The sequence below is a fragment of the Microtus pennsylvanicus genome, chromosome 4 (assembly GCF_037038515.1).
Source record: "Microtus pennsylvanicus isolate mMicPen1 chromosome 4, mMicPen1.hap1, whole genome shotgun sequence".
NCBI classification, from domain to species: domain Eukaryota; kingdom Metazoa; phylum Chordata; class Mammalia; order Rodentia; family Cricetidae; genus Microtus; species Microtus pennsylvanicus.
In genome coordinates this window covers 136,767,941-136,840,029 of record NC_134582.1, presented here as the reverse complement: position 1 = coordinate 136,840,029, position 72,089 = coordinate 136,767,941, and the positions used below count along the sequence as shown (strand labels likewise).

Here is a 72,089-nt window from a genome sequence, read left to right as displayed (position 1 = left end):
CCTTTCTCACAGCCCAGTAATTAGGTGTTATTGACATTGTAATCTCTGGAAACGTTCTTAATGAGCCCCAAAGACACACATCCCATAGATAAAACCTCAAAGTTACTGGCTGTGTAAGCACCTCGTCAGGAAGAGAAGGCTCAAACATCAGTATCTGTGTCAGGGGAAACCCAAACTAAAGCCCAGATTACATTGTATAGTTGATTTTCTGGGATTTCTAGGAAAGGTTACTTAAAAGCTTTTGGAGAGTAATAAAATGACCATGATATACTTGATTAAAAAATTTAGGATCTATTTCACCCTTTAAAAATTTGGACCTGAGAACACTTTTCTTTGAAGTCTTTTGTCTACTGCTTGGCGAGATTAAAACCTGATGCTGTTTAAATACAATTTTTTTTAAAGAAATCACACAAGGAGCTGGAAAGTGGCCCAGTGGTTAAAAGCACTGCTGCTCTCCCAGAGGACCTGGGTTCAATTCCCAGCACCACAGGACAGCTCCCAAGTGTTTGTCACTCCAATTCCAGAGGATCTGCTACCCTCACACAGATACACATTCAGGCAAAACACTAGTGCATATAAAATAAAAATAAAACGTTAAAAAAGTAAGGTGTGTGCTAAAAAAAATCATTCAAGAGGTTGGAACTTAGATAAAAGATAAGCGATTTTAAGCTTTTGTAAAATTAAAATCCAACAAGCTAGTGTTAGTTTACATATCATTTCTAGACCCTCAACTACAATTAATTAGAATTTTAAAGATTAGCCGAATTCACACTCAAGTGCATATTTTAAAACATAACTGCATATAGAACAGATACAGAGCATCTTTAGTTTCTAACTAATGACTGTAAATGCTAATATGTGTATAGAGGCTGGGCCTGGCAGACACCTATAATCCCAGCACTTGGGAGCAGAGACAAGAGAACCACTGTGAGTTTGAGGTCCAGCCTTGACTACAAAGTTCCAAGCCAGGATGGACTTCAAAGTGAGACACTGCCTCAAACAGCAGCAAATTTAGATGGGATTAACCCTTGAATTATATTTAACATCAAGACTAATCTGCTCTTTTTGGTATATAGTACAAAGAGGCTGTAAATGCTAACAATGTCATCGCTACCGACTTGTATACTGTTTCCTTTGCAATTCTCGACTATTCAAACACTAAGTCACGTGTCATCTTTGTCTCAGAGATTTGAGCTGATTATCTTTCTTTGAAATTTTTCCTTGTTTTTCATATATTCTGAGAGATCTTTCCTGCTTGAGACCATAAACGTTAGAGCATTAGGCAGTGAACTGAAATCTGAACCATCAGTAATCTTTTAGTTTATCCTTGCAAATGCTGTAAAGGCTGGATTGCCTAGAAAAGGGTCCAGGAGCCAGCTGTATTGAAGAAGTTATGATGGAATTAAAAGACTTTCTGAAGAGTTGTCCACAGGTCAAAGAATGGATTGGAAGACACAACGAGTGGGTGGAGGTGCAGCTGACGGTCAGGGCCGTCCACTGGATCCCCTAAATCCCTCATTCAAGTCCCATGACTGCACAAAAGAAAAGGACAAATGAAAAGGAGGAGTAAACTTTTTTTTTTGAAAATGCAATGCTCCAAGGGTGGCTCAGGGGTTAAGAGCACTTACTTTCCTTCCAGAGGAACTGGGTTCAGTTCCCAGCACCCATACCAGGGGGCTCACACTGCCAATAACTCCAGTTCTAGGAGATCCAGTGCCCTCCGACTTCCAGAGCACACATGTGGTATACATAAGCTAATGTAGGCACAAACACATAAATGAAAATATATAAATTTTTCTTTAAAAAATAAGAAACTGCAGTGCTAATATTATAAAAGTTTATTGTACAAAGTTCAAAGCTAATTAAACTGTACTTCATTAATTTGATGTACAGGTTGGTTATAACCATCACTTAAAATTCTTGGGACCAGTATTGTTTTGTATTCATTTAATTTTTAATATGCCATGTACATTGTGGGTACAAAAATGAAACATATTAGGGATAGAACTCAAGTCTAAACACAAAATTGGTTTGTGTTTCCATCTGGTGGAGTGTGCTTGCTTAGTATGCTCAAGGCCCTGAATTTGACCTCCACACTACAAGGAGACAAGAAAATCCATCTATGTTTCATGCCTACCTGGTACAGACAGCCTGAATGAACGTTACTTCATGCAACGTGTGAGTTTTGTATATCTCACCAAATTTCATGGTACAGAACTTTCTATTTGTGGCATTCCATTTTCACTTCTGAAGCATTTCAAATTCATATTTCATTCTCCTATTGGTGAGAATTTAGAAACCTTCAGCTTTACTGGAGCCCAAACCGTCTCTGGTATTAATACTCAGTATTTCCCACAGAGTGGCCTATAGCAGGCCACTACTGTTATAACTTGAAACCAAACCCCTGAGCTCCAGAAACTTACTGGATACTGATAAGTCGACACACTAATTTACACACGTGCCAGAATTGCCAAGTTTGTATTGACACAAATTTCCACAAATGCTTGGGGTACCGTACCTGCTCATAATAGTTGCGTCTCATTTTTGAAGTCAAACATCCTGATAGCTGGAGAGAATAATTTTATGTGCATACTGACTGACCTTTGGGCTCCTTTTCTGTGGATTGCAGCTGACTTTTGTTTGTTTGTTTTCCCATTATTGGGCGCTTCTCTCCTGTGGTTTCCTGACGTCTTTGGATTCCTAGCATTACCAGATTAGTAGCCTGGATGATTCACGGTCCATGCACTTTTAAAATTTTGATGTCTTTTGTTATACTAAAGTTGTTTATTTTTAATTTCCACACACACATACTTTTCAAACTTGTAATTTAGAACTTTTCTTAATTCTTTTAAATAAAAAATTGTCAATTCTCCAGAATCTCCTAGTTATCCAACATATCCCTAAAAGTTATCAGTTTTGTTTTCATACTTTAGGCTTTTCAAACACTAGAACTAATTGTCATGGAAATCAGTGTTGTGACTTTGACGACTAAAATTTTGTTCCTATAGAATAGCTGATTGCCATTTATCCTCCCTACTCAGCTCCTTTCCAATGTGTAACACGACCTCTGATGCACACCACATCCCCAGGTACACATGGGCTTCTTCTGGGCTATCTACCCTATGCAACAGATCTTAATTTTTTTATCCAATGATACCATAGCTTAAATAGCTTTTATTCTAAAATAAATCTTGACACTAGGTATAATAATTCTTTCCACCATGTCTGGAAAATTATCCCTAAGACATTCTTAGTTCCTTGTGTGGTCATGTGAATTTTAGGTTCAGCCATTTAAAGTTCCATTAAAAACCACTCTTGGTATGGAAAACACTTTCTCAGAATTGCTTTATCTTTAATGAGTGAAATCTGGTTTTCCTGTCTTTAACTCAAAAAAGTGGTAAGACTTTGATCCTTAGAAATGTGTACATAACTCTTTCCTGAAGAACTTTGTAAGTATTCCATGTGCTTGCAAAAGTAATCTGTACATTCTGTTCATTGGAGGTAGAATTCTAAGGCATCCTATTTGGTCATCTTGCTAATTTGTAATACAGATATTCTCTGCTTTGTACTCTACTCCATAACTAATATCTTGCTTTTGTAAAAGGGGAATATAGAAATACCTCATGTGTCTGAGGACTTGACTGTTTTTCTAAGTAATTCTGTACATTTTGACTTATTTAAGAATCTATCTGATTAGCCAAATTTATTATTTTTATTGGAGAATTATTGTGTGCACTGTCCCTCTATAACCCTTGTAGTTCTTTGATGTTTTAAATTGTATTGTCTCATACAGCTAATAAAACAGTAGTGCTCTTATTAATATTTGCATTTTAGGGGCAGGGAAATGTGTAATTAAGTAAGAGCCCTTGGTATTTTGTTCATTTGAACATGGGTTCAAATCCTCATAACCCAGATGTAAACAGCTGTGCATGGTCACATGGACTGGTGAGCCTGGAGGAAACATAGACAGGAGGACTGCTGAAGCTGGCTGGCTTCAAGTCTCGCTCCAGGCTCAGTGAGAAATCGTGTCTCAAAGTGGAGAGTAATGAGGAAGGACAAATACCATCACGAGTAACCTCTGTGCTTTGTCCCTCATCACAACTATCCCCCCACACACATGTACACACGCACAAGCATGAAATTTAGCAACATATAAAAATAAGCTTGTACTGTATCTTTTCAATATTTTGACAATTTATTGAATTATTTTTCTAATGTAAGCAACTTACATTTGAATTTTTCTTATCTCTAATAATTTCTTATGGTGTATATGCATGGATGGATGGATGGATGGATGGATGGATGGATGGATGTCCATGTGCTCATGCGTAGGTGGATATGTACATTTGTGGCTGTGTATATGTATGTGGATTCCAGCAGACAATCTCAGGTATTGTTCCTCGGTGTCTTTAAATAGCCTGGAGTCAGCAAGTAGGCGAGGGTGACTAGCCAGGGAGCTCAAAGATCTCCCTGCCCTACTTCCCCGGCATTACAAGAAAGAACCGCCATGTCTGGGGTCTGGTCCTTGAGTGCATAAAGCAAGCACTTTGCCAACTGAGCTGTCTTCCAAGCCCTCATAACTGCTTTCTAATAGGGGAATATTATGCTTAAAATTTTGATTTTTGATAGACATGTACTTATCTCTATCATCATCTTACTTTTATATTTCCTGGTATTTATATCACTTACTACTGTGCTTTACAATATTTCCTTTGTATTGGTAACATTTTATATATTCTCTCTCTCCCTCTGCTTTTGAAAGCTTGAGGTATCATTTATTTCCTTTAAATATATACATTGGCTTATGTGTATACTGTAATATATGTGCATGTTTAAAGTGTCATTGCTTCAACACTTGGTTTAGTGAGAGTCTAGTGATGGCAGACTCTATGTTCAGCGTTTTAACTCATTATTGGTGGAAGTTTAACAAGACGCAGAATCCTAGGTTGGCAATGTATTGGTTCAGTCTTGTTGCTATGACAAAATACCCAAGACAATGCAAACTTAAAGGACAAAATATTTATTTGGCCCACAGTTTGAGCATACAGTTTATCATAGCAGGGAAATTGTGGCAGCAGGGGCTTAAGGGGGCTGAAGGAGAGAAGATTGCTAGCAGTGTTCAGCTCACTTCCATTTATTCAGTCCAAGACCACAGCCCATGCAATAGTGTCACCATGGGTAAGGCGAGACTTCACACCTCAGTTACCCTTGTCTCCACATCTATCTCAGGTGTGCTTAGAGGTGCTCTAGATCCTTCCGTGTTGGCAAGCAATGGTAACTGTCACAGGTACCTAGTCTCCTTCCATATTTGCCATTGTATTAGTACCTTTGAGCCATGGTACAGGGTTCTTGGAAGTTTGTGGCAGTTTGTCAGTAGCTTGTGGGTTTTCTCTACCTTTTTATGGTTTCCTCATTATTCTTGGTGTTCCTTGCCTCTGCAGTCCCTTCGGTTCGTGTTGGTTGCTGCCAAAACAGAGAATATGGCCGAGGCGAGATGATTAGTACTTTGTTTGCATCATAAAAATTCTCAGCTGCTAGTTTTTCAAATATTGCTTTTTCAACATGCAACATACCCTAAATTATTTTATCCTGAAACATCTCTCAGTCTTTTCTACAGTCTCCGAATCCACATGATTTTTAAGTTTCTCTGTTGTGGATAAAAGTGTGTGCTTCAATGCTGTCTTCCAGTTTTCTAACTCTCCAGCTGTGCTGGTTTAAACCTTGTTTCAGTCCCTCACTAGTAGCTTTCATATTTCCAAGACATTTGATTTTTAATTGGCTTTTTGTTATATCTAGTCTTTCAGATGCTGTTTTGGCATATTTTAGATATAACTTTGCTTTATATTTTTAATGGACATTATCAATTAGCTCATTGAACATAAATACACGTTTTAAGTTATTTTCAAGTTTTCATTACCTTGACTATATCTGCAGTGAATATATGTTCTGACATCTCTTCTATTGTCATGTTGCTGTTTGTTTGTTTTGTAGTATGAATCAGGGTTTATTTTGAAATTTGGGTTTATAGGCTCTCTCTAGCCTCCCTTCCACCTTCTCTCTATATTTTCCTCTCTCTCTAGAGTAAACATTAATTTGCTTGTCTACAATGATTCTACCTCAAATAGGGTCACATTAGATTTGGGAAGTTCCCCCAAAGCCGGAGTGTTAAAGACCTACTGTGTACTGAGAAGTGGTCAAACCTTTAAGAGGTGAGACTTAGTGGGAGGTTTTGTTTATTGTTGACATGCTCTTAGGGGATATTGTGGACCACTGACTTCTGACTAGAATGCGAACTGCTTTGCTCCACTAGACAGTCCCTTTCCTGACACTGTCCCATCTTCAGAGTAGGGCCAATGGATGGTGGGTGAACTCTGAAGGCACATTATAAAGTAAACTTACCTTCTTCACAGGCTGATTTCCTCGGGTACTGTGTAATAAATATTGTATAGTATTGTAAAAGAAAACTTACAAACACTAGGGTTTGTTACTTCAATATCTCTTGAGGACACAAGATTCAATCTACAGCAGACTATCTTATTATTTTGCATTTTTTACTACAAAAAATGCTTTCCTTATTTTATGCAGTATGTCTTTCTTATTTTATTTTTAATTTTACTATAATATCCATGTGGGATATTAAATAATGAATTTACTATACCATTCAGTGTTGGGAACACAGGTAAAAATCATTCACTTGTATGTGTTCAATACTCAGTACCACACAAACATACACAAGCACACACACACACAGAATACACACACAGAGAGACACACACAAAATAGACACACATGAAGACACAAAGAGACATACACAAACATACACAAACACAGCCTTGTGTCGTGTTCACAAGTCTATTGCAGTTTTAAATGACTTGGTACCTGTTCTGTCTGAAACATGATTCCAATTTCAGGAAAAGCATGTGTATGGGTTGAATTATGTCCAATCCTACCCCTCCACTAATACAAAATAACAGCAATAACAAAAACCAATGTCGTTCCAAATTTGTTTCCTGTGAATTATATGCCTTAGCTTTAATAGTGTCTTTGCAGGTATAATCAAATTGCGATGAAGTTATTAGCTGTGTAGCAATGAAATAGGTACTGTTCCACTTTCTCTAAAAGCTGCTGACTCCTCGTCTGGACCCATAGGTAACAAGCAGACTGAAAGCTTAGCACATCTTCCTTTATTTGCGTCTGTCTATCTGTCTTACCTTAGCTGAAGGCACAGAGTTAAGTAACCGCCCTTATCTTTTCCTCTTAAGTGACCTTCGCTACACTGGACACCAATAAGAACAATTCTCAGTGAGAGCAAGGCTGAATCTTAGAGCAGAAATAATCATCAAAGAACCACTGCTTTATCCTACTTCAAGCAATAATAACTTTTTTGGACCACACTGAAGTACCAGAACTGAGACAACATTCAAGGAAACTGCAAATTCATCAAGACTGCTTAATCATGTGTACATCTTGCTCCTTGGCCCAAACCTTCCTCTATTTAAACATAAAGCTCATGTCTATACCCTGAAGATGAACTTGGGATCAATGGACCTCTTTACCTGTTCGGTCCTCTTTACCTGTTCTTCCCAGTGTGGCCACATCGAATAAATCTCTTTCCTCTGCTTTTCCCAACTACTTGTCTCTCTAATTGGTGTATAGGAAACAGCTGATAGAACCTAGTTTGTTGGTGCCTCCAGACTCAGGCTTTTACTTTAAACTCTCTGGTATCAGTATTAGAGAAAAACACTATATAAACACCAGCACTCCCAGGGAATGCACTGAGTTATGAAAAATTGGGCTGGGGGAGAGGAAAGAAAGAAAAAGGATAGAGAAAAAGAAGAAAACGGGGTGGGGAGAGGGGAGGAAATCAGGGGAGTGAGATTGGCATGATTCAACTGCAAGTAAGGAATGAATGATTGATAGCCATCACCAGCAGTTGTGGAGAGGCAAAGAAGGCATGCACCCGGTCTCAAAAGAAGCATGGCTTTCTGATTTCAGATGCTTGGGTTTTAGACTTACAGCCTATGCAACTAGGAAAGAATATGTTTCTATGAAGCCAGGAAGCTTGGGAAATGTGGTGGTCTGAATGAGGACTGTCCTTCACAGGGTCGTGTATTGAGTGCTTTGTATCCCATGTGGCAGCTTGGGGGAGGTTATAGAGCCTAAGAAGCAGCCCTACTGGAGCTGTGTTCTGCCCTTCCCCCTCCTTCCTGTGTGGGTGAAACTGTGATCATCCAGCTTTCCACTCCTGCTGTCAGGCCTTCCCCACCATGATGGACTCTTTTCCTCTGGACTCATGAAACAAAATAAACTCTTCCTGAAATTGCTCTTGTCAGAATGTTTTATTGCAACAGAAAAGTGACAAAGTCAGAAATTGAAACCAGGAAAGAAAAGTTATTACTGTAAAGAATCTGACCATGTTGGTTTTAAGAGGAACAAAGGAGACTTTAGAAATGAGGAAAACTTTATACTATTGGACAAGAAAATCATTGATTGCTGTAAGCAGAGTTTGCCTGGCCATTCTAGTAGAAGGCTGAAAGACTGTAATGCTAAGAGCTATGTGAACAGTGGATCCTAGGAAATGAGGTTTCAGAAGGGAACAAGAATTCTATTAGCAAATGGGATAGACGACATTCATGTGATATTTTTGCAAGAATCTGGCTAAATTTAAAAACAATGAAGTGACTCCTAAGACAGAGAGGGCTGGAGGAAACAAGCTCCACCAAGAGCAGAAGCCATGAGCAAATCAAGCCCTGGGAGCCAGCCAGTCCTGGGACGCTGGCAGACCAGGATCAAGCCAACAACCTGACTCAGAGTCTGGGATCTCCACCAGAACCAGAGTAGGACTGAACCAGCTACCTAGGACACAGAGAACAAGCTCCAGGGTGAATCAGGATTGAGCCAGCAACCAGATCCAGAGTCAATGATCTCCACTGGAACAGGTACACGAGAGTAACCGCTGAGTGAGTGAGTCAAAGCCAGAGACTGCTGAGGGTTCGGATGTGAATCCAGGACCTTCAAGGGAGTAGACCTAAGCCAACACCCCAGTAGGTCTGGGCAAAAGTCTAGGACCTCCCAGGACCTCTGTCAGCCTGGGCATGAGTGCCTCTGAGGGAATAGGCAGGAACCAGAAATCTCGGCAGGGCCAGGCATGAGTCTGGAACCTCAGAGAGAGTAGGCCTAAGCCAGGTCCTCTGTGAGTTTGGACATTGGTCTGGGACATCAAAGGGAATAGGCAGGAACCTGGAACCCCTGGGACTTCTGAGGAAGTAAGCAGGTCCTCTGCGGGTTTGGGTACACCTGAACCTGAGACCTCTGAGCCAGTAGACCAGAACCAGAAACCTTTCCAGATCCAACTCCAGGATTTACAGATACAGGTCAAAGTCAGTAACCTAGGCCAAAGTTGCCCTGAGGCAAGGGACCCCACCTTGGGCAACGAGTTTCACAGGAATGTCTCTGAACAAGCTACCTAGGACAGAGAGGGCCTGAGGAAACATGCTTCACCAAAAGCAGAAGCCAGGAGCAAATCCAGCCCTGGGAGCCAACCTAGCCCCAGAACTCTGCTGATCAGTCCTGAGCCAGAGAGCCAGCTACCAGATCCAGAGTCAGTGATCTCCACCAGAACAGGTCCAACTCCAAGCTAAGGACTTCTGCAAGAGGAGATCCAGACTAAGATTTACAGAAACAGATCAAAACAGCAGCCTAGGCCAAAGTAGGCCTGAGACAGCAAACTCCAAGGGAACAGACCAAAGCACATGAGCACTGGGCTACCTCCAGGAAAAGGAATGACCAATGGGGTAACTAGAACTATGACACTGACTGTACTATGAGGAACAATCATCTGAGCTTTGGATTCACTGACACTTAGAAGATTATTCAACAGAATCTCAGACAGCCCCAACCACACCTATTAGAGGAAAAGATGAGTAGAAAAGGTAAGATCACACACTACACCACAAAGAGCAACACAAAACTAGTAAAACATAAAGACCCTACAAAAGTAAGAACTGAACAATCAAATATGGATGAACCAGAAGAAAATGACCTAAAAAATAACCTCAAGAGAATGTTTGAAATTCTTAGATGAAATGAGAAATTCTCTTAAAAAAAATGGAGGGAAAAAAACAAAGAAAAATTGGAAGATATCAGCAAATCACTTAAAGAAAACCAAGAAAAAGAAATCAAACATACAAAAGAAACTCTTCAGGACTTGAAAACTGAGACAGAAACAATAAAGAAAACACAAGCCAAAAGAATTATAAAAACAGAAATCATGAAGAAAAGATCAGGAACCACAAATGCAAACATGAACAGCAGAATACAAGAAATGGAAGAGAAAATTTCAAGTGCTGAAGATACAATAGAGGAAGTAGACTCATCAGTTAAAAAAAATTAAATCTAACAAAAGCTTAACCCAAATATCCATGAAATATGGGACATCATAAAAAGGCCAAATCTTAGAATAATAGGTATAGAAGAAAAAATTGTTCAACTCAAAGGCACAGAAAATTTATTTAACAAAATCATAGAAGAAAACTTTCCCTACCTAAAGAAATATATGCCTATGAAGATACAAGAAGTTTACAGAACAACAAATAGACTGGATCAAAAAAAATTCCTCTCGCCACATAATAATCAAAACATTAAGCATACAGAGTAGAGAAAGATTATTAAGAGCTGCAAAGGAAAAAGGCCAAGTAACCTATAAAGGTAGACCTATCAGAATTACACCTGACCTCTCAGTGGAGACAATGAAAGCCAGGTGGTCATGGCCAAGCATTATGCAGACATTAAGAGACCACAGATGCTATTAGCCCAGACTACTATGCCCAACACAACTGTCAATCACCATAGAAGGACAAAACAAGATATTTCATGACAAATATAGATTTCACTAATACCTAGCCACAAAACCAGCCCTACACAAAATACTAGAAGGAAAACTCCAACCTAAAAAAGATGGCTACATCAACAAAAACACAGACAATTGATGATCTCATTATAGCAAATCCCAAAGAAGAAAAAAAAGGCACAAATTAATATCAACAACGATAAAAACTAAATCAACAGGAGATAGCAATCACTGGTCATTAATATCCCTTAATGTAAATGAACTCAACTCACCTATAAAAAGGCACAGGCTAATAGACCAGATACAAAAACAGAATACATTTGTCTTCTGCATACAAGAAACACATCTCAACCTCAAAGACAGACATCATCTCAGAGTAAAAGGATGGGAAAAATATACCAATCAAATGGACCTAAGAAACAAGCGGGTATAGCTATCCTAATATCTAACAAAATAGACTTCAAGCTAAAATCAGTCAAAAGAGACAAAGAAGGACATTTCATATTAGTCACAGAAAAAATCCATCAAGGGGAAATTTCAATACTGAACCTCTATGTCCCAAATACAAGGGCACCCTCATATGTCAAAGAAACACTTCTAAAGCTTAAATCATATATTAAACCCCACACACTAATAGTGAGAGACTTCAACACTCCCCTCTCACCACTGGACAGGTCAATCAGACAAAACATGAACAGAGAAATAAGAGAACTAACATATTATGACTCAAATGGACTTAACAGACATCTATAGAATATTCCATCCAAACAGAAAAGAATATACCTTCTTCTCAGAACCTCATGGAACCTTCTCAAAAACTGATCACATACTCGGGAAAAAAAAACACCTCAACAAATACAAAAAATAATTGCAATAACCCAATATACCTTATCAGATCACCATGCTTTAAAACTAGAAGTCAACAGCAATACTAATTCCAGAAGACCCACAAACACATGGAAATTAAACAATGCTCACCTGAATCATCAATTGGTCAAGGAAGAAATAAGGAGGGAAATTAAAGACTTCCTAAAATTCAATGAAAATGACCACACAACATACTCAAATGTATGGGACACAGTGAAAGTGGTGTTAAGAGGAAAGTTCATAGCACTAAATGCCTACATAATGAAGCTGGAAAAATCCCACACTAGTGAATTAATAAAACATTTGAAAACTTTAGAACAAAAAGAAGCAAACTCACCTAAGAGAATTAGAAGGCAAGAAATAATCAAATTGAGAGCTGAAATCAACAAAATAGAAACAAAGAAAACATTACAAAGAATGAGACAAAGAGTTGGTTCTTCGAGAAAACCAACAAAATAGACAAGCCTTTATCCAAACTAACCAAAAGGCAGAGAGAGAATATCCAAATAAACAAAATCAGAAATGAAAAGAGGGACATAACAACAGACATGGATGAAATACAGAGGATCATCAGGTCATATTTTGAAAACCTGCACTCCACAAAATTGGAAAACAAATAGCATAAAATATCTTGGAGTAACTCTAACCAAACAAATGGAAGACCTGTATGACAAGAACTTTAAATCTTTGTAGAAAGAAATTGAAGAAGACACCAGAAAGTGGAAAGATCTTCCATGCTCTTGGGTAGGCAGAATTAACATAGTAAAAATGTCACTCTTACCAAAAGCAATCTATAGATTCAACACAATGCCCATCAAAATACCAGCAAAATTCTTCAAAGACCTCGAAAGAACGGTACTCAACTTCATTTGGAAAAACAAAAAACCCAAGATAGCCAAAACAATCCTATACAATAAAAGAACTTCTGGAGGCATCACAATCCCTGACTTCAAACTCTACTACAAAGCTACAGCCTGAAAACAGCCTGGTATTGGCATAAGAACAGTCAGGAGGACCAATGGAACCAAATAGAAGACCTGGATATCAATTCACTTATCTTCGAACACATGATCTTTGTTAAAGAAGCAAAAAAATATCAAATGGAAAAAAGAGAGCATATTTAACAAGTGGTGCTGGCATAACTGGATATCAACATGTAGAAGAATGAAAATAGACCCATTTCTATCACCATGCAAAAAATTCAAGTCCAAATGTAGCAAAGACCTCAACATAAAGCCAGCCACATTGAACCTTATAGAAGAGAAAGTGCAAAGTACACTTAAATGCATTGGCACAGGGAACCATTTCCTAAATATAACCCTAGTAGCACAGACACTAAAGGCTTCTGTAAAGCAAAAGACATGGTCAACAAGACAAAATGACAGCCTACAGAATGGGAAAAGATCTTCACTGACCCCACATCAGACAAAGGTCTGATATCCAAAATATACAATGAACTCAAGAAATTGGACACCAAAAAAATCACATAATCCAGCGTCCCAATATTCGTGCAACTGTGGTCTACGAGACCCGGGAACACCCCACCTGGCAGCCAAACTTACCTGTGTCATCCATGAGGTACTGGTTTGGGAAACAAGAAAAATGCAAGATTGGGGGAGTTCTGGATTCTTCCTCTGTAGTTTCAGAAAGCTGCTAGGGCCAGGAAACATGTGATAGGGTGACAGTTCCTTCAAAGATGCCCTGAGAAGCCATTGAATGAAGTTGTTATAAATGTGGTAGAGACCTCAAGATATTGGAGATGCCAGAATCATGAGACATCCTCTACCAAGGAGAGTTGCATACAGGGAATGGGAACAGATCAAGATAGAGATTTATATCTCAGGCAGCAAAGCTGCGGGATGGAACCACCTAAGCCCTTTGAAACCAAAGACCCAGATACTGAAGAAGGAGCTGTAGGATTTGGTGTTTGCCTGCCTTCCTACCCTTCCTCACTATGTTCCCATTCCTCTCGTTTGGAATGGTAATGTAGCGAATGAGTCACTGTATGCTTGGGGTATGTAAATTGTCTATTTAACTTGGGGTCATAGTTAAGAAATTACCTCCAGTCTTAGATTTTGAACTTTTGAGCAGTATTGAAACTTTTAAAAATTATGGGAACTTTTGAAGATGGACTAGATGTATTTTTGCAGTATGATATGACAATGAGCATGAGCCTATGGGGACGTGGGGTGGAATATGGTGATTTGAATGAAAAGCATCCCCCACTGGCTTGGTCCTCCATTGGTGGTGTTTATTGGAGAGGCTACAGAAGCTTTGTGTAGAGACGCACAGAGGCGTAGCGGCGGCCAGACGCGGCGAGCGACACCACATTCAGGAAGAGGCTTTGGGAGACCAGCGCGGCAGCAGACGCAAGCGGCAGGGCCAGGCGTGCAATAAGGAGAGCAGATGGCCCTACTACAATGAAATCAAAGAGGTAGGCCTTTGGTTGGCCAGGTCACTGGCAAACGGGGAGCCTGGTCCTGTCCTGAAGACCCTTCGGAGGGGTGAGAGGGTTCTTGGCCTGCGGCAGGAACCAGGAAACAGAGCGAGGGCATTTTGTAAGCGGAGCCCTGGGCCAGCAGGGAAACCTGATCGGGTTTTTAAAAGACCCATTAGATAGGATTAATAGGAGGAGATGGGCAGACGCCAAGGCAAGAACTCACCCAATAATCTGAAAAACAACATGAAAACACCAGAACCCAAGGATCTTACAACAGAAGTATTTGAGCAATCTAACACAGAAGAAGTGGAAAAAATTGACTTTATGAACGCAATAGAGTCCCTTAAACAACATGTAAAAAATGCCCTTATAGAAATGGATGAGAAGTATAACAAAAAGTTTGAAGAAATAAGTAAATATGTACATGATACCCTGGGAAACCAAGATAAAAAAACGATCAAACAGGTAATGGAAATAGTTCAAGAATTGAAAACTGAAATGAAGGCAAGGAAGAAAATACAAACTGAGGACCAGCCGGATATGGAAAATCTAGGTCAACGAGCAGAGTCTACAGAAACAAGCATAATCAATAGAAAACAAGAGATAGAAGAAAGAATCTCAGATGCTGAGGACACCATAGAGAAAATAAACAAACAGATCAAAGAAAACAGCAAAGCCAACAAATTCTCAACACAAAACATTCAGGAATTATGGGACACAATAAAAAAAACAAACTTAAGAATAATAGGAATAGAAGAAGGAGAAGAGTCACAGCTCAAAGGCCCAGAAAATATATTCAACAAAATTATGGAAGAAAACTTTCCCAACTTAACGAAAGATATTCATTTAAATATTCAAGAAGCATACAGAACACCAAACAGACTGGATCAAAGAAAAACATCTCCTCGCCATATAATAATCAAAACATAAAATATACAGGTTAAAGAAAGAATATTAAGAGCTGCAAAGGAAAAAGGGCAAGTAACTTATAAAGGTAAACCGATCAGACTTACACCTGACTTCTCTATGGAAACCATGAAAGCCAGAAGGTCCTGGATAGATGTACTGCAGCAGCTAAGAGACCATGGATGCAAACCCAAACTACTATACCCAGCCAAGCTAACGTTCATTATCAATGGAGAAAACAAGACATTCCAGGATAAGAATAAATTTAAACAATATGTAGCCACAAATCCAGCCCTACAGAAAGTAATAGAAGGAAAATCGCAACCCAAGGAATCCAACACTGCCAACACTGCCTACAATAACCCAGGCATCTAGTGACCCTTCACCAGCACATCTCAAAGAAGGGAGACACACAATCTCTACTACCAAAAGCAATAAGAATACCCGGAGTAAACAACCACTGGTCATTAATATCACTTAATATTAATGGGCTCAATTCACCTATAAAAAGGCACAGGCTAAAAGATTGGATACGAAAACAGGATCCAACATTCTGCTGTTTGCAAGAAACACATCTCAACCACAAAGACAGGCACCTACTCAGAGTAAAGGGTTGGGAAAAGGTGTTTCAAGCAAAAAAGCAGGTGTGGCCATATTAATTTCTAACAAAACTGACTTCAAACTAAAATCAATCAGAAGAGACCGAGATGGTCACTTTATACTCATAACAGGAACAATTCATCAGGATGACGTCTCAATTCTGAATATCTACGCCCCCAATATAAAAGCACCTACTTATGTAAAAGAAATATTACTAGAACTCAAAGCAGACATCAAACCACACACACTAGTAGTAGGAGACTTCAACACACCTCTCTCTCCAAGGGACAGGTCAATCAGACAGAAACCTAATAGAGAATTAAGAGAATTATTGGAGGTAATGAAGCAAATGGACTTAACAGACATCTATAGAACATTCCACCCAAATAGGAAAGAATATACCTTCTTCTCTGCAGCTCATGGAACCTTCTCAAAAATTGACCACATACTTGGAAACAAAGGAAACCACCACAGATACAAAAAAATATCAGTGTCCACCTGTGTCCTATCTGATCACCATGGATTAAAGTTAGAAGGCAACAACAATGCTACCCACAGAAAGCCGACAAACTCATGGAAACTGAACAGTCAACTACTGAACCACACCTGGTTCAAGGAAGAAATTAAGAAGGAAATTAAAGTCTTCCTTGAATTTAATGAAAATAAAGAGACAACATACTCAAACCTATGGGACACAATGAAAGCAGTGCTAAGAGGAAAGTTCATAGCACTAAGTGCCCACTTAAAGAAAATGGAAAATGCATACATGGGGACTTAACAACACACCTGAAAGCTCTAGAAAAAAAAGAAGCAGACGCTCCCAGGAGAAGTAGAAGACTGGAAATAATAAAACTGAGGGCCGAAATCAACAAAATAGAAACACAGAAAACAGTCCAAAGAATCAATGAAACAAAAAGCTGGTTCTTGGAGAAAGTCAACAAGATCGACAAACCCCTATCCAAACTAATTAAACGACAGAGAGAGAACACACAAATAAATAAGATCAGAAATGAAAAGGGGGACATAACCACAGACACAGAGGAAATTCAGAGAATCATTAGATCTTACTACAAAAGCCTGTATAACACAAAATTGGAAAATATAAAAGAAATGGACACTTTTTTAGATAAATACCATATACCAAAGTTAAACCAGGACCAGGTGAACAATCTAAAGAGACCTGTTAGTCACGAAGAATTAGAAGAGGTTATCAAAAACCTCCCTACCAAAAAAAGCCCAGGACCAGATGGTTTCAATGCGGAACTCTACCAGAACTTCCAAGAAGAGCTAATTCCTATACTCCTTAATGTATTCCACAATGTAGAAACAGAAGGGTCATTACCAAACTCCTTCTATGAAGCTACAGTTACTTTGATACCAAAACCACACAAAGACTCAACCAGGAAAGAGAATTACAGGCCAATCTCACTCATGAACATCGACGCAAAAATCCTCAACAAAATACTGGCAAACCGAATCCAAGAACACATTAGAAAAATTATCCATTATGATCAAGTAGGCTTCATCCCAGAGATGCAGGGCTGGTTCAACATACGAAAATCTATCAATGTAATCCACCATATAAATAAACTGAAAGAAAAAAATCATATGATTATTTCATTAAATGCTGAAAAAGCATTTGACAAAATTCAACACCCCTTTATGATAAAGGTCTTGGAGAGAATAGGGATACAAGGATCCTACCTAAATATAATAAAAGCTATTTACAGCAAGACAACAGCTCACATTAAACTGAACGGAGAAAAACTCAAAGCCATCCCACTAAAATCAGGAACACGACAAGGATGTCCACTCTCTCCATACCTCTTCAATATAGTGCTTGAAGTTCTAGCAATAGCAATAAGACAACATAAGTAGATCAAGGGGATTTGTATTGGAAAGGAAGAAGTTAAGCTTTCGTTATTTGCAGATGATATGATAGTTTACATAAGTGACCCCAAAAATTCTACCAAAGAACTCCTACAGCTGATAAACACCTTTAGTAATGTGGCAGGATACAAGATCAACTCCAAAAAATCAGTTGGCTTCCTTTACACTAAGGATAAGGAAGCAGAGAGGGAAATCAGAGAAGCATCACCTTTCACGATAGCCACAAATAGCATAAAATATCTAGGGGTAACCCTGACCAAGGAAGTGAAAGACCTATTCGACAAGAACTAAAGTCTTTGAAGAAAGAAATTGAAGAAGACACCAGAAAATGGAAGGACCTCCCTTGCTCTTGGATTGGGAGGATCAACATAGTAAAAATGGCAATTCTACCAAAAGCAATCTATAGATTCAATGCAATCCCCATCAAAATCCCATCAAAATTCTTCACAGATCTGGAGAAGACAATAATCAACTTTATATGGAGGAACAAAAAACCCAGGATAGCCAGAACAATCTTATACAATAAAGGATTGTCTGGAGGCATTACCATCCCTGACTTCAAACTCTATTATAGAGCTACAGTATTGAAAACAGCCTGGTATTGGCATAAAAACAGAGAAGTCGACCAATGGAATTGAATAGAAGACCCTGACCTTAACCCACAAACCTTTGAGCACCTGATTTTCGATAAAGGAGCTAAAAGTATACAATGGAAAAAAGACAGCATTTTCAACAAATTGTGCTGGCAAAACTGGATGTCAATCTGTAAAAGAATGAAAATAGATCCATATCTATCACCATGCACAAAACTCAAGTCCAAATGGATTAAAGACCTCAATATCAGTCTGAACACACTGAACCTGATAGAAGAGGAAGTGGGAAGTACTCTACAGCACATGGGCACAGGAGACCACTTCCTACGTATAACCCCAGCAGCCCAGTCACTAAGGGCATCATTGAATAAATGGGACCTACTAAAACTGAGAAGCTTCTGTAAAGCAAAGGACACTGTCACTAAGACAAAAAGGCAACCCACTTACTGGGAGAAGATTTTCACCAACCCCGCAACTGACAAAGGTCTGATCTCCAAAATATATAAAGAAATCAAGAAACTAGACCGTAAAAGGCTAATCAATCCAATTATAAAATGGGGCACTGAGCTGAACAGAGAATTCTCAACAGAAGAACTTCAAATGGCCAAAAGACACTTAAGGTCATGCTCAACTTCCCTAGCGATCAGGGAAATGCAAATCAAGACAACTTTAAGATACCATCTTACACCTGTCAGAATGGCTAAAATAAAAAACACCAATGATAGCCTTTGCTGGAGAGGTTGTGGAGAAAGGGGGACACTCACCCATTGCTGGTGGGAATGCAAACTTGTGCAACCACTCTGGAAAGCAGTGTTTCGGTTTCTCAGGAAATTCGGGATCAACCTACCCCTGGATCCAGCAATACCACTCTTGGGAATATACCCAAGAGAGGCCCTATCATACAACAAAAGTATATGCTCAACTATGTTCATGGCAGCATTGTTTGTAATAGCCAGAACCTGGAAACAACCTAGATGCCCTTCAACGGAAGAATGGATGAAGAAAGTATGGAATATATACATATTAGAGTATTACTCAGCAGTAAAAAACAAGGACTTCTTGAATTTTGCATACAAATGGATGGAAATAGAAAACACTATCCTGAGTGAGGTAAGCCAGACCCAAAAAGAGGAACATGGGATGTACTCACTCATATTTGGTTTCTAGCCATAAATAAAGGACATTGGGCGTATAATGCATGTTCCTAGAGAAGCTAAGTAAGAAGGTGAACCCAAAGACAAACACATAGGCATCCTCATGAATATTAACCTTCATCAGGCGATGAAAGGAGACAGAGACAGAGGAGCACGGGACAGAAATCTCAAGGTTCAAATCAGGAGCAGAAGGAGACGGAGCACGAGCAAGGAACTCAGGACCACGAGGGGTGCACCCACACACTGAGACAATGGGGATGTTCTATCGGGAACTCACCAAGGCCAGCTGGCCTGGGTCTGAAAAAGCATGGGATAAATCCGGACTAGCTGAACATAGAGGACAATGAGGAATACTGAGAACTCAAGAACAATCGCAGTGGGTTTTTGATCCTACTGCACGTACTGGCTTTGGGGGAGCCTAGGCAGTTTGGATGCTCACCTTAGGAGACCTGGATAGAGGTGGGCGGTCCTTGGGCTTCCCACAGGTCAGGGAACCCTGATTGCTCTTTGAGCAGATGAGGGAGGGTGACTTGATCGGGGGAGGGGGAGGGAAATGGGAGGCGGTTGCGGGGAGGAGGCAGAAATCCTTAATAAATAAATAAATTTAAAAAAAAAAGAAAATTTCCCTGGCATACACTATGAAAAATGAAGAATAAGACTGCTTTGTTAAAAAAAAAAAAGAAGAAGCTTTGTGTAGAGCCTTGCTGAAAGAATTAAATAACTGGGGTGTGGGTTTTGAGGCTTGCAATCTCTCCTCACTTGGGACCCTCTGTCTCTGTCTCTGTCTCTGTCTCTCTCTCTCTGTGTGTGTGTGTGTGTGTGTGTTTGTGTGTGTGTGTGTGTCTCCTTCCTGGGTATGAATGAATGAAAATGCCATGCCTTCCCCACCACTCTATCCGTCTGGAATGCTAAGCAAATATATTACAACAGAAAAGTAAAAAGCATGAAGCAAACTCAGAAAAACATTATAACAATGTAAGACAATCATATTAGATAGTTAGATTATATTCTGCCAAACAAGTTGAGGGATTTAATATTTCCAGTTTCCTCACAAGAGATATTAAGGAGTTCCATCATTTGCTATCTGCCATAATGAAGCCATGGCTTCTTGCTTAGTTAGAGCTCTTCTGTGCTTCTTGCTTAGTTAGAATGCTTCTGCACCTCCCACTTCAAGACTTTCTTTGGCAATAAGACTTCAAACGGGGTAAGGTTCCTATGTGAATGTGTTTGCTGCATCCCTGGCAGTTAGTAAACTAATGAATGTTTGACAAGACTGAACTGCAGTGGCCAGGGAGTTGACTCGGTTAGTAGTGCTTGCCTGGCAAGCACAGGCACCTGAATTTAATCCCAGAACCTACGAGAAGGTATTAGACCTTGTGGCTTTCCCTTGTCATCCCGGAGCTGGGAAAATGGAGACAGGAGGCTCTCTGGACTCAGTGGCCAAGCAGCCTAGCCTGCTTTGTGAACTCCATGATAACAGACCCATCTCAAAGGAAGTAGGTGGCTTTACTAGAACAACACATGCATGTATTTGTTTGCCTGTGTACCCCCACACAAGGGCACACACGTACGCAAAACTGAGTCTCAAATTCATTACCTTGAGATTCTATTTGATACAGCAAGGTTATGCTCTCTCGATATCCCTAACTGTCCTCTCACTAAAGAGAGCATCATGGATTCTTCCTGAAAACACTCCCAGGACGCTTCTCTCCCTCCCTCCCATCAAGCCACTCCTCCTGCTCCCCTTCTATCCTGTGTAAATCAACCTGGGAGAAGGCTAAGCCCTCTCTCCAGCACTTGCATGCAGATAGACTCTGGATCGCCTCCATCTGCCACTCTGAACTGCCCTTGCTTTCAGCATCAGCTGTCAGGGTCACCAAGGATTTCTCTCTTTGCTTCCCCGACCCTCATACTTTGTTATTTCTTCTTTGGTCCTTTAGTAGATCTCCAGGGCTTTCAGGCAGAAAGTCAAGTAGGGCTATTCAGAGTCCCACCTCTCTCCTGCATGAGCTTCCCAACTGGTGCTAGCAAATAATGTGCAGTTTTCTGCTATTTGGGGCAATGTTGGGCTACTATAGATGTCTTTACCCACATGACTGGTCTGCATGGCTGCTGGGTTCATTAGTATTTGGCTGACCATGAGAGAGGCAAGTCTCATACAGGCAGTCTGCAAAGTCAATCAGATTCACTCTTCATCAAGCAAGCTGATTCAGGCTTGTTCAAGATGAACTTGGGGTTCTCAAGAACAGGGGATTGCAAGCTCTATGGGCAAGGTTTGTTCAAATTTCTACTGGCTTCACCCTTTGCTCTCTTGCTGTATCAGTCAGATAAGATTATGCGAGCAAGACTAGGGTCAATGTGGGAGAGAACCACAAATGCTGTGGATTCTAAGGGGCCGCATCATCTTCTAGCTTTCATCTCTCTTGTCCATCCATCCATCCACCCATCCATTCATTCATCCATCCCTCCCACGGACATTAGGAACATCTACTGTAATTAAAGTAAGGGCTAGGGACTAAGGACACAGAGAACTTTCCAGGGCTTGGAATTCCGAGGCAGCAACTGAGAGCAGCACACTCAGTAGATGTCAGATTTGCAAAGGTCCCAGGCCCAGGAGGTAGGGTAGCAATCTCTACACTCAGCATCATTCCACAGAAGCTGCTTTCTGGCGACTCAGGATTGCTTATCAGCATCCCTGGTTACCTAGGCTTGCCCAGCAATGGCTTCTTCTCCATGAGAACCGCCCAGAACTGGAATACAGAAGAAGAAAAATACAGTTTTTAAGAATATATTTTGACATTTTAATTAGGGAAAAACCATCACATTTGTTTGCTCATATATAGTTCAAGCATTATATCAATTGTATAATGATTGGATTTCCACTAAATATCTAAAAGTCCAAGGTAGGCGCTAGAGAGGAATGGCAACAATGTAATCCTAGAAACCCCAGACTGTGCTCTTGTTTATAGAATAGCTGATTATGACTTGAAATAGCTCGTACTTGCAAAAATTACATAGCCCAAAAGTCCAAATGAAAAGCTTTCCAAAAGAACTCCAGGAAAGTTTCCCTATTAAGGAGATGTCTTGTTTCCTGCCCTGGGGACAGATCACATTAGGAACCCCAGGCTCTCTTGGAGGAAGGGGGAACAGGGTAGGGCTTCATTTTCTCACAAAAGAGCAATGTGAAGCGCATCTGTGAACACTGCATAATTTGTTATGTTCTACAAAGAGGTGGGTTTTTGTTCCACGCACATCAGAGCTGTTCGGCACTGTCACCCATGATCTCTATTCAGGGCCTGCAAAGAAACGGGTCTTCAAAAAGTGAAAGGAAAGGAAATTTTTCTTTAAAAATTAGATACAGATTATCACTTCAAAATGCAGGAGGGAACTCTACAAGTGATGGTGTGTGGATTAGCTCTGCAATGGACACCCAGCCCTTCATAAAGCTGCACAGGAGCAGGGCTCAGCTGTGACAAATGTGTTTTATTACTCCCCACACTGAACCGCGCTACCCATCTAATTTAAATGAGGAATGCCGGCTGAACTTGAACTGCTTCTTGGACATGAATGACCAGAGAATTTATTTGAAGAGACATTAAAGGCTAAATATGGTAACTGTCTCTTTGATGTTTTGGCATAGTTAGTTCTTTAGTTCATTAACATGGCTTTCATAATTATGGTTATTACTCTTTTCTGAATAAATACATATCAACCTAAACAAAAAAAACAAAAACAAATGAGTTTATGTACAATAATCCAAAATAATAGCAGTCGTATAGTTAGTAGTAAATATTCATGTTCTTATATAGTTGACTCTTTTAAAAATAATTTCCAAGTACAAGAAGGAATTAAGTTATAAAAATATGGATACCTTCACTGCTTGATGTGCCACTCTCTGGATGACTTTTTAAATGCCTTCTATTTCTTCATTAAGAAAAACAAGCATCCTGAAATGGGCTTCTTAGCCACCAAACCATTTCCCTTCCTACTGGGAACTGGGCATCATGAACTCTCACTGGGGGCATATCCTTGGCAACCCTAACAACACTATATAGGCAAGGTACCATGATGTGGCAACTTTTTGTCTCCTTATGTGTCTATTCACATTTAAGATAAGTGATGTTTTATCCCCAGTAACTAATACTAAGGTATAATTTGTGTGTGTGTGTGTTTGTGTGTGTGTGTGTGGTATATTTAAATATTATCTTTTAAACCATCCACAGAAACTCTAAGAATAAATTATAAAATCATGTTTTGTGTTACTAGTGACTCTTTAAATGGAATTTCTTATTGAAACTTTGTCATTAAAGCAGAAAGGCCTTTTAGTTGTGTCCACACAAGCATAATAGATTGTGTATGCTTGTGATGCTGAGTGACTCTTGCCCATATGCTCCACTGCAATGCTACATGAATGAGGCATTTACCAAATCAGGCCCACCACATTAAACAGAAAAACAATCTTTATCCATGGTAACTTATCAGTTTCAATTAATCAACCTTAACAATGGAAATTCTGATGTGTTCAAGCAACTTGAAAGCAATAGGTCATCTCCAGGGCAGCCATGTTGTGTCTTTGTGCCTAAGGTTTCAAACAAAGCAGCATCTCCAATAAATAGACATACATATACATACGTGTGCATATACATACACATACACACATATGGGCAGTTACAGCTATGCTGTGCAGTGCCAACAAAAATGCATGTGGACTGTATATGTATATTTTTATCATGGTAAATGTAATTGTCTGCCTTTAAGTATTACTTTTTGAGCTCTGCAAGTTTAAACAAAAGGAAAGAAATCTCCATTGGATGACCGTTCTTTCAGTTTCTGTGCTGCTATGTGAATAGCATTGTGCACACCATTCCAGTGGTTTTGAAAAGGGGTAACCATTGGTTTGATTTGGTTACACGGTTTAGCAAAGAGCTCCCTCCCACTGCCTTAGGGTCTGTGAAAGGTCTGTGACCTGTTTAGAACTGCCAAGGGAAATGTCATGTTGCCCCTCCCAAATGGGAGTATCTGCATTCATTTGATCAGTATAAAAAATGATTGGGGATGGTGAGATCACTGCTTTTGAATTGCGATTTATAGCAGTTTACAGAAATGCACATTGTTGGAAAAGAAAACATGGAAGTGTTTCTTTCTAAATTGCATTACCTGTGAAATGTCATTAGTCTTTTAAGGATACTTACATCCCTTTTTTATTATTTGAGAGACCTGTGTTGATTAAAGAAAATCAGAGTTTCAGAATATTATGGGTTTTCTTAACTTACATTTTTGTCTTGCTAGTAGAATTTCTGGGAGGAACACGGCTCTGCTGGAGTCTGTAGAGTGACCAGCACTTCCTATTATGCCCAGTTACTAATCCTGGGACATAATCTTTGCTAACGAGAGGCATTAGAAAATCCCCAATTAGCTTCAACAGAAAATAGGAGAGATTTACTTGTGGCGAAATGCCTTGACTACTGGTTTCTAAGAGGAAGACTGAAGTCTCTGGCTGCTTAGCTCTGCCCAATTTCCATTACTCTGTCAACATTCTAAGCCTTTGTGAGGTGGTATCCATGGACATGTAGACTCTTCTGTACATAGTTTGACAAAAGGTAGTGTGTGTGAAAGAAAATGCTAACAAAAAGTAGGTAGGCTGTTCAAGTTCATAAACTCTATTGCAGCCCCTGGGGATTCAGGGTGCAGAACCTGGTGCTTCTATGTTGTCCACTCAGGTCTGGAGACTCCATCTTTATATCTTAGACCATGCAATTCCTTTGAAGAAATCTTTGAGACAGGAAAGTTACTTCAGGAAAGGCCCTTAGGGCTCCCCTCCTTGGTAGTTGACTAGAACAAAACAAGCCTCCTTCAGAAAAGCCTTGACCCACGCAGACTCTGAAAGCACTCCACTTTGAACCTCGCCACTGTTGAAAATAGAGCTTGTCACGTTTTTATCTTTGTCCTTGTTGAGCCTTGGAGTGACAGCCTGGCTCTCTGTTCCCCTCTCCTACTGCCTAGTCAGTAAGTGTCCACATTGACACCTACCGGTGACCACAGGCTGAAAGTCTTTGTTGCCATCTCCACGCTTGCTCCTGGCTTTCAGTGAGCTCAGTTCCAAACCTTTGTTTATCTTCAATGCTAAAGCATCACATCTCTGTGGCTTTCCTTTCTCAGACCCCCAGCGCTTGGCTCACAATTTACACACCAGGTAAACATCCTCCCTACAGGGCAGAATCTAGCCTAGGAGAGGGAGTGGCGTCTTCCAGTTCCACAGCCTCTGGGGTGCTCTTTAGTTTTCTCCCCATTCCTAACTTTCCATCTTACAGAGGGGAGTGTCAGGTTACTTTAGACAAATCTCAGGGCTGAATCTCCAGATTCAGAGTACTGTCTCCCCTCCCCCGCCCTGCCCCGCCTTTTTCTATTCCCTCATAATGACTCATAATTCTAAGCAGAAGGGCCTTGCTCACAGACACCTGAGACCATCTATCTCTACAGCCTAGAGCTGCAGGAAAGCTGTCACAGAGGCAAATTTGGCTGGCACAGCCTGTTTTGAAACCTGAGGATGATCTGACCCCCTGGCCTACCTACCTATTCACCACTTACCTTCCTGGTGACTTAAAAAGCCCCCAACTGGGCAAGGGCCATTTTAAAATGTAAAATGCAGGGGGAGTGGAGGGGAGGGTCTGAGAGGGTGGAGAGCGACTGGTAAAAGAAAGGTTCTTATCTGTTCATCTTTCCTCATTTCTAGCGAGGTCGTTTACATCTCAATCTCAGGAAACGCTTTTGGAGAGATCATCCGGGCACCAGCACACTCCTAAAAGACGTGCAGAGCCACATAACTAATAGCGCAGCCATCTGGGCTCCGCAGACCCAGCCTCAGAAGAAGATGGTCCTCATCCTGGCTGGCATAAGACTTGCCCACCCCTGGCAAGTGATACTGTCTCCAAGGTGGTTCTATACTGATCATTTCAGCGTCTGCTCTTCACGTACAGGAAGCGAGCCCGGTTCTTCACTTAGGTGGAGATGTATGTGCGCCTTTACGCACTTTCTCAAGCCCTATGGTAGCCGTTCAGGGTAAAACTGTGGGGCATCCTTTCTGTAGTTCAGAGGCCTGCCCCAGTGCCTAAGGGCGAGAAAGAATGGATTTCAATAAAAATAAAAATAAAAATCGAGGCCCTAAGCTTGTTTGACTCGCCCGTCCCCACCACCCCCAATGCATCCAGTCTCTTATGCAAAGCCAAATCAACTTGCTACCTCCTGGAGACCATGGTCTAAAGCAGGTGTGCATGAACCAGGGGCAAGAAAGTTTTGCGTTTCCCGTTGGGAGGTGCACTTTGTCCTCATTTCCTCACAGGACTCTTTAGAGGCGTCCTAAGGCAGTAAATGATTCTTTGGTAAGTGAGGAAACTCTTTGGAGTTCTGCTTCTTGGTAATAAGGAAGACCAAGATTAATGAATGTATGATTGCTCTGTCTGCAAGCTAGGTACCACTTACTGCAGAGACAGGGCGCTTCTCTCCCATGCGTAACGGTCAACTTTGTCTTTTCTATTCCCTGAACTTCAAGGCTGTCTGCCTTTTCCCTGATTCTAGATGCTGAACAACTAATTCTAAGGTTACTTACTAAGTTGCAAGCGATATATTTGGAGTAGCTGTCACATAAAGCTGGCATAGACTGGTCCGAAAGAAAGCTGGAGAGGCAATTTATTTGTGCGTAAAAGGAACAAGATTTAACTGGAGAGAGACCTGTTATTTTGAGCGCCAGTACATGGGATGGCATGGGGCCGCGGAGCATTATTCGAGCTTCATCTACTATGCTCTATATGCCACCGCCTCCAAAGGAGTGTTGCCCTAGAAACTTGTTTTAAATCTGCTGCTATATATCAGCACCTTGTTTTAGCAGTCCTTGGCTGAATTACAGTTACACAGTTTGGCGCTTCTTTCAAATTTCCTCCCATCAGTTTGGCTAAAGAAAGGAATTTTTCTCCTTTAGAAATGAATTGGCTTAATTAGTAAGTAGATTAATGGCAATTGCTGGTGAGTTGGTTTCCAGCAGAGTTTCACCAGAGAGGGTTAATCGGAGTCAGGTCTGGAATCTTTCCCAGAACTGGCTGCCAGCCATTCCCACCAACCAATCAACCCTACACGAAACGACGGATATCACATAAAATTTAAACTCTCTGTGTCTTTATCCTGGACCAAAATTCCGTGGAAGTGACTTCTGCTTGGATGTAGGAAGATCTTCTATTTCAGAATTTCACTGGTCATTCTTAACCTTGAAGAGTTATCTGGGTACCAAAGTGGAATTTCAAATGGCACAATGAGTGTCACCACAGACATGGAGTGCATTGGAAACTTCAGAGACTCTCCCCCAACTTTGGATTTAGAGACCTTGCAGCCCCTCCCAAGGCCAGCCCTAAATCTGCTGCCCACCAGAAAGCTTTGAAAAGTTTCTGTGTATGCTTTGCAGCCTTTTCACTCATTTTTTTCCTTAGTGATAAAAAATGCATTCATAGTTCAACTCGCAGCTGCATTAGTCTTGCAAAAAAAATCCCTGCTGAGAAATGCATATAATAGGGAAAACAGATCGGCTGGACAGCAGTGTAATTAATGCCAGAAAGGGCTGAGGCCGGTTTCATAGTTTGTCTTTTGAGGATATCAAGACCAGACCTGGTGAAAAATGACGCATGCTTTAGCATTTCAGAAAGCTGGCAACTGGCAGGCCTTTTCCTTTTTTCTTTGACTTTCTGCGGAGGAACAAAGAGGTCGGCAGAACTAGCTAGGTTGTAATGAGTTCTATGTCCCTGGCACATTAAGTGCATCATGGAAACATATTGTATCGAAATAGTTTGGAGGAGAATACTGGGGATGAAAGAGAATGGGTGCTTTGATCAGCTCCCTGGGGTCCTGAGCGCGCACAGACTGACTTGCAAGGAGTCATTCAGCTCCAGCTAGACACACTTACAACACCATTCAAAGAAATTTGCATATCTGTAATTTATCACATTGGTCCAGATCATTATTGCAAGGTAAATAAAAGTTAGTTGAATAAAAAAAATCAATCATTGCAAATATAGAGGAAACTGTGAAGTGAATGGTGAGATGGAAAACAGAAATAAGTATGTCCAGAAACATGATGGTTTTGAGTTGACTTTAATTTTTCCGGCAGCTTTAAAGCAACAGGTTATGCTCTGTCCAACAAACAACAACAAGCCCCACAGGAATGGCCACAATTTCTGTGCCTTTCTGCTTTAGAAGAGTACACTTGTAGCTTCCCACTGGAATGAAATTATAAAGTTGAACATGGTGTGTGTGACTGTAACTAGCCCCTAACACACATAGAAATTGGTGCACACTGTGGTGAGAGATGAGAGACAGCTTAATCTCCTTTGTATCTGCAAGTGGTAAGGTTAAATCTCATTTTTCCCTACTGTTGATCTCATTGCCAAAACCCTATTTGCTGAATTTAACTCAAAAAGATGAAATATCCAGACACCCAGTCAACAGGAAAGCTTGCTTTCCAATGTCCCATGAGAACAAGTGAAAATTTAACAGGCAGGCATTGTTCTGAGTTTTTAAACCCAGTTAAACAGCAAACAAGAATCTTCAACTTGACCTTGGAAAAGGCTGTATGCCTGCAGATAATCTATCAAACAACTTGGGATGACAATGATATATTTCAAAGTATTGTCAGATGAAAAGATTGATAAATCTGCTGCCGCACAGAGAGAACTTGGAAACAGCAACCAGCAATTTAACTCACCAGCTCCGCCCCCTTCGGCAGGGTCCCCACTGCCCTATCCCCACCCTCACACCCCCACCCCGTCTTGTGGCCAGCCAGCCCTGGAGAAGGGGCTAGTAAATCAGAGCTGTAATACTTCTTAAGGGGCACGGAAAAGCTGGGAACAGTACTTTTCATATTAAGCGCGATATTTCTTGGCTTTCGCAGTGAACAAAAGTCATAGCAAGACGTCTTTGTGGCAAATTCAGTCAAAGGCACATCCCTGGTTCCCCCCGCAGAAAGGTCAGTGTCGTTGTGTTTGGTCCACCGAGGGGGTGTTTTCACACTGAAAACTAGCCAGCTGTCCTTGTCATACCCTCACCATTGGGGAGCACGGACTAGCCATGGCTATTAGGCACATTCTACACCTGCAAAATATACCGATTTCCAAGACTTTTCAAGACACCCTCCCGTTCTCATGCCCCCTCCTCTGTCTACTAAACTTTGACAACACAATTCAAGCCCTGGATGAAAGCCCTGCAAGCTAGAGGATCGCTGGGGAGGGGGCAGCTCCGCTCCTGCTTCAGGGTGTCTATTGAGCCGTCATCAAAGAAATGAGGCGTCAAGTATGTTTTCAAAAGTATGGAAAAACTTCCAAATAATTGCTGTGAGGAGTCACACACTTGCTCTTGCCACAAATGCTATTTGTTGAGCTCTGATATTTAATTGTATGCACTCGCGCTCTTTGTAGGGTTGCAGCCAAGCGCCCTTCGTTTGGAAATGGCTCGTTTTAAAATTTTCTATTCTTCTTTCAGATCCTCCGTTAGCTGGATATGAATTTCTTCTGAATTCATCCAGAGCATGTGCAAGTTTGGTTTTGTTTTTCTTAATGTCAAAGCTTGTTCAGCTGGATCTCATAATAAAACTTCTAGGGGATCTCCTAGGTAGACTTCTCACCCCAGTACGTTTCCATGTCTTTCTTATATTCCAGCTGTAGGTGACTAGCTCTTGGGGAAAACAACCTGGTACTCAATCGTGAAAGAAGCCAAGGCGGAGCCTATGCAGTCGCTGGAGCGAAACTGAAAAATAAAAACAATTTCAAAAAATCTTTAGGAGAGAGAATTCCCCCCCACGGATCAATACTTTAAGACGGGAGCGCAAATAAAACACTAGCTTTCTTTCTCCGGTTCTTACACACCAAAGATTTCTATCTGGCTGCGGAGGGTTGAGGGAAGCGAGCAGGGGGAGTGAGGGTGATGGATTAGCTGGTGTCTCTCTAATCCGGATCTTTGTCTAATCTTGCTACCCAAAGTATAGAGAATTACTTGGGGAAATCCTAGAGGAAGCAACGTACAGGAGTGCCCAGGACACCGTGCGTTGCTGGGACGTAGGTAGGGGTGAAGCATTCCGGGTATCACGGGAGAAGGAGAGGGGTGCCTCTCATTAGGAGAGAACCCGAAAGCCTGTACTGGAAGCCGGGGGGCCGCCCCACAGCCTGCCTCCTTCAAGTAAAGTGCCGGTGCCTCTCCAAAGCAACGCCAGCGCAACAGGTTGTTTGGAACTGATGCAGACACGCCAGAAAACCTGCTGTCATTAATCTATGGAGATCATCCAGGGGTCAAGCCTCTATGAGAAGGAACGGTAGACCTTCAAGAGTCCAAAAGTGGGACCAGCTAGAAGCTTGTGCCCCGACCACTGCCGCCGCTAGCACGGGCGCTAGGGCCACCAAGCAAAACCAGACCGCCAACAAACTGCGCTCTGGCCACCTGGCTCCTGGCAGCCGGACTACCGGAGGCTCCCCTCCGAGCCAGAGAGCGGCAGTGACCCGGGGCCTCCTTAGAGGAAGCCTGGAGCCCGGAATACTGGCCCCCTCCTGGCCGATGGCCCCCAGTTCAACTGGCCACTTCCGGGATCCCCTCTTGGAGACTTCCATGCGCAAAGATAGCAGAACGGCGGAGAGCTGGCGCCAAGCAGCAGCTTCCAGCCTCCTGAGCAGTCAGACCGCACCTGAACCCCAACTTTTCCGGTAGCCGGGGCTAGGCTGGCCTCCCGGGCTACACCTCTGAATCCATCCTGGCTCTCCGGAACCCTGGGAATAGGCAGGAGCAGACGGGGCGCATGCGCGCCCACGGCCAGGGGGACTCCCCAGCGGCCGAGTTTGGGGAAGGTTTGGCAAGGTTCGCTTTGGCAGCGATCCTTATCCCAAAGGCTGGGTTGCCCTGGATAGGAGGCCAGGAGCCCACCGACGTCCCAGGAGCCAGTTTAGCAGGGGACCGAGGGCTGAAAAGCAGCAGAAGGTGGGAAGAAGAAGGCCTTTTGTGTGTGGCACAGGAGTGTCACTTGCGCACAAACGCAGCAGCGCGCTCAGCCGCCGCCTCAGCCGCCTCGGCTGCACCTCCGCCTCCGAAGCGCTTCATTACAGCCCAGCCGTTCCCCCGCCTCCCCCCCGGCCCCAGCCTTTGTTCGGTTTGAAAGTAATGCTGTGAATTAAAAGAAATGACAATATTTTCTATCTGCTTGAAAGTCCAAGAGAAGAGCCCTTGAGCTTGGCAAAAATCAGACAAATCATTCATCATGCCACCCCGCACCTGTGGTCTTGGCATTGAAAACCCTCCAGACCTATTCCTATTAAACTTAATTATTCCCCCAAAGCACACAATGGTTGAAATGGAGCAGGTTGGAGTCTGTTTATTGGTGGTAAATGTTTTTCTGAAGATCTTCTGAATCTCATTGTTAGCTCGTTGTTTGAGGCTGCCCTCTTTCTTTCAGACTGGAGTAGCCTTGGACTTTTCAATTTTCAATCGTAACATCTGCTTAATCGTACGGATCAAAATATGGAGACACAAAACATATGTAATGGTTGATTTGTTAAATCCTGGTAATGAGTTATTAACAAGGGAAAACAATGGGCCAGGATGGTGAGAGCCTTATGGTAACAGAGTCACTTTATGTAACGCCTGACGTTCCCTTCTTGATAAATGGAACTAAGGTCTGAGCGCCAGGTGATAGCAAGAAAATCAATGTCTTTAGGGGCCAGAACTGAGACTTTTTTCTATGTGAAAAATTAGGAGACATAAAACTTAATTGGCTGGTGAGGAGTGGGGGAAACAGTGGTCTGAAGTTTAATTGCCAGTGGGCTTAGCAAGGGAGACAAAACAAGATTTGGGCCTGTTTGTTTGCTACACCCCAGCCTCAAGTCCAAGTGTATCATTGAAAATGTGTTTTATTATAACACATGTCATGCTTTACAGTTCCCATATTGTGTGAAGACAATGGTTAATGGTACATTAAAGACAGGCAGGCCATGCCAACACGTCTTGGAGACATTGTAAGGGCCTCTCTCTTTGCTTGTGTTAGGCAGCTGCAGTCCAGGACCCAGAAGCACAAAAAGAACAAGTTTGAAATACCAGGTGCATCCCAGAGAACCACGACAGGGATTGATATGTTATAGCCCAGGACATGAACCTAGCAATAAAGATATCATTTCGATTGTCTGCGGCTTCCACGGCCTGTAAAGCTGTGAGGCCCTGAGCAGTCTGCTTTCTGGCAGGCCTGTCTCTCTCCCTGGGTGTCTCCATCTCCCTGGGCCAAATCCCAACACCTGTTGGCCAGGCCTCTCATCCTGTCGTGGGAATCCTTCTCTACCAGTGGTTCCAGATCTCAAAAAACGCAATTGGTTGTGGAATTATTTAGGACCATTCCCACAGGCTGCAGAAGGCACTGGAAAGGCTGTGGGAGGGGAGGGCAAGGGAGAGAGGGAGGGAAAGGGCTCTTCCCAGAGACATTCGCCAGGGAGTACTCAACTGGTGTTTGTTCAACCTCGCAGCTGGTACTCGGTGCTACCGCAAAGGCCCATTAATGGAAATAGGATGAGTTTGTGGATTTAAAAGGCTTCACACCCTCTCCATGGAGGGGCGTTAATCCTGGTCCTGGCAGATGAGCAGTCCTGGGAAAAGCTGGCAGGCGGTTTCACATGAGCTCCAACAAGGCCTTTTATGCCCTCTGCTCCTAGTCTGGGATGCAAGGTTCCCTCTCTTTCCCACCTATTTTTGCTGCCTGGTGAGACCCACAGAATCCAGCTGCTTCCCAGAGTTTTTAATTAAGACACAGTGTATCCTCCGTAGACAGGAAGAGGCTCCGCTAGGGGGCTCCATTCCCGAAGCTGCCCAGGCTGGGTTGTAGAAGTATCTCCTTGGTCCTCTTTGGGCCTCTCTAGGCCTTCCCCACTTCAGGAGTCACCCCACCCCAAGTTCATCTCAAAACTGGAAGTTCCACCAAGAGAATAAAAAGGAAGGGCACGATGGACGTTCTTTCTAGGCTCTGACCTGAAGCCACCTTTTTTTTTTTGGAAATGGGGTGACATCTATCTCTTCACGTCATGACAAAGAAGACCCTGAAGGCTCACCCACCTGAAGTGTAAGGGAATGAGAAGGTGGGGGAAAGAAGCTTTTTCCTAAACATTGTCCTTGGTGTTCAAACTGGAAGACAGGTCAGATCAATAATCAGGAGTGGAGAAAGCAAAAGTGAAGCTGGCTTGGGCCAGAGAGGGTACGGAGTTGAGCAGAGCAGAAGGGCATGTCACAGGACACCCCACTTTCCGTAAAGCATTGCATCTTTTGCAACACTTGCCCTACCTCCCCCACACCCACACACCCCCACCCACCCCGTAACCAGCAGTGGAAACTGGACCACTGAGTAATGGTTTCTCCAGCTCTGCAGTAAAGATCATAAAATACACCCCGGCCTGAGTTCACAGCTTCTTTATTATGCTAAATGATGAAGGCCACCAGGGTGAACTTTAAAGTCTTGCCCCTAGTGGTGGCAGGCCAGGGTTCAGCACAAGGGATGATGGGTTCAAACAGCAAGGCCTGGCAAAACCTAGCCATAGCCACCTAGCAATTATTTTCTTGAGCATTTTTCTAATTTGGAGTAGGGTGGGGGTAGGGAGTATTGACTTAGGACTGCTGAATGCCCAGCACTCAAGTTGTCCCCACATGGTCTTCCCAGTGCCAGGCTCTAGTTGTGGGAAAGAGATGGCTCAGGCCAGAGACTCGCCAGCCTGGCTCCCCTGCGCCCAGCACAACTCAGGCCTCACGGATGCCAAAGGAGCCTCTGAAATGATACGTTTGTTCTGCTTTTACTGCTGTATATTTTAAGAAAAAGAATTGCTACACTGGAATGAATAGATTATGAGTAAATAAAAAGAAACTGTCAGTCTCTTTGAAGATTGTGCTTAAAGGGACTTGCCAAGTCAGGACACGAGAGTGACAAGATAGAGACCTTGGTGCTTTGCACGCTTAGCTGGGCTCTTCCGCTTCATCTGCACAGCACTAAAGGATGTGTTGATGCATTGAATCACAAGAAAAGTGGCATTCGAAATAAAAGGTGCCACACCACAATGATTGTAGTGTTTGAACTGTGAAGGGCTACACGGCCCCATCCAATCAAAAGGCAGGTTTACACAGAAGGGGGGAGAAGATACACTTTCATAACTTATAAGGAAGTTAGAACCTAACATTTGACTTTCTAATGAGTGTAATGAGATTACATGCCTGATGGGAGCATTTGTACAAAAGCAACTTTCATGTTTAATGAGGCCGTAATACAGGGCAAAATCGAATTATTTTTTCTCCTTCTTAAATATCTCCAGAGTAAAACCAACTTTCAGGAGGAGGGGAGGTGGGAGAAGAGGAGGCTTGAGGAGGTGAGAGGCTGCAGGGCTCAAGGCCTCCTGGGTAACGTTGCGACCCAGAATCTTAGCGTGTCTGGCCAGGCCTCTCTGCAGGGTAGGTCCAGTTCCTAGCCTCGCTTTAATTACTCTTGGATGAAGTCCATGGCACCCGCAGCGCGCGCGGGGAACCCCTCGGTGGGTCTGAAACTAGGTTAAAGCGATTAGCATGCTGTCTGTACGATGTCCTCTGGCCAGGCGAGCGCGCGGGGGCGGGGGGGGGGGGGCGGGGAGGGTTGGAGTAGGCAATGGGGAGATGAGCGATCGTACCTTGACTCCCCAGGCCTGAGCTACCCTTGACCCGGCCTGCGGTGCCTCCTAACCAAAGGTTTCATGCCAAAGTGAGCGTCTCCTGCCCTGCCCCCCACGGGCCGGTCCCCCACTAGCCACCAAGAGCTCAGACACCACTGACCGGCATCTAGAGCGCCTGGGAGTCCACCGTGGCCCATACAAGTCCAGCCCAGGCTCCCTGGGCTTTCTGGATGAGGGTTCAAACTTCTCCATCGCTTCTCTTTCGGTTCGCTAGAGGGCGACCCTGCTACCTCTGTCTCAAGTGCAGAGGTGGCTGAATGGCCACGGGGTAGAGAGCTTCTCTTGGCCTTACCCCAAACCCCTGAAGGTTGTGCGGGGTCTCCTGACATGATCAACTTCTTTATTTCCTTTCAGGGGAGAGTCTGACTTTCGGGAACCTGATGTTTATGTACAGAAGGGATGCACCAGGGCCCAGCTCTGGAGCAGTTCTTTCTCCCTAGCCAGTGCAAGCAGAAAAGCCCCCTCCCCTACCTAGCCATGAATCTAGACTCTGATTAAGCACTATGACAGTCACTTGAGTATGCCAAGCAGTGTCCCTAGACCTCAGCTTTCCCACTCTGGAAAATGGGAATAATACATTACCTAGTTGTCCTGTGGGATGTTTGGTAGTGAGGGTATGAAGACAGGCCAGTTTTTACTATTGAGAGCCAGGATGACAGATTAGTGGCTATCAGAAAGCATGGATTTATTCTCCCGCCTACACACACTCCCATTTAAACCAAATCTAAATGAAATATAGTTTACTCCTAGACGGTTAGGATTTGAGCCTCTATTCCTGTCGCTTTTAAGAAAGTTAATCCTTTTGAATACAGATCCTCCTATGATCTACTGAACAAACAACATATAGAAACGAGTGAATAGCATTTATTAACAACGCATAGAAATAAATCAGATCTGGCGTTAAATAAGCATGAAAATGTCTGACCATAGTTCTTCCGACAACTCAGAGTTCTGCCAAAGGTGCCGGGGACAATCATCCACTGTTGCATATTATAGAATATCATGATAAATTATATAAATTATATATTTAAAAAGAGACGATCTATTTCATTAACTCAACACAATAATAAATAGATAAATAACAAAGCTGATTGCCATTAGAAAAAATGTGATCTTTAAATTACATTTACATTATAGGTATTTACACCGTACAATATGCACAAAGACACACAGCTGGCCTGGTGTGAGCTTTCTCAGGATACAAACTCAAAAGGTGGTTCGTTCTCTATGTTGTCGAAAGATTTGCTGCTGAGTTTTCTGGGGTCCTCTGGGGTCCACACTTTAGCTGTACGGATAATATTTTGTTCTTTAAGCTGTTTCTCATCAGTCCATGAGAGAGAGTGCCCAGCAAGAGGAGGGAGGCCATAATCCGGGTCACTGGGGGAGGGCGAGCCTGGGAAAGAGAAAGGAGAAAACAGATTGTAAACACCCAACTATGTTCTCAGTAGTCACCCATGGTACTTCAGTCCCTTCTGAAGCAACTGAGACACTTCTCTACCCCACCTCTCAAACTCTGAGCGCCCTCTCCCTGAAACCAAAGGAGGTGCACGTCTGACTAGGACGCACGTCCTCCAAGCTTGGGTCAAGTATCAGAAAACAGAATCGAAAAGTCGTCCTAAAGGTTCCTAGTGCCCACCCGTGGTCTATCCTCATCAATCAGCCCTGTGCGCCAGGCCTCCTAACTTTCCGTCTCTGTCCCGTTTCCCTAAGCTGATGCTAAGACTCAGAAGCACTTACGGGTGCCTCGATGGCAGATGATGACCTTCTGGGCCTGGTTACCCGGGCTGTCCCCGCCCAGGTGCCTGCTGCCACCTGGGCCCCCGCAACCACCTGTGCCACCACCGCGCAGTGGCAGGTCCGCCTGCACCAGCTCGCTGAGGAAGTTGATGTAGCCTATGGCCAAGCGCAGTGTGTCTACCTTGGAGAGGCGCTTTTCGTAGGGCAGCGTGGGGATGTGCGAACGCAGCCCCTCGAAGGCGTCGTTTATGGACTGCATGCGACGCCGTTCGCGCACGTTGGCTGCTTGTCGCAGCTGCTGCAGCTCCGCCTCGGAGCGCACGCGTCGCCGTCGCCGTGCTGCCGCTGCTGCAGCAGCCCGGTTCAGACCACGGAGCCGCGCCCCAGGGGACAGTACCGCTGTACAAGGGTAGGCAAGGCACGAGGGCGGCGAGCCGGGCGAGTAGGGGAAGCCGCCTACGGGGGCACCTGCCTCACAACAGTAGCCGCCGCTGTCCTCGGGCTCGCTGGGGTCCCCCAAAGGCGGCGGGGCGAGCGCATGCGGGGCGGCCGAGGGTGCCGGCTGCAGCAGCAGGCACGCCCCGTCGCGGTAGCAGTATTCGTGCAGCTGGTGACTGAGGAACTCCACCTCCGCCTGCTCATCCCCCAGCAGCTCGTCTCCGTCCTCCAGTGGGTCCCGAGAGGACTGATCGGTGAAGAAGTCTTCCTCATCGAAGTAAGCAGACGGGAATGTGTCTAGGCCCCCGGGAAAGTGCTCCAACAGCACGGCGTCCATGACGGCCGCCACCCAGGCCCAGGGAGACTGCTGGGCTGCTCTGGGTGACGCTTAGTGAAAGATCCGTGGCAGTTCGGGCAGGTCCCGCTGCCCCTCCCTCGTGGGGCTGGCACTGAAGAAGGCGAGGAGACTGCGGGTCCCTCCTCAGGGCCTCCCTGAAGTGCGCTGCTGCTGGCTCTGGCTGGCGCTGGGGCTGCACTGGGGAGGGCTGGGACCCGCTTTTTGGAGCTGAGGGCCGGCACGCGAGGATTCTTATAACTACATCCACAGGCGCGTGCCAGGGACCCCGCGCGCCAGCCAATCAGAGCGCGTGGAGTGGTCGGGGAGGGGACCCGCAGGACTGGCAGCCGCAGGGGCGCTGTCCTCAGTTCCCAGTTCCTGCTGCTGAGCGAGGTGCTGCTTCGCCCGCTGCAGCTTTCTTTGGTACCTGCCCAGAGCTCAGCTCCCTGGACTACCTACAGCCCATGACGCTCGCCTTGGGTCCTCAGTGCTGCGCAGTGCAGCCCTGGGTTTTCTCCACTGGACTGGTACATCTAGCAGAGGTCCTAGGCGCGAGGGACTGGAGTCCCAGCCAACCAGCCTCCAGCCGGCAGCCTGAGCAATCCAAGGGTGACTGTTCTCAGAGACCGGTCGGAGATGTTTCTCTTCATACCCGGGCATAGAACGGGTGCTCTAGCCTAGATCAGGTTTGGGACTTCTATGCCATCATCAGACCCTTCCAGGACTCTTGCAAGTTCACGAAGGATGCACAGAGGTTTGATAGTGACCTAGTACTACTCCCTAAGAGTTCCAGACGCAGCGCAGGGAGCAGGAGCCATGTCCAAGGGCGCCACTCGGAGTTGGTCTGCCTCCCACTGCCCTCTCCGGCCCCAAGAAAGGGAGACCAGACGTGAGGGGCAGGTTCCAAAGCAGCGCCATGGGGTGTGTTTTTTCCACAAGCAAATCCAGACCCTGGGGGTTCTGAGCAATAAACCCGCTACAAAAGAAGTCAATTGAATTGTCCAGTGCTGAGCAGTCAGGAGTGGGGGTTGGGAGGTGCCATTGTAGTTAAAGAGCAGTGTAAATGATTTTCAAAGCCCGAGTTTCACCTTTCTGACTGGCCACCCGACCATCTTTGAGTGACTTCTCCCCCCTCCCTCGCCCTTTCGACCTTACTTCCTATTTTCAGACACCATTAAACGAACGCAACCAGCCCCAAGACACACTTTCTCACAGACTGAAGTGCAACAAAGAAACACTTGTTCAAGGTCGCGGCGGTTCCACCCTGTGAGAGTAAACGCTACCAGGACCAGTCCTGCAGTCTTTCAGCCCAGGACTGGCGTTGTCATTTCGGAGCCCGCCATTTCTCTTTTCAGACAATTTTCCTCAGAGGCGTCCTGAGTTATTAAGTAAGACTCCCTTCACGCCCACGAGTTAAGAAAGTGTCTTAAACACATCTCATTTTGGAAATTTCACTGTAGTCAAACAGAATTCCAAGGTCCAGTCATAAGGGCCAAACAATGCCTAATACTAGACCAGAAACTGAGCATCCTTGATGTGTGGAAATCTCCAGACATTTTAACCCAAAGACCACGATTTCACAGTAGGTTCTTTCGTGTGTTAGGTTTTCAGTCTGTGTCCTCCTTCATACCCCGGTCGACAGGTTCCCTGTGATGGAGGGAGGATACCTTGGAATATTTTTTTTTTTACTTAGATGTTTCTGTGATATCACAGGGGTGGAATAGGAGGGGGAGCTGTAGGTTCCAGCTGTTGGCATGCACCCAACTTTCTCACACTGAAAAACACCCAATGCCTGGGCATGGTAGTCCATGTCTATTATCCCAGGACTCTAGAGGCTGAGGGAGGAGGATTGTGAGTTCAAAGCTAACCCTGTCTAAAAACAAGGGTGAGGGCATACAAAGTTCTCCTTACCTGACTTTATTAGAATAAAACTAAGTGAATCAACCTGAGGATTTGCAAGAAGAATAAATAGCCAGATTTCAAAACCTTACCCAAAATACTGATGACCAACCAGCGCAGAGAATACTGGATTTGAACTTACAAAAACCTTCTTGGAGAAGCAAGAAGATCTCCTCTGGTGGGTGTAGGCAATGCTTGAGAAATTGTATTTGACTCCTTGATACGTTAGTGGGGTGCTGAGAGATTTGAGAGTGAGTGTATATGAGTATCTTTGTTGTTAATAGGATTGTTAATAAATTTGCTTCCTTATGGGAAACCAACCTAATAGGTGTTTGGCGGAAAGTTCCAGAAATGCTCCTTTGGCAATCAAATAAGCTGATGGGATGGGAGGGTCACTCCTGGTGGAAGCCAGCAGAGTAAGAATGGGGGGGGGGGGTAAAATTAGAAAAGAAAGCACTGGCTTGCTTTGTGTGGAACCTTCTGTCGCTCCTGTCCTTCCTACTCAGTCTTCATGATTTCCTCTTAAGGAACTGCTGGCTAGCTGCACAGTGGTGCTGGCTAGCTGCACAGTGGTGCTGGCTAGCTGCGCAGTGGTGCTGGCTAGCTGCGCAGTGGTGCTGGCTAGCTGCGCAGTGGTGCTGGCTAGCTGCGCAGTGGTGCTGGCTAGCTGCGCAGTGGTGCTGGCTAGCTGCGCAGTGGTGCTGGCTAGCTGCGCAGTGGTGCTGGCTAGCTGCACAGTGCTGCTGGTTAGCTGCGCAGTGGTGCTGGTTAGCTGCGCAGTGGTGCTGGCTAGCTGCACAGTGGTCTTGGTTTTGTCAGAAAGCAGAGACAAGACTCACAAACACACACACACACACACACAACCCCTATGTAACACATGATTATTCTTCTGGGAATAAAGAGAATTTTCTCTGGGTCACTAGAGGTCCCAACAGTGTGGATGGCGGTCCTCTGCCATTCCAAATGACAAGCTGGATGAGAAGGCTGAGACTGAACCTTGTCCTGGCAGATGAGATGCCGCTATTCTTATTCTATTCCTTTCTCCATCATCACGAATCCTCGGGGCACTGAGAAAATATGCACACACCTACTATCAAAGTCCGTAGACAGTCCACAGAGAGAGAAAGCTGGTCACACTATTCTCTAGCCAATTCAGACTTGCCTTTCTCTCCACCCTATCTTTAGAGGGAGCATTCCCAAACCCTACAAGGGACTTTCATCTCACTAGAGGATGGCATTCTCTGCTCCCATGGAGGACAGCAGAACGAGCCCCAGCTACCCTGCTGCCAAATCCTGCTGACACTTCTGGACTCTTTCATGTCTTTCGGTGGGGCCCCCTAACCTCCTGGGACTGCTCCCAGGTCTCAGCACTGGCAAAGCCACTGGCAAAGGCCACTGGACTTGAGCCTGGGCCTCCCACCTCAGCCCTTCCATTCTCATTGCCTCCTCCAGAGCCTTGGGTCTGCAGTCTTCACTTGTTTCCTCAGACATTTCTGGTCATTTCTCAGAACAATGACGGAAGGGCTAGAAATCAGGCCTCTGATTGCCCCCCGAATGAACTGGGTGAGAGATATTAGTGAGGATGGGCCTTGGGCCTTTTGATTTCTCACTGAAGATCCTTGGTGCTGCACAAGATGCTGCAGGTGCCCTTCTGGGACTCAAACAGTTCCAGTCTTCTTGCCCACAGCATCCCACAGGCCTCTCTAGTGCTTGAGAGCAAGTAGGGCTCAGTGCACCTCCAGCCCCTAAATGTGTCCCAATTCCTTGTAGTTTAAGCTGTCCCCTTACCCCTTCCTGTCAGGGTAAAAGCAGGTCTGTGGTTGTCCTCTCCTGTTTCCTTTTCCTTCTCTTCACCACACCCACATCCCTAATCTGGGGTAACTTTTTTCTTTGCTTCAGTGTCCAGTATACTCATCAGTCTGCTTTTTAAAAACCCTTACACCCCTAAACTAAGATTTGAAAATAGAGCCAGAGTTGATGCTGACTGACTCCTAAGGTCCAGTGAGCGTCAGTGACTTCCCTAAGGTCAGAGCCAGTCCGCTGACTGCTGAAAACAAACACCAGCTCCACTCAGGAGTGTTTGTACTGATGTACTGAAGTCCATCCAGGTTTCTGATAAAGCAGCTCAAGTGATCAGTACTCACCGAGCCCTACCCTGTATTCACTCTCTGGATCACTGCTGAGCCTATAAATGACTCCTAGAGAAGAAACCACTCAGTGGTGCCACACCCAACTTAAAGCAAACGATGCTAAAACCACTCTGGAACCAGCAAAAGTCTCTGACCACTGGTGTCATACTCTGTAGATTAGGGGAATTTCCATCTAGAAGACTCACCCTGTGAATGCAGCATCTCCTCCCATAACCCCTCAGAGATGTCGAACTCCATATGTTGGTGTTGAGGATGGAGCCCCGGGGCCTGCACTGTATGCATATGTAGCCTCCCAGCTTCATCCTGAACTCCACACCACATGAAGACTTTCTCCCTGCCTCACCCTGCTCTCTACCCTGGATTGTCATCTTCTGAGTGGCTGTGCCTTCAGATGCCGTGATATTGTGTCTTCGGCTCTGGGAACCCCATGACTCTTCTCTCCAATAGCTGTGAGGTCCTTGTTTGACTTAAAGACCTTATTTTAGAAGATTTTCAAATATATTTTTCACTCATCTTCATAATTCTTCAAGATAAATGGAGCTCCTTTTTATTCTACAGAGAACCACATGAGAGTGGACACTGCTTGGCCCATTAGCTCTAACTTTTCATTGGCTAAATCTTATGTTAATTTAATCCATTTCTATTAATCTGTATATCACCACATGGCAGTGGCTTACCGGGTAAAATTCAGTGCATCTACTTCTGTCTGCGGATCCTTAGTGTCTCTCTTACTCTGCTCCCTTTCTCCCAGCATGCCATTTAGTCACACCCGCCCCCAGCTCTGTTCCTCTATAGCTCTGCTATAGGCCCAAAGCAGTTCCTTTATTAACCAATGAAAGCAACACATAGACAGAAGGACCTCCTACAGCACTTCGTCTACTGAGCTGTCTTCATACAAGCCCCATTTTAAATTTTGGAAGATCATTTCCAAATAAAAAGCTACCCAGTGACTAACTGACTGGATCCAAGTGACACAGCTCACATTTGGGTCCATGATAAAAACTGAGCAGAGCTGGGCAGTGGTGGCACACGCCTTTAGTCCCAGCACTTCGGAGGCAAAAGGCAGGTAGATCTCTGTGAGTTCGAGGTCAGCCTGGTCTACAGAGTGAGTTCCAGGACAGGCTCCAAAGTTACAGAGAAATCCTGTCTTGAAAAAAAAAGAAAAAAGAAAGAAAGAAGAAAAGAAGAGAAGAGAAGAGAAGAGAAGAGAAGAGAAGAGAAGAGAAGAGAAGAGAAGAGAAAGCTGAGCAGATTCTCAGCACCATGGGGAAGGTCTCCTGGGAGATACTTCCTGCTCTTTTCCTCCGAAATTGGTAGTTTTCCTATGTTCCAGTAGATAGCACCACACCCATGTCCATAAGGACAGCTTTAATCAGGATGAGTGGGTTAGACACACACACATACACACATACACACACACACATTAGTAGGAAGACATGTTAAGAGGGGCTGAGGGGTTGGGAGTAGATATAATCAAAATACATTGTACAGCAAGTATAAAATTTTCAAAGAATTCATAAAAATATTTCAAAAAACATAAGAGAAGTCGGGCCTTGTCCTATTGGGACTGGGGAAGAGATGCAAGGTAGCTATGATACAGAATCTTCTTTCCTGTCTTACATTTCTTATTGTTAAACATTAATCTTTAAAAGAGGAAATGCCTAAATGCCGATATAATTATCCAAATAAACGTTTTCTGACATGCCAAGGTCTGTTTGAAAAACTACAAAGCTTCTGAGCTCTGTCCTTCAGACCCGTTTTTCTGGGAGGTGTTTGAACTTCAGTAATGCAAACACAGCTAGTCATTAATATCAGACGTTCCTGTCCCCATCTCTCTACTGAGCCACAGGAAGAGGAGGAAGGAATTACATAGAAACAGGAGCTTACAACCTGAGTTCCAAGTTGTCCTCTGACCTCCACAAGTGCGTCATAACAATGTGTACATGCACACAGAGACAAATACTTTAAATTTAAAATAATATTTCAATTACTAATGCTCATGAAAATCATCTGTTTTCTACAGCTCCACAGCCTGCAAGTGATGCCCACTGTTGGTGTATTTCCCACCTGTACTTGTCCTGTATCTTATAATTACCATGAGGCAGCATATCATCCTACTTTTCCTAAGTGCTTATTGACAGGTTCCAATGGTGACTGGGGGGTTCACTACCCAAAACACCACCCACTCCCTGTGGGAACTCAGTTCACCTCATACTTTCTGCCTTTGTATTCTGCTCATAGTCTGACCTTATTTCTTGCCAGGTAGGTCATGATTTTTATTCTTCAGATCTTTCCCTACTTTATATTCATAATATCTTTCAAGCCAATCAGAGACCCTAAAGATATTTGGGCTTTGCAGTATCATTATTCCTGAGGCTCCCTTAAACTCTGCCTAGAGCCAAAACTTTGTGTCACAGTTGGCCTCAGCTGGGATTTAAGAAATGTCTAATGGGGCTGGGTTTGTAGCCTGGGTGTTAAATCTCTTGCCTAGCCAGCATGAAGCATCTGCTGGGCATGGTGATACATGCCCGTAATCCCAGTTGATGGAGGAAGGTCATTGGTTAAAAAAATAAAGAAACTGCTTGGCTGGCCCTCATAGGTTAGAACACAGGTGGGTGGAGAAAACAGAACAGAATGCTGGGAGGAAGAGGAAGTGAGCTCAGACTCGACAGCTCTGCCCTGCTCCCGGGCAGACAGACGTGATTCAGCTCCGACCCAGGATGGACATAGGCTAGAATCTTCCCGGTAAGACCAGTGCTCACAGATTATTAGAGATGGGTTGATCGGGATATCAGAATTAGCCAGTAAGGGCTAGAGCTAAAGGGCCAAGCAGTGTTTAAATGAATACAATATGTATGTTGTTATTTCGGGGCCTAAGCTAATGAGGCGGCCGGGGTGATGGGGATGCAGCCCCGATGCTCCTTATTACTACACCCAGCACTCTGTATGTGAAGGCTGGATGACCAGAAAGTCAAGGCCAATGAGGTCAGCCTAAGATACCCAAGATTCTTTGACCCTCATCCTCCACCCCACCCCCACAAAGCATCTAGCATACCATGCCTGGTTCAAACATGATGATACCCAATGTTAGGTAAGAACCATCAGCTTCTGTGAGGGATATTTCCTAAAATTTGCATAAGTTTTGATGATCAAACTTTTTTAGAAGAATTTTTGAACAGTAGAGAGACAGTTCAGAAGTTTGGGCACTTACTACTCTTGTAGTGCCTGGGCTTGAGTCCCAGCGTCTACTTGGGGGCTCACAATCTTCTATAACTCTAGTTCCAGAGAACTCGGTGTCACTTCTGGCCTTTTCAGGTATCATGCTCACGAGTGGCAGATAGACATCAATGCAGGCAAATCACACATATACTCAAAACTTATTAATCTTATAGCCATTTACTTATTCGCACACGCCATGGTGAGTAGAGCTCAGAGTATAACTTTCAAAAATAGGTTCTCAAATCTCCTATGGATTCTGGTTACTGAACTCAGATCATCAAGTTCCCTTACCACCTCTCTGGCCGCCACTTGTGCTTTCTAACAAATAAGCCCCTGAGTGTCCCTTGTTATAACTCAGGATTTTTTACTTCTGTGACTCTACTCCTGGGGATCTTAATATCTGTAATATTTTGTTTGATTACTTCACAGACTTGCTAACAGTCACAAAGTATAGAATATGTGACAAGCACACACTAGGAGGTGCTGGCTCCTCGGTAGTGGTGGGGGTCACTGAAAGGTGGCATGGAAGAATGTGCACCCGAGGTGGGATGCGATCCGACAGGAGCCGTTCCTCCTGTTGTTGGCCACACAGCCTGCTTCCTAGGCTTGTAGTGGACAAATGAGCAGGTCCATCAGCAACTCTGACTACGTCACCATTGATGCCCAGCACAGCACACTTTTCAGCTCTTCTCATGACTCAAAACAGGAAGGATTCTGTCCACTTCTGGCTTTTTCTACTGCTCATGCATCCAAAGTGGGAGCTGGAAAAGTGGCCCTCAGTGTAGCCCCTCACAAGGAAGCTGTGCTGGGGCAGAGCAAGATCAGAGCAATCATCAGGTACCCAGGGAGGGCATCCTTCTCTACTGTGCAGGGTCCTTCTCCTGGGCATACCACACTTGCTCATGTGAGGGCTGTCATCTTCCCTGTCACACAGCCATTCTCATTAGCCTCAGAGATATCTAGCATGTGAGTCTCACCTAGAAGGAAAGAGAAGTCGGATTGACTGTAGGCCTCACAGATCACTCATTCCTCAGCAGTCAGCAGCTGTGTTCACAGCAGTTTCTCTGGTCTTACGTTCTTGCAGCTGAGATTAATTTCCTAATGAGATATGTCTTTGGATGTGTCAGTTGTATGATTTTCTTTCAACAGCTTTAGGATATTTTTTCGATTTTATGGTATAATTTAGTGATGATCATCTGAAAAACAATTAGATGGCACCTTATAACCTGGTCTCAACATGGACCTTGGGGCCTGTGTTTAGGATTGTGGTTGTGCAGTCCAAACTATTGTAGTCACTTCAGGCTTACAGAAATGTCACCGATGCTATGCTTATGTCAATAAAAGATGAAATAGCACAATATATAGGAGGCAAAGCTATCATGAAGGTAACCTAAGTGAGTGTAAAGCTTGGGTCTTCACACGGCACAGGGTGGACAGAAGACAAAGACCACCAACACCATGTCAGCTTCATAAACAAGGGACAGTATAAGGAAATTATATTACCTATCATATTAAATAGGTTAATTTGAATTTTATGGATTTTCAAATTTTCGTATGGAAAAGTACTTTGTTTTTCAGTTGCCTAAGAACAAGACATATGAAGAATCTCTTCTAGGGGCCAGTGGAATAGTTCAGTGGGTAAAGAACGCAGCTACCAAGACTGATGACCTGAGTTTGATCCCTGGGACCCACATGATAGAGGGAGAAATTCTTTTCTCAAAAGCTGTCTTTTGACACAAGTACTCATACACATACATGCGCTCATGCACACACAAAAACAACCCATCAAACAAACGAACAAATAAAAGGGGCACTTTACTTTGTATTTGCAATTATTTAAGTAATTCACATTAATAGTATCTTAACATCAATATTAAAAGCCTATACATTTTCATTTTTCAAGACTGGTTGAACCTGAAAAACATTTCACTTTTCTATGAAAAGGTGGGTATTTTACATAAATGTCCAGATAGATAAGTTGTGTGCCTACATACACATACATGTACTTAGTATGTTTAACAGTATATATACATATTGAGAATAGAGTTTATGTGATGGCTTAACAGCTACAAATGCATATCAGCTCTTGCAGGGGACTAGAGTTTGGCTCTCAGTACCAATATCAGGCAGCTCACATCTCCTCTTGCTCCACCGTCAAGGGATCTGATGCCCTCTTCTGACCTTTGTGGGTACCTTCACACATGTGTGCATACTACATAAAAACACATACACATAAATTAGAAAAATAAATGTTTTTAAAGAAATAAAATTCCAGGAGCATATACTTGCTTTCAGGGTTAGTGAACAAAAATGAGGTTCAAAATAATTAAGCAAATAAGGAGAGAAGAGTCAAGAGGAAAGTTAGAAACTAAGAAACTTACACAAAAAAGGGGCAGAAGAGGGAAGAACAAAGACACATGTCTCTCACACACACACAAAAAATCATGTACAGTATCTGCTCTAGCATTGGTAGTTTATTCTGTATTCTGGAAAAGCAAATCTTGCTGACCTTACAGCTTAGTGACTAGAACAGTGGAAAGAAAAATTAGCACTAGCCTCCAGGAGTGCTGAGTGAATGTGATGAGCCTGTACCCAGAAGCACTCACTTCCTGCAGTAACCCACCCTGTCTCCCTACTCAGTGGATAATAGGTGAGTGTTTACCAAATGTCTGTACAGCAAAGAAGAAGGGTAAGAAGTCAATCTACAAGTATTCAAAGAGCTAGCATTCTTTCCCATTGTTATGTTCCACTTTGAGCCATGCCTATACAAGGGCAACACTTTAAGAGTCTGTTGTTTTCTACCCTATATGTAATCGCAGCACTTGGGACTCTGTTGCAGGAGGACTGAGAGACTGAAGCTGGCTTATGCTATATAGCAAAATTCTATCTAAAAAATAGGTTGGTTGTCTCTCAATTTTTTTGTTATTTTTGGATAAAGTAGCAAATATCTGAAGTTGAGATTGGTTAAAGCACGGTGCTCTATGACCTGTATTCCTAGTTTAGAGTCACGACATGGTAATGCACACAGAGTGGAATTCAGGTGACAATTCAGGTGGCAGCCATGTGTCTTAGTTAGCACAGGGACAAATCTAGCTGCAAGGGAAGCAGAGAGACTTAGTTCTAAGTTTACTTGCCATATTCCTGGTTAAAACATTGGAAACTATCAAAAAAGGGAGAGAGAAAAAGGGTTGGAAAGTAACCTTGTCTGACACACCTCATTGCCTTTTTACAAATGTAGTCTTGTAAATCTGTGTTTAAATAGTATATACGTAATTGCTAATTCATGGGCATGCTTTAATTATTTGGTTTTATTTTATTTTTTATTTTATGTGTATGGGCGTTTTATCTGCATATAAGTTTGTGCTGCATGTGTGTGCCTGGTGTCCACCAAGACCATAAGATGGCATGGGAGCCCCTAGAACTGGAGCCACAGATAGTTGTGACCTGCCACGTAGCTTCTGAGACTTTTGAACCTGGGCCCTGGAAGAGCATTCAGTGTTCTTAAGTCCTGAGACATCTCCTTAGCCCCTCATTGGGTTTGTTTTAAACATGCACAAAAGGAAATTTTAAGAAAATGAGTAACAAAATTATAGAAATTCTACCTTTTTTTTTCTGTACCCCTGAACAACTGTTTTTTTTTTTTTCAAGACAAAGTTTCTCTGTAGCTTTGGAGCCTGTCCTGGAATTTGCTCTTGTAGACCAGGCTGGCCTCGAACTCACAGAGTTTCCACATGCATGTGTGTGTGTGTGAATATGCATAAGCACGCACACACTGCTTTAAGACTTACTTATTAAGCTGTCTTATTAAGAAATACATTTTAAGAATCAACTCTATTCAAGACACTGTGTTAAATGGGAGGAAACAGGGAAAAGATGTCGTCTCCTCAAGATTCCCTCCTTAATGCATTCTTAGCGACTCAAGAAAGGAGTTCCTAAAAATTAGAGTGTAGTGCAGTAAGGGACACTGGTGAGAAACAGGGGCTCCATCGGATAGGAATGGGGGTGTGGGAGACTTCCTACAGCCAGTGATATTGAGCTGGGTGTGTGATTCAGTAGCATGTGTGGACCTGAGTTCACTCTCCAGCTCATGTCCATACAAACACGCCTGGCCATGGAGGAGAGGAGCAGAAATGTGTTCCTAAGAAGGTGAAAGTGTGTGTCAAACACAGTGGCTTGAAATAGTTCACAGACTCCTCCACCCAGTTTAGAGAAAGTGCCAGCAAATCTGCAGGAGAGTGAAGTCTCCACGCCAAGCAAAGCGCAATGCTTTGCAATAGCCTTTTACCATCCACCCCCTCCCAAGGGCAGTGGCCTGGTGATGACCACATGGATAACCCACCAAGACCCGTGTCCTCAAAGAAGGCCCGGTGCTCAAAATTGTCCTTTTTGCCCTCTTCAAAGGCCAATTACTTCGGGGCCATTGATCTCAGCAAGAGGCAGCAGAGGAAACAGCTGCACCATAAGGTAGCAGCCTACACAGCAGCCCAGTGGCCTGGCCAGGCACAGTCCTTGCATTCAAGGTAATGTTCTAAATTAGGGAGTCGAATTTAAAACAAACAAACAAACAAACAAAAAACACAGAATTTTAAAATTTACTGAATTTGTTTGGAAGTGTTTGGGGAGTTGTGAGGGAGGTGGTCTCTTGTATACCCTGAATCTCAACCCTAGTAGTTATCCTTCATCAGTCTATTCCCAGAGAATTACGTCATATGAAAGATATTTCTGTGACACATGCCAGAAATCCCAGATCTTGGGAGACTGAAACATGAATTTGAAGCTAAACTGGGCTATACCACAAGATTTTGTCTCAAAGGAAAACAAAAACAACAGGGAAGGGGGGGGGGTCTTTCTTTATTCTTACATGCTTCTAATCCTTGGGATTTTCCCTCAGAAGTCTGGCACCCCCATGCCTGAATACAAAATTGTAAAACTCGAAGAAGGAAGAAGAAACGCCTAGGAAGACCCCTGAGTGTAACATGAGATACTCTAGGTGCAAAAGCTTTCTCTGCTGTAGATTTCCCTCCGCAGTCTAAGAGGGTGTGAGGGACTGATGCTGTGGTTGTATCTCCAGTACGCAAACAGCACCTTCCCCTGGAGCTGAACAGGCTTGGGGTACTTTGTGGATACTTTGAAAGGTTACTAGAAGTTAACCCAAAGCTCCTCTGCGTTCACAGATTGTGGAAGACGGTGTGGCAGAAATACTTCTACAAGACAATATGTCCTGTGCTACTCATCCCTTTAAGACGAGATGCAGCCATATGAACCACTCAGACTACTGGGACAGGCTCCAAAGCTACAGAGAAACCCTGTCTTGAAAAACAAACAAACAGACAAAAAAAAGAATGGAAATGGCATGCCACTTGGGGAGGAAGGATGTCTCAGGAGGCAGAACACAGCTGACCTCCTTTGAGTCCCTCTTCTGAGATGATTGTGGAAACACTGCTGTCTGTCAGTTTGGGGACCTATGATGGTCACAGATCTCCATCAAAATATTACAGAAAAGGTAACAGTTTGCCTGAACTATATGAAAACGGTGGTTTTGTTAAGCCATTGAGATCTGGGGACAACCACTACAGAATCTCCTGACTTGGCATACCTATGCATTGCAAATCGAATTCCACACTGTGTGACTGTATAACACATTGTACGGATGTGTGCTAGTCTGAAATCTTCTAGTGGATACCAACATGACGTTCTTAAATCTTCCAAGGGGACTATGAGATGAGAGACAGATCTATCAGAATCAGAGTAGAGTATGTGGAGGCCATGGGAAGGAAAAGATAGCAAGTATGATAGAGAATGAACACCCCCCTGGTCTCCACCCTCTCCAGTAATAGAAGCCCAGAGTTTTAGTTTAGTATGTAGCCACCCAGAATAACAATCACACTCTCTAAACTACACTTATAATCTAGAGTGTAGCTGAGAAACTCAGAGGCTGTGAGCAGATACGAGGTTCCCATGTGAGTCAGCCTTTGACGAAGGGCTGAGCCTATGCTGTCCCTTTCTCCCTTTTCACTGTTGGTTTGAAGGCAAGGGAAGGGTTGGAGCAGTCATTGTGAACCACCAGTTGTAAATCTCTCTGGAAGACAAATGAACATTATTATACAGAAGGAACCAGTGTGTCCAGTATTGATTAGCTTCCAAGCCTCTAATCCATACCCAGTTGTGTTCAGCCTTTGTCAGAGATACACTGCTGTCTTGATTTCTTTTTTAAAAAAAGCTACTTCGTATGAAAGAGTAGAGAGGAGGAGGAATATATCATTCTTCATGATATATGTAATTCATTTGCATAGTAGCACTAAGCAGCATGTGTTTATAATGTAGAAGTCACCATGGGGTCAGGTTGGGTATTATAACTCTATGGTAGAGTGTTGACATGTTCACATGGGTGTCCCAGCTAGCCTGCCATATCTGAAAGAACACCTCCACGCTCTCCACTTCTTCTGCGCCTCCTGTCATTGCTTCACATACCTTTAATTCTTTTTCTTTCCTGTGGACCAGTTCTATCTGCTTTGGGGCCATTTTACAGAAAACATGGCTGTCTTAAAGATGCACAGCACACATTTATTCAATGACCATTCCGTGCTGGCAACTGTGATGAGCATCCATAACAGAATACACTAAGCAGCTTTCTGTCATAGAGTTTGAAGACTCTTAGGAACAGAAGGTAGTGTGGGGGTAATCAAGGAACAGACGGGCAATGATTACCATGACAATTGAAGGCAGACAGAACTTTATTAAGGATGAAGAGAGAAGGAGGAGGAAGACCTTTAGTCTAGGGCTAGGAAATTTGCAGTAGCCCTGCTATGAAGGTTAGCATTTTATCAACTAGCCACTTTAGAGCAGATAAACAGCAGCTGGAAGGAAGAAAAAAAATACGAGATCTACCATCCATATTTTTATCTTATTCTTTTAAGATTTGCACATCTCATATCATTCTTCATGACATATGTAATTCATTAGCACAGTGGCATTAAGGAGTGCATGTTTATAATGTAGTAGTCACCAGGGGATTGGGTTGGGGATGTAACTCAGTGGTAGAGTGTTTACCCACTATGGGGGAGGCATCCTCAGGGTTGTGGCAGAACCCAAGAGAAGAGTCAGGGGAAGAGAGCATCAGAGTAGAAGAGCAGCGTGGTTGAGCTTGCCATTAGGGAAGTATGCTTAGACTGCAATGTGTAGGATCAATGGAAGCAAAATGATATCACCATGGAGACCAATCAAGAGATGGAAACAAAAGAGTCGGGAAACTATGAATATGTTTCTGAGGCCAATTGTGTGCCCAGGTAGGTTGAATCCATATTCCCGAGATAGAGGGATAGAGTTGAATTTGTGACATATTGAATGTGGGACTTGGAAATGAGAGAGAAGAGGAACATGGGAGTGAGGATCCTGCCTTCAGTGTGGGGATGACTAGCAGACTAGGTTCTGTAATTCAGGAAGGATATAGTTTCTGAATTGTGCTGAATTTGGGGACAAGGAAGCCTCTGGTGAAAGGGGTTACCCAAATTTTCAGTGTGAGAGTATGGGCCACAGTGTAGTGCTGAAGACACAAAGAAGAACAGCTGCTTTGGGGAATGTATTTGGGACAAATAGTTGTGAAGTGATGCGGTAGCGCTCTTCCCCTTTGAAAGATCGCCTTTCATCCTTCTGTCCCTTTATTCCCCTACAAACTACCCTCCTCACAGTCATCTCTCTAGAAAGGGTCCACTTGTGGTGTGTTAAGAAAGTAACTCAGTTCTACACTAGAAGGGCAGGAACTTTGACAAGGAAAGGAACATCTCCAGACGCCTAAAGTTTGCTCTCACACTAGTCCTGAGAGTCGTCAAACACTTCATTGTTTTATTAAAGCTTCTTATTGCCATAGAAGTATTTTGTGTGTATTTTTTTAAAAGTATGGAATCACATAAGAACTTTTGGGGGTGCATTGTGACCTAGGAAATTAACACTCTCTGTAATCCCCTTGCTAAGAGAAGAAAGCATTTTTTTGCTTTAGAAGTCAAATCCAAGGGATGGTTTCTTAGCTTCTGAGGTCGTTGAGGGCACCAAGGGACACAGGAGCGACCCACATTGGGTCACTACAGCCTTCATGAACCTCCTTTAGTTTGTTTTGGTCAAAGAAAGACTGACTGTAGAAAGGACTCCTTGACTACCTGCATACAGCGATCAAACACGCCGCGCCAGGGCGGAGGAAGGCCCATCTTAGCACAGGGAGAAAGACCAGCAAGAGTTCAAGTTTAGTCCAGGCAAGCAGCCAAGGATCTAATCAAGGTCAAAAGTGTCTCTTTTGAGACAGCACTAACTTCCTGAGATTCTAGCCTGTGGTCTCCCTCTCCTCTCATTCTAGATAGGCAAAAGCTCAAATCCCATTCCAGGGCGCTCTCCTGGCCGCTGCCACCACCTTAAGCTTTTTTCTCCTATGCCCAGCCTCTGCCTGTAGCCAGGCGTCAGGGATGCTGAAGTCAAAGCGCAAGTGGCGGGCGGCCCTCCCCCACCCCTCGACGAGCGTACTGTACAACAGACACCTGCAGCACAGGCGGCCGCCCGGGCTCCCCGACACAAGGCGCTGGTACCTGAGCCCTTGACTGGTAATGCACCATAAACGGCTCCTTTCAGGCCCTTTCAGAGTCGGAGCGCGGAGGTCACCGTGTGTACAAACCCCTCTGTGTCCTCCACGTCTCCGGGGCCCCGGGCACCCGGGCCTCCAGCCGTAGAGCACGCCAGTCCGTGGGAATCGCAACACATGTGCTGGGGCAAGGCCGGCGGGGCGGGGGCGGGGAGTGGGGACCACCCGGCCCTCCCCCAGCCGGGCCTCCTGCCCGCCCGACGTCGTTTCATAGAGCGCAGCGAGTGGAACGAATGGGGTGCCGCGGTGTTCAGACGCTCGCGGAAATCAGGCGATCGGGCGGGGCGGGACTCTCACCCGGGTCCGGTGACCAACGCCCACTCCTCCCCAAAGGTACATCGTCGGCATCTGGCCCAGTAGCGCATTTGTCCCTCTCCCTCCTGAGTGTGCTGGACCCCAGCAGAGCCAAAGGGTGGAGCGTGATCCCCTTTGGGGGCAGCCCGGATTCAGAGCACAAGCATCCGCCGAACATGTGGCTCAGGTCGCTTGTCCGGTCTATTAATTAGCGAGTGTGTTTGAAGCAGGCATTGGCGCTGGAGTCACAACTGCCAAGTGGGCATGGCTAGTGGAGGCTCAGATTCGCTCTTAAGCCACCCATCTCTCCCAAGCTGTCCTGGCTTTAAAGGCAGGTGGGAAGGAGGCACAGCGTCCGGGATCAGGCAGCTTTGGAGGTTTTGGCAGACGTAGGCTAAAATCATCAAGTTTGGCGGGCGAGCTATAGGCTGGAGCAAGTTGTCCAGAGGGCAGAGGCACCGTGGCGAGAAGGAACAGCGTGAGCAGCCGGGGCCAGTGCTCTAGCGTCGTGCGCCCCCTCCCGGGGCCGCGGGGAACCGGGGTTACCTGGGGAGCCGGGCTTTGTCGCCCACACGGGCTCTCCGCTGTCCCAGAACTAATTAAATGGCTTTTTGGCTCAGGGAAGGCCGAAGTCTGTCGGGGGTGTGAACGTGTGGGGGCTGCATGTGGGCACGGAAATAATCAGACCCATTCTTGCGCTGCCACAAAACCCGTGGCGCAGCCAGAAGTGAACAGCGGCCGCCTGAAAGGCAGTTTCAAAAGGCGACACCTGCAAGCGTGGCCGGTTGTGAATTGAATGTGGCGCCCGCACGTACCTGAGCCGCGAGCTATTAGTGTCAGGCTCCCGGTCGTCGGGGCCAGCAGCACACGTCCGGGCAGGCCGTGCTGAATATGGCAAGCTGCTGCGCGGCCACTCCATGGGAATGTCGCCACTTGTGCCGCTCGTGGTCGGGAGGGGGTGCGCTGCCCTTTCAGAGAAAGACACAATTAGGCAAAATGCTCAATGAACATTATAAATGATGTGCGATCGCTCTGCAGATTGCCTGGCAAATCAAATTATATGGTCGCTCGCGGCTGATTTTTATGTTCTTTAAAAACTTAAAACAGGTATTTGCCCATTAAATTGGAGGAAAAAAAAAAGCCAAGTCAAGGATTCCGGAAAAATAACAACTGAAAGACTGGGTGTTGAATATTCACAAATCCCCTTTGTTAGCGGTTGACTTCAACAATGGGCTTGGGGAGGGGGTGCGCTTAGACCAGACACATTTTTTACTGTCTTACATGCTGCGGAGGAAGGCACCAGAAGTCTGCATTTGTTACAATTCACAATTACAGTACGACTCTCTCTTTTTTTCCTTTTAAGACTAGAATTTTTTTTCTCATAGTGAATGACTCGAAAGTTACTGTCATTCTAACCAGAGGAAAAAACATACTCATCAGATGGACGCGCGCCCGATGCACTTCGGGAGGGTTAGGGAGCCCTGCCCCTCTTCCTGGTACTGTCCAGACTCTGGACTTGGAGCGGGGCCCCAGAACTTCCGGGCTGCACACGCTCCCGGGACTGGCAGTAGCAACCCGCCAGAGTGAAGTGGCCTCTTCCTGAGCACTGCGCTCAGGGCGTCTCTGGCACGAGTGCCGCCACCGCGACCACCCTCGTTTTTCCAAGTTTGGCCCTGAGCTCTGCGACTGGCGATCCAGGGCAGCTGCATGCACTGAGATTGTGTGGACCCCCGCAGAGGCCAGGAGCTGTGCCACGGGCTAAGGGGTGTCACTCAGCCATCTCAAAGTGGGTTTCGACTTGTAAAAATGGAAACCCGAACGCCGCAGCGATTCGTAGCCTCACCTACCCGCTGACGCCCTGCTTCCATTTTCTAACTCTATTTTCAAACAATTGGACTGGAACAAGGGCTGAAGAACTATGACTGCCGGAGACAGTAGTACATCTACGTATGTTGCCGGAAAAGGACCAGTGTTGTGTGTGTGTGCGTGTGTGTGTGTGTGTGTGTGTGTGTGTGTGTGTGTCGGGGGAAGGGGTGTGTGTGGCATTCTCTAGAAATCTGGCTGTTCTATTTACCATGCATAGTCAGCGACTCGCTGCACTATAAGGGCAATCAGCAATCTTTTGGGCCCAGTTTCTTACTCTTCGAAGAGACAGCTAATGTCTGATCTGTCCCCTTATAGGACTTTTGTTAATCTTCTCTAGGAATGTCAATCTTTGAAGCGTTATCGTTTGTTAGAACTGGGAGTTATCCATAAACATTAAGGATAAGATCTTTGGAAAAAGAAATCCCAGAAAATCAGAGCCCCGAACATTTGGGTTCCTCCTTTCCTTCATCCCATACAGAAATCACTTCTTAACAGGACTAGGCACAAGAGGTGCTCTTAATTCCCTCCTTGTGAAAAGAGGGGCTGGCAGAGCTCAGTAAACACAGCCCATTTGGTGTGTCTCGTGTACACATACGCAAGGGGACTCGCCAATAAATTGATCATTTCATCTTTCGTAGAAAACATACCCTTCTGGCACCAAAGACCACGTGGGAAAATTAATTAATGAAGCCCAATTCGGAAGTTAGGAAAGTGTGTTTCTTTGGCAAAAAGCAATAAAGAACGCGCTGGCTAAGCAGAAGGTTCATGCCCGACAGGTGCGCTGGCCTTGGTGCTGAAGGTAACGTCTGCAGGAGCTGGGTCCTTTAAAACTTTGGCCGCCTGCTTTATCTTCCTGCCTAGGGTGTATGCTTATTCTACTCTGTCGCCTCCTGGCCCCCACCGAATGTGTGCTCAGGGTGGGGAAACTTCGAAAGGACAGCCTTACAGTATCTTAATGATACTTAAATTCTTTTTAGATTTCTTTGACTTTTCAATTTGAACAGCACTGTGAGAAAGTTTGAGTGAAGGACACAATCTATCAAAGACAAGAACTGTCCACCCATGTCTACTCCCTGGTGATAATCAAGGATTTCACTACCTTAGGGTGCAGAAGGAGATGATAGCATCTGAGAAAGGAGACAGATGTTTCCGATTCAGACTGCTATAAATGTAGCAGTTGTGAGTATACTTGCCCACATCGATGGGTGCACATATGCGGACATTTTCAGTGTGGACCCAGGAGTGTGAATTCTGGGTCACAGCATAAGCACAATCTTAGAATCCACAGTTGTAGTGCCAACATGGTCCCCAGAGCTGTTACCACAGTTTACTCTCCCCTGAGCAGGAAGCCTGGGCTCTGTTTGGAGCAGAAAAACAGCCCCCTGAAAGAGCTTCGAAGACACTTGTGCTCAGTCATTTCCTCCACAAGAAAGACCAAGGGAAACCTCTGTGATGAAGTCTAGAATTCCTAAAGCTCACAGTGCACCCTGCCATCACTTCCTGGGTCAGAAGCTAAGCTAAACTGGAAGACATGAAATGAAGACAGTAACATTTGAGCCTGCTCTTTTTTCCAGGTAAAGATACAACAAGAAGACATCATCTCAGAAACCGTACCAAGTCTGTTGGTGCCTTGGTCTTTGATTTTCCACCTCCAGAATTGTGAAAACCAAATGTGATTTTTTTTCTTATAAATTGCTCAGTTTGAGGCATATTGTTACAGCAGCAAGGAGATGCAGAAGGATTCTCCCCTGTCACCAAAGCTAGTGACAGCACATCCTTCTGACTCCCCTTTTCTAATCACATCCCATCTGTATCCCTATTCTGTTCTAAGACCCCTGCACAGTGCTAGCATGAGCACAGAGGAAATGTCCCCATATTACACTGAGTGGATTAGCAATGCATAAAGGTTCTATTGCTATCCTTAATTCCTCCTGCAACCTAGCCCATTCACATGGGTGCTGATTAGATGTGCATGTGTTAGGAGGGCATTATTCAAAACGTAAATCTTGGCTGCAAATGGTTCACCTGTCAATCTTGAGATGCAGAAGTGGGAGAAGGCTCTGACGGTTAGTGGGGATGGGAGGCTGAGCTTTAGGACAATACAAACGGCTTCTTCAATCCCCTGCTGCTCCCCGGTGAGGTAGAGTATAAATGGTATGACTATACACTTCAGTTTGAAAGCTGAAACCCTACGTTTACTGACACAAGTCTGTGAGCTTCCAAAAAGTTTGAGGCAACAGCTTGACTTGTCAAAACAATGATATAAAGAAAGTTGCTTCACATGTATATCTGAACTCATTTACATCCCTGAAGAGGTCAGTCAGCTTCATGTCACTGTGAACAACCTAAAAAGGGAGAGGTCATGTCAGTTCATGACTTCAGAAGCCTCCGTTCATGGCTGCTTGTCCCCATTGCTTTGGGCAGGTGATGGCTTGGAGTACCACATAGGGTAGTGACAGAGGAGGTTTCTCAACTAGCTGTGGCTAAAAAGCTGAAACCAACAGAAGGAGCTGGGTTCAAGTGCTCCCTCCTCAATGACCAAACTTCCTTCCACTAGACTTCATCTCTTACTGGGTCCACATCTCCAGTAGCACTTCCTTGGGGAACCGAGTCTTAAGGGGATGCCTAAGATCCAAACCATGAGGAGAGATGCCTAGATGTTGTTTCAAAGAGGTGAAAGCTAGAAATCCCAGGAGGAAGGATGAAAATATTATCGGTGAGGCCATCGTCACCACTACTAACACAGGTCCTTCCATATGCCAGTCACCAAGAATAAGCATTGGGCTCACAGTGGCTCACTCTGCAAAAATTAATGCTCTTTATTATTAAGCTCATTTAGAGTTGAAGGAAATTGAGGCATGGATGGACCTGCGGGGCTGACCCAAAGAAGGGAGCCGAGAAGAAGACCTGGCCACCTGGGGGGTCTCCCAGTCAGAGACATCATTCATTCCAGCTGGGCTAAGCCTCACAGAGCACGTGCTCTGTCTGCACCTTTGCCCCACCAAAATGAGGCCTGGCAAAAGGAAACAAGAAGTCCTCACACTCCTGATTGAGCAGATTGAAGATGCCCTTTCCCAGAGGCTGCTGGCATCACCGTTCTCTGTACCACCTGGCCCCTTTGAGGCTCCAGCTATGCTGGGGAAGGGTAGGGGGTTGGGAATGGCTGTGGGATTTAACTCTCCTTTGTCCACAAACTCTCTTGATTGGGTGGGACTGCATCTGTTGTGGGGGATGGCTGTCCGGTAATGAGGCCAGTTTCCTGGCTGCTTCTGCTTCTGCCCTCATTGGCACCATACCAGCCTGCGGGGCTTTCATGCAAGGAAGGTATGATGACGGCCTAAGCATCTTCAGCATCAACACCGACATTTGTCATTCACATTTAAATGATTTTATGTGATGCAAGAAGATGCACAGTTGCTGGCTTCCTGTTGCTATCATCATTGAGATGTAAGAAATTATGTCAGAAATTAGGTAATTGAAGACGACTTCTAATGTATACAGGCCCCCAGTAGCAAATGTCAAAAGACCAGAAATACGGGAGCAGAGTTCATACATGTACACAGAAAGCTTTGCTTCCTTTGTTGAGGACTGACTTTTTCCCAGCTTTTATCATTAAGGCAAAACTTCATATCAGGAAATTCGTCATCTATTTTGTGAGTTTATACTTCATGTCTTTTTGAACTAGAATTTTTTTTAATTAATTGCAATAAAATAAAGAACAATGAAATGAATGCTTAAGTTATTGTTCTCTTTCTCCCGAGAAGAAAGAACCCAGGTACCAGTCCCTCTCATGACTGTGACTTCCTAGCTACTTTCGGGTTATTTTTGGAAAGGAAAGGCAGATGGGGACAAGAGATCTGGATTCGTAGGTGTTGCGGGACTAACTGAGAGCAAAGCACAAGCAGCAGCTTCTCAGAACAACCTCATTCTGCACAACTTTTCACACCCACTTTCTCCCTGGCTGTCTCCGCCTCACTTCCTCTCCTGTTATTGTGCCCACACAGCTGCCACGTAACTGCTAAAGCAGGTCCCCTTCACAGCTAACAGCGCTCTGCTTGGCATCAGTGACTATTGTGGGGTCTCCCAGCAGCCAGTCTGGTCTGAAACCTGGCATCCAACCAGACAATTGCCCCATCTAGTGTGTGCAAACTGGGGGCATTTGGTGTGTTTAGTACACTCACCGCATACCATATCCACAGTCTTTTTCCCCCCACTATCTTATCACCTCCAGTGAAACCCTGCAATTCTTGATTGCCAGTCCCAGAGGCTACCATTCCTATTTCCAGGCAAGTATGGTTCTTCTTTCTCTGAATATAGGCTGGAGAGTTCACGCCAACAGACCCATGTGAATGTCTGTCTTTGTAACTGGCTTCTTTCACTTCCATCTCAGCCAGCCACGCAAGTATCATATCTTTATGTAAATGTATCAAACCAGCTGACAGACATTTGAATTTGTTTCTACATTTTGACAGAAATAATAATGCTATGAAAATATTCGTATATGTTTTTATGTGAATGTGTATGACTTAGTCAGCATTTTTATTGCTGTGGCAAAACACCAAAAAGCAAGTCGGAGAGGAAAGGGTTTATTTGGCTTATACTTCCACATCACTGTTCGTCATTGAAGAAAGTCAGGACGGGAACTCAAGTAAGGCAGGAACCTGGAGGCAGGAGCTGATACAGAGACCACGGATGGCTACTGCTCACTGGCTGGCTCCCTACAGCTTTCGTATGAACCCAGGGTAAGCAGCGCAAGGATGGCACCACCTGCATTGGCCTTGGGCCTCTCCCATCTAATTAAAAAAGAGTCGTACAGCTGAATCTTTTTTAAAAAATATGAAAAATAGATTTATTGGCCAGAAGTTGCAAAGTCTTGTCCTGGGTGACAAGGACAAGAGCCTCAGGCCTTCCCGCGGCTCTTCTTGATGAAGTGGCCCACCAGTCGCTGAGGTCTCTGCTGGTATTCCACCAGCATGTCATGAGGAGTGTGATCTGGTCCCCTTGCAGTCGGTGCACAGCCGCTCTCAGGCCACAGGCACTGCACATGGTGGCAAACAATGAAGATTCCATCTCAATATTTCGGACGCCTGCGGCATGGGCTGCTCGTAGGCGTGCTTGTCCTTCTCCGTGCAGGAGCAGAGGGCACCATCCAGACGGCCTTGCCCTTCATAGACGTCCATGGTGCACATAGTGTTGCCCACAACGGTGGGGAATTCATTCAGGTCGGAGGCGCACTGCCTCAACTCCTGCACCAGCTGCGCATCCAGGCTGGTGCTGCGAACCACCCGCTTTCCCAGGACAATCTGCACAAACTCTGGCTTGAAGCACTCATCCACTGCCTGCCGGGTGATGACCACAGAGCCAGGCTCCAGACCTATCCCTCCGGAAGTGCCGATGCGGATGACAGTGCTTGGAGCACCTGGCATGGTACAGCTTCTTGATGAGTTCATGCGACATGATCTCAGGGGAAGGGATGCCCATGCCGTGCTGATGGAGGTGCTCATCCGGGAAGGGCTTCCACCTACACACACGAACTGAAAGCAGAGGACACTGTGTCGCTAGAGCTCTTCAAGTTGATTGGCACTGGGGTCATCTGGGAACTTCCTATCAAGTTTTTTTTAAAAAAAAATTTATTGATTCTTTGTGGATTTCACATCATGCATTCTGATCCCACTCATCTCCCATCCCCTCACATCTGCCCTGCAACCTCCACCCACCAAACAAAACAAAACAAGAAAGGAGAAGACTCTCACTTGGATGCTATAGTGTGGTCCTCTGAGTCACACAGTTGACCCCTTAGTCCATTCATCTTTACTAGCAAGTGTTAATTGCCCATGTCATTGGCCTGGCTTCTGCCACCCCACTGGTAAGCGCTCTCACTGGAGTTCTTGGCTATCCTGTTGTGGTCCTATTACAGCCAAATCCTACGGAGGCGTTTTCTCAGTTATCCTCTCAGGTAACGCCAGCTTGTGCGCCAAGCTAACATAAGACTAGCCAGCACAATGCATTTTTATAGAGGTGTAAATCAGAGTATAAAACATAATAAATCTCTGTTAAAGTTTTTCTAAGGACCTGTGCCATTTTGATCTCATTGCCAGGGTGAGTTTTCAGTTCTTTCCATACCCAGCACTTCTGATGATCTAGCCTCTTCTCTTCTTCTGAGACAAGGTTTTCTTGAGTAGTCCAGGTTGACCTCGAACTAATCCTTTAACCTCCAGAATACTGGAATAATACTGGGCTTACAGGTGTGCACCAATATGTGTGGCTTAAATCTTTTTGTTTGTTTTTTACTTATTTATCGTGTGTGTGTGTGTGTGTGTATTCAGGTCAAAGGTTGACTTTGAGTATCTTCTCCCCTCTATCATTTTTTGCTTCAGTTTTTGAGACAGGGTCTCTCCTTGAACCAGGAGTTCTCTAATTGGCTAGTTGGCCAACAACCTCGGGAGTCTATTGCTCTCTGTCCTCCAAGTGCTGGAGGCACAGGTGTGTATCACAACACACTTGTGCAGCCAGGGTTTCTCCACTGAGTTTCTCCAGTCCAGCATCTCTTAAACTCTTTTCTTAATAGGCTCCCACCGCCAATGGTGTGAAGGGCTCACTTACAATGGGTCACCTGCCTTTCTGCATGGCTGATGATGATGGGCATCTTCCGTATTGATTGGCCATTTGAATATGAACTTTAGAGATCTATTCAGACATCACAGGGATAGCTTAGATAGTCATCCTAACTGTGAAGCCATTGCCTGGAGTTACACGTTAAGAAATAAAAATGCCCTTGATATTTTCATGTCCACTCCATAGTGTGTCTTTCTCAAATGCCATGTGTCCCATCCAAATGCTGAGCAGAATACTGACTAGCACAGGTGGGCAGAAGGTAGACAGGTGGCTCGTCACCCAAATCCCCCCTTTTTATTGTATTTGCTCTTTTGTTTTTGCAATGCTAACAATGAGACCCAGGTTGTTTTGTATGTTTGGTCAGCCCTCTCCCATTGGACTGTATCCCTAGCTCTCCCTTCCTGATTTCCCTTGCCAGGCATTAAAATGGACTTGCAGCTGGATTCCGGGCTACCCAGGGAAACTTAATTCCCTGCCATTAATATGGCTAGGTGACCAAGTTCTCCCCAGAGATGGGTGTTTAACTAACTCCATGAATGTGGTGCCTTCCTCCAGATGCAGCCTAAAGCCAGTGTTATCCAGCCTCAGTCACACAGAACACCGGGCGATTCGGGATAGCAGGACAAGGATGGAGGAGCCTGGGCTTCTGGATGAGGGCATGGAGCAGAACTACCCGAGACCTGGAGCAATCAGTTCGTGTTGTTGCGGAAGTGTCTTGTGCTAGCTACTTTGCCTTTTAAAAGCCCTACATGAGGTTCTACAAAGGAGCATGGCACTCTTCTCGAGGTTTCATCGTTGGTGAACATTAGTTCACTGATTACAGGCTGGATTTGCAGGATCTGCCTTCTGACTCTCAGCTCGCAGGCCTGCCATGCGGGCAAGTCACTAATCCCTTCACCCAGCACCTCGGCTTCCATTAAGTGGAGATGCCAGGAATTCCCACTATGGAGCTCAGAGCTTGTCAAAGTGTCAAATGAGACCAGCACACAGTAAACTATTGCTCACCCTCAGCGCTCACCTGCTCTTAGGTCTTAGTGGCTTTTAGGGTTTTTAGCTCACAAACCAAACTGACCTGTCGCCTGGCTTGTTCTGCAGCTCCAGTGAAAGCTATGGCACCATTTTCACTTTCTTCCAGACTATAACCTTCATTTATGCTAGGACAGAGTCATCCGGTTCTCATCTGTGGGTGAACGCTAATACAGTTTCCTTGTGACATTGGCGTATACGCGTGACACTTTTGACTGTATTTTAACCTCCATCATCCTATCTTCTTCTCTCCCCCCCCTCAATGGCCCCGGTTATTTTCTCTAACAGCCCCTCCTTTCTATTTTTTATAACTGAAAAAAAATCCAGATTCCACATTGGAGAAAAGTTGCCCTTTTGAATCTTGTCTAGTTTGTTTAACGTGATGATTTCCAGATCCATCTTCTACTTGCCAATGACATAATTTCAGTCCTTGTGGATGAATCACACCCCACTATGCACATGCATTCCCCATTTACTCATCGGTCCATGGCTGGTGGGGTTGCAGGCTGCTGTGAAGATGTCATAAAGATACAGGATGGGGACTGGCAAGGTGGCTCGGTGGATGAAGGCACTTGCTGCCAATCTGATGACCTGGGCTCCCTCCCTGTGGCAGACACAGAGGAAGGAGAGAACTGATTCTCAAGGGCTGACCTTCTGGCATCTATGCAGGTGCCATGTTGAGTGCACACCCACACGCATACATAAGCAAACAAACCAATAAATAAATGCAATACACATTTGACTACGACAGCAAAAAAGACATGGAATGCTGACTTAGAGTCCGTCGGTCCAGGAGTGGTCTACCTGGCCACATGGCAGTTCTGTTTTCGGCTCTTTGCAGAATCTTCAAAACAATTTCTGGGATGACCAAAGCAGCTTGCATTACCATTCCCACCCTCTGGTCTCACCCCCCCCCCCCCTTCCTGCCAGAATGTGTTGTCATTTCTTTCTCCAAGGATAGCCCGTCGAGGACCAGCCTTGACAAAAATCACCTCTTGCCAGGGTAGGGGCGTGGGAATTTTAGAAATATAGTAAAGAATATGAAGACACATGAAAAATAACCAGACAGAAACCATAAAAGCATCAGGAGGGCATTCCAGTGACTGAAATCCTGAAATTCTGAAATCACCCACGTTTGTTTATCCCCAGTTTTTATACCCAACACAAACAGGGGGCAGGGGTGGGGGGAGAAGGTAACAAAAGACTTTATTAAAACGATACCAAGGACAACTCACACAATCGATTGCTTTATCACCCTGAGACATCAAATCAGTAGCATCCTATTGTCTAGGTAGGGAAGGTGCTTTAGATCACGTATTCTAAAGACCGCTCTTCCCCAGGTGACCTCATAGTTTCTAAAGAAGGGGCAGATGTGCACTTGCACGTCCTGACCACCTGTCAGGACGGCATGAACTTACTAGAAGGATCTATCTTAGTGCCAAAAGAACCAAGCAGTCACATCCTGAGCTGGGACAACTATGCTTGTCAAGCTCCAAACTCTCCGAGTGTCAGACGTGATAGAAATGGGCCTGCATTTTTCGGCCTCCACAATAGCTGTCCTGCCTGGGGCGATATCGAATGCCAGTGTGGGTTGTGTTAAGATTTCTCAGATGGGTCAAGCCATGGAACATTTTTTCCTGTATTTATTGCTTATTTGTGAACCTACTCACCTCATTAATTGAATTACTTAATGTTTGGGTGCCCCCCCCCGCTGAGTTCTAAGGCAAAATTCTTTCCACAAGACATGGAGAATTCTTGGAAGGAAGGCAGCGTGTAGTGGCATCATGGAATTGGAGCTATCGTAGCTCAGAGGGAGGGATCTTTAAGCAGGTTCCATCACCCAGGTTGAGGTCAGATAGGCAAGGGTGGGAACCAAAAGCAAGAGGACCATCTGAGAAATTTGGCTGTACTCACAGGTCACATGCCCAGTCCCAGCATGTGCCCAGAGACATAGGACAGAGAGAGAGCCTTGTGTGCTTGAAGTAAAATGGGAAAGGGAAGATGTGTTTGGGCAGCTTCAAATGCATAGCGGATCCTATCCTATGGCAAGAAGAGAAATCCACTGTCAAGTGTCCTCTAAAATAAACAGGCACTTAGAATATTGTTCAGGAACACATGCAGGGAAACATCCACAGGATAGTTTCCTTCCTTCCTTCCTTCCTTCCTTCCTTCCTTCCTTCCTTCCTTCTTTCCTTATTTTGTCCCTTCCTCCCTCCCTTTCTCCTCCCTTTCTTGTTTGTTTGTTTGCTTTTCAAAACAGGGTGTCTCTGGCTGGAGAGACGGCTCAGTGGTTAAGAGCACTGACTGCTCTTCAGAGGACCCAGGTTCAATTCTCAGCACCCACATGCCAGCTCACAACTGTCTGAAGATCCAGTTCTAGGGGGTGGATCTGACACCTTCACACCAGTGCAGATAAGATAAAGTTAAATAAACCATAATATATATATATATATACAGGGTTTCTCTGTGTAGCCCTGGCTGTCCTTGAACTCTCTCTGTAGACCAGGCTAGCCTCAGACTTGGAGATCCGCCTGCCTCTGCCTCCTAAATGCTGGAATTAAAGGTGTGCACCACCGCCACAGGCTAATTTCTTGAAAGGATTTAGTCCTCACCACTTCACATCCTTTCTAAGGCACAAGCTCTTTATTTCTTTCTAAGAAGACAGCATTCACGCTTAAATATTGCAGTACTATTTGTTAAAGTCTGTGGTCAAAGCAAGAAAATACGGAGTTTGCGTTGCTAGTGCTGTTTCTTTTTCTGGGTTTTCAAATGTCTTGCGTGGGAGAAGAAAGGAGGGGAATGGAAGGCAACTCAATGGATTTGCATGTGGTTGAAAACTTGGGAAAGCCAGTGAAACATTCTAAAGCAGTCTTTTGGCTCCCTCTGGTGGGGTAGTACGGAATTACTCGTACAGAATTACCCACAACCAGGTAGCATGGAACTCACCTTGTGTGGAAAATAGAGGAGTAATCTTAGTTAGCCCGAACCCTTTGCTGTATGACAAGGATGGAAGACATGGCTAAGGACTTTAGGTAAACCTCATTAGAGCTAATTTGATGAATAACATGACTAAGCTGTTTGCTAAAAGGTTGTGACATTTAGGCAATGTTCCTGCTTGCTTTGATAGTTATCACTTCCTATCCCAACCGCCCCCCCACCATGCCTTAGAATTAAACAAAACCCTCACACAGTAAAACTTTCAGTAACCCCAAACTTCGTCCCCTCGCTCACACGGTGCTAGAGACTTGTGAAGGTGAGGTACGCCCTCCATCCGTTTCGCCCCACGAGAGAGTCTTCCCTTTGTTCAGAAGGCATGCCCACGCAGGGGCTGTTTCACAGCCTTTTAGAGTTGGAAACGCTTTATTTCTCCACTAGATATTAATTACACATCTACAACGGGTTTATTAATAACAATTAAGTTGATGCGTATTTTAACCCTTCTTCCGTCTGGCGTCCAAGGAGCCCGCCGCCTGGAGGTCAGAGCCGGTACTGCAGGATTCTCCACTTTGGCTTCTTCCCTTCTCCTGAGTTCTGGTGCTCCAGTGATTCTTCTTCACTGTCGGCCTTCCTTTTTATGATTCTGCACCATTATTTAAATGGGGGCGATACGGTACCTTGAGCTTATTCCTCTTTGTAATGGCAGTTACGGGTCTCAGGGGAAGGGATATTGGTCTGGGGATGCGTTTTGCTGCCTCAGACTTCAGCTTCGGTTGGCTGGGGATTTGGGGGCCCTCCACTGGGAAGGCATTGGAGCTGCTTTCTTTTTTCTTCTTTCCTCTCTTCCTTCCTCCCCCCTCTCTTTCTCTTCCTCCTTTTCTCCCTTTGTCCCTCTCTTCCTCTCTCCTTCTCTTCCTTCCCTCCCCCCTTTCTTTCTTTTTTTTTTTTAACCAGGCTATCCTCAAACTCACAGAGATCCACTTGCCTCTGCCTCTTCGTCTGCCTCCCAAGTGCTGGCATTAAAGGTGTGTGCCGCTAACTCCGGATTCTTGCAAACTCCTGCGCATCTCAGCTCTTGCACTCATCTCGGCACCCAGCGGTCTATTGTAACCTGAACACAGGCAGACGAGATACACATCTACTCAGTCACCTCAAGGGTGGTTTTAGAAATCCGCCTATTTGAGGATTTGTCTCTTTGGCTTGATTCAATACCTTGTTCTTCTTCTTCTTCTTTTTTTAATGTATTGAAATGAAAATAGTTACAGAAAAATCAGGTCTCTTCTCCACACGTCTCATTCCTATGTTTCTTAGCTGTGTTCTTTAAAGAAAATCTTTGTTCATATTGCTTTTTTAAAAAAAAAATCTTTTTTATTTATCATCATTTTATTTAAAACATGGTGCTTATGTCCTTATGTATTGTGTACCTTATGCTGGATTCTGAACACTCGATCGACAGGAACTTTCCTCTACCATGGAGTAGAGAAGGCAGGTGGCCAGAAAAAGGCAAACTGTGTGACTTGCACAGAAGCAGTATGCCCACCTGGAGACAGGACTTTCCAGGCTATCAAGAAGCTGCTTGTTTCACTGTCTGTGGCCAAGTTCCCCTCCTCTCCTGCTTTGTTTTCTTGTTGTGATAATGCATGAGTGACTGCTGGGAAGAGACAGGGTGGCCAAGGCAACTTAGAGAAGAAAGAGTTCAGTTGAGTACTTGGTTACAGTCTCAGAGGATTAGCATTACAGTGGGGAGTACGGTGGCAAGCAGGCTTGGCGCTGGAGCTCTCTCTCTCTCTCTCTCTCTCTCTCTCTCTCTCTCTCTCTCTCTCTCTCCTTATTCAGGCAAGTTGCTGACAAAGAGAGCCAGGCTGGGCCTGGCACAGGCTTCTGAAACCTCAGAGTTCACACCCAGCAACATGCCTTCAACAAGGCCACACCTCCCAATCCTTCCCAAACAGTTCCACTAATTGGGGACCGTGCATTCGCATACAGGAGTCAATGGGGCTACTGGCATTCAAACCACCACGATGTGTGAAAACAACTTGGGGAGGAAAGAGCTTATTTCATCTTATGGATCTCAATCCATCATTGAAAGAAGCCAGGGTGGGAACTCAAGACAGGAACCTGGAGGCAGGAACTGATGTAGAGGCCATGGAGGAGTGCTGCTTACTGACTTGCTCCTCATGGCTTGCTCAGGCAACTTTCCTATACAACAGAGGATCAACAGCCCAGGGATGGCACCACCCAAGGTGGGCTGAGAACCTACAACCATCTCACCAAGAAAATGCCTCCCGGACTTTCTGTAGGACAATCTGACTGAGGCGTCTTCTCAGCTGAGGTTCCTCTGCTTGTGTCAAGCTGACAGAAACTAACCCAAGTACTATTTCCTCCCTCTGTGCCTCTTCTTCTCTTTCCTTCTCCCCATTTTCTCTCTTTTCCTTCATCCAACACACCTGCATAATGGAGACCTGCAATAGTTTTAAAGACATGCATAAATGAGGTGAGGGGCAGAGCTGGCTCCCACAGGCTCAAGAAGGGGGAAGGAGGGAGGTAGGCAGCGGACATCTCCTTTTTTCAGTGGGCACTAGTCTGCGACAATAAGTGACATCCTCATTCACGCACAGTCATGATTAGATATGAACATCCCATGGGAGCGTGTGCCCCATCATCCCTCTGCTCCTTTCTGATTCCACCCAGCCAGGTCTGGAGGGTGGGAGTCCTCATCTCGCCCACTTTGGGGCTGTTTCGCATGGTGCTGTCACCCAAGCAGCCCCACTCTGACCTTCTCTGAATGTGTCTTTTGATGCACATGAAGACAGATATTGACAAGATATTTATTCATCGTGACAGTGATGGGGCCTAGGATGTTCAGATCTAGGGTGGTTACATAATCTAGTAATGGGATGCTATTAGAAAATTGTCCCAAAATGTAGTGTCTTAAAGCAACCTCCTCTTACTTACTTCTATTTTGTTGGTCTCAATCCAGTCAAACTCATCTGAGGTGGTCTCACCATGTAATATAAGATTGCTGCTTTTAAAAAAAAAAGTGTTTTATGAGATTTTATTTACTTTGATTTTTTTTTTTTTTGTGTATGGGTGTTTTACCTAAGCTTGTGACTATGTATCATGTTCATACAGTACCTACAGAGTCCAGAAGAGGGCACCAGACACTCTGGAATAGGAGTTACTGGTGGCTGGCAACTGTCTATGTGCTGGAACCCAAACCTGGGTTCCCTGGAAAACTAGTCAGTGCTCTTAGCTGAGTCATTTCTCCAGCTCCAAGACTTTAGGTTGCTGCTGCTTCTGTGGCATTTGCTTGTTGTTTGTTTTGAGGCTGGATGTTGCTCCCTGTCTGGGGTTGGCCTTGAACTTGTGATCCTCTTGCTTTACCTTAGGGAAGCTGGGATTACAGGACCACAGCCCCATACAGAGGAAGAACACAGTCTCATTAGTGGTAACTGTGTGTGGTGTGGAGGGCTCCAGACAGCATCACTCACAAAGCTGGTGCCTCAGCAAGACAGCGTAAGCTGTGCTGAACTGAGGCTTTGCATATTGCCCTTCGATGGTGGCCCAGCATGGCCAACTCAGGGCAGTTCTTTCTTTACATGCTAGCTGGCCTCCCCAGAGAGTAGGCGCAGCAGCACTGCGAGTCATGGAGCAAGGATTCTTTCCTGTGCTGCTACTCACATCAGTCCCTTGGCCGGACTTAGACGCCAGGAGAATGGGCTCTCTAATTCTGAATGGAGTTGTGACCACTTAATTTACCTCCGTGTCTAAGGTATCCACACTCCCAGCAGCCTGTGGGACTGGGTGGAGAGATTAATGTTCCAGACTCATGTTCTGATGAGCAAAGCCTGCTCATAGGAGTCCAAAAACCCCTTTCTCCTTTTCTGTACTGGTTACAGGGCAGCTGCAAGTCCACTTCCCTGTCCCCACAATTCCCTGCCCCCCACATGTATGTCCCAGTCTCTTCAGGGTAGCACACTAGTGACAAGCTGCCCTGCTCACCTCCTTCCCTTTCTTCACCTCTGTCTACTCCGCTCTCCCCACTGGAGTCTCTCTTCCCCTTCAGGTTATTTTCCTCCCCATTCTCTGCCCTTTGCTCTTCTGGATTCACACATGCAGACCCAGAAACACACCCTAGCTTCCCTCAGCCGCAGTCTCTCCTCCCCTCTCAGATGCGGCTCTCTTTCAAAGAGTTAGTATTTGTGTGTGTGTATGTGTGTGCATGTGTGTGCACACGCGTGCGTGCCACAAGAGTACATGTCCAAAGGGGACAGGAGAGGACATTAGATCTCCCAGAGCTGCAATTACAGAGGTTCTGAGTCCCTGAAGTAAATGCTGAGAACCAAACTCTGGTCCTCTGGAAGAGCAGCAAATGCTCTAACCACTGAGTGGTCGCTCTGGCCATACAAACACAAGTCTTATTTAAACCACTGTTGTTCAAAAAATCACTAAGAAATTATTAGACACATTAAGCATTTTGCTCATTTAATGTATTTTTAGTGATTGATTTTGAATTGTAAAATGGATCTTGACGGAGGGAGAAGGATCTAAAAGGAGAAAAGGAGGTAAGAGATTAAATAATATATATAACCCATAGACATATTTCAACAAAAGTGTCAGAAGGGAGACTTTTAAAATTATTATTATTGTTGCTGTTATATGTGGTACTTTATGTATGTGTGTTTGCAAGAATTTGAGAGACAGGAAGACACACACATGGGGGGACCACACATGTGGATATCACAGGAGAGTGGGTTCTGTCTTCCCACCCTGTGATCTTGGGGTCAGTTCAGGTTATCAGGCACTCACAGTGAGTACGTTACCTGCTGAGTCATCTACAGTCTGAGGAGTTTTTAGTGTATGACATCATGGGTTCTAATACTTATTAATAACAGTATTTATTATTAATAATTAATTATATTATGTAATTATTGTGTCATAAAAGATGGTGCAGGCAGTTAATGTCTGGTGATTATAGCTTTCTAGAACTCTCTCCTAGATAGTCTAATTGTAGAGCTGGGAAGATGCTCCTGGGGTCTCAGTCATTGGCCATAGTTAGTTTACTATTGCTATGACAAAACACCATTGGTGGCACACGCCTTTAATCCCAGCACTCGGGAGGCAAAGGTAGGCAGATCTCCGTGAGTTCGAGGCCAGCCTGGTCTACAAGAGCTAGTTCTAGGACAGGCACCAAAGCTGCAGAGAAACCCCGTCTTGAAAAAAATCAGAAACAAAAAACAAAACCAAAAACAAACAAAAAACAACAAAAAAGATCATGACCAAAAGAAAGTTAGGGAGGAAAAGGTTTGTTTGGCACTTGCACACCATAGTCTATCATTGAGGAAGTCAGGACAGGAACTCAAACAGGGCAGTAACTTGGAGGCAGGAGCTGATGCAAGGGCCATGGAGGGGTACCGCTTACTGGCTTGCTCCCCATGACTAGCTTAGCCTGCTTTTTTGTTTGTTTGTTTGTTTGTTTTTGTTTGTTTGTTTTTTCGAGACAGGATTTCTCTGTAGTTTTCTGAGCCTGTCCTGGAACTAGCTCTTGTAGACCAGGTTGGCCTCGAACTCTCAAAGATCCGCCTGCCCCTGCCTCCCAAGTGCTGGGATTAAAGGCGTGTGCCACCACTGCCAGGCTCAGCCTGCTTTTGTATAGAACCCAGGGTCACCAGACCAAGAATGGCCTCACGCACAATGGACTGGGCCTGCCCCCACCATTCACTAGTGAAGAAAATTACCCACAGGCTTACATGCACGGAGGCATTTTTCTCAGTTGAGGTTCCCTTCTCTCGGATACGTTGACAGAAAACTAACTAGCACACTAGACATGGCTATTTTGGAGGGAATGAAGGTGATTTGTCCCCCCTAACGATATTAATTATGTTTTGAAAAATAGCTAGTAG

At 44.7% G+C, this 72,089-nt stretch overlaps 1 protein-coding gene and 1 pseudogene across 1 annotated transcript; both read right to left on the bottom strand.

Annotated features, from left to right (window-relative positions):
- Positions 1-35,974: 35,974 nt before the first annotated feature.
- On the bottom strand, positions 35,975-37,554 carry Ptf1a (pancreas associated transcription factor 1a). The gene is made up of 2 exons (XM_075971107.1): positions 36,780-37,554; positions 35,975-36,435 (listed from the first exon to the last, which is right to left on the bottom strand). Exons 1-2 carry the CDS (start codon positions 37,552-37,554, stop codon positions 36,236-36,238), a joined length of 975 nt encoding a protein of 324 aa, XP_075827222.1. The 3' UTR covers positions 35,975-36,235.
- Positions 37,555-60,508: 22,954 nt separating this feature from the next.
- On the bottom strand, positions 60,509-62,254 carry LOC142849081 (uridine phosphorylase 1 pseudogene; annotated as a pseudogene).
- Between the last annotated feature and the right edge of the window lie 9,835 nt (positions 62,255-72,089).

What these genes read in the sequence shown, in the direction of transcription:
- Ptf1a (XM_075971107.1), bottom strand. Translation starts at nt 37,554, where the DNA reads ATGGACGCCGTGCTGTTGGAGCACTTTCCCGGGGGCCTAGACACATTC. An exon ending in CATCTGCCATCGAGGCACCC is followed by an intron (nt 36,436 to 36,779) that starts GTAAGTGCTTCT and finishes TCTCTTTCCCAG; the next exon opens with GCTCGCCCTCCCCCAGTGAC.